This window comes from Strix uralensis, chromosome 1 (assembly GCF_047716275.1).
Source record: "Strix uralensis isolate ZFMK-TIS-50842 chromosome 1, bStrUra1, whole genome shotgun sequence".
Taxonomy (NCBI): domain Eukaryota; kingdom Metazoa; phylum Chordata; class Aves; order Strigiformes; family Strigidae; genus Strix; species Strix uralensis.
The window spans coordinates 66,615,714-66,676,661 of record NC_133972.1 but is presented as its reverse complement, the minus strand read 5'-3'; the positions used below and the strand labels follow the sequence as shown (position 1 = coordinate 66,676,661).

Below are 60,948 nucleotides of genomic sequence, written 5' to 3'. Positions count from 1 at the left end.
TGGTGACTGCATGCCTGCTGTCACCACCAGGATGAATTCACGCAACCAAGCCCAGCAAAACAAAACTAAATCAGCAGCACAGCGATTTACGGGCATGGTGAAACCCCCACCCCCTGTGCCAGTGTCTGCCCCTCCTTCTCCAATGCCCCCGATCCATCTGCTTCTGCAGAAGACCAAAACTACAGGAAGTTACGCAGAAATGTTCACTAATTACTGTTTGCCTGCCAATCTGGAGAAGGTATCAGCTGCTATGACAGATAAAGCAGCTTTCAGTCACACAAATCAATTGATGCTTTCAAGCATCCTCTTCTGCATTTGTTTTTAAAGCCTTTCCTTGACGAGTATCAGACCTGCTTACGCAAGGCTAAAGCTTGCTAGGTTTGCTCACATGCGACTGACAGAGCCAGCAGTGCCAAATGCCTGATTTACACCAGGGCTAAAGAAAGGTGGGGATCAGGCCTCAGATTTAGCTATGAGGGACAGACAGGCAAGGGCCAGAATGTAAAGCACAAGCTGCAGCTACGCTGCTCAGGTTCTTCCCATTGAAACACCAACTCTGCTTCTCCCCACTGGGAATTTTGGGAATGTGTTAGGGCATCAGAGCAGAACCTCTCAGGAGCATCCAATTTATTTCATACTTAAGGCTCCGTGATTCAGAGAAATTTATTATTAGTTATTATTTTGGCTAAAGCTCTCAGGTCATCATTTGATTTCACTGCGCAGCATTGCCTGCAGTCATGTTTTAAAAAGAGCTCTTACAAATGTGCAAAAGACTCAGCCAGTGCAACGACTTCCAGCTCAGCTTCCCCTGCAGCCATGTCGGAGTCACTCCTGGGAGTCGGTCACAGGCACATGGCAGGGAGAGGTCATGGCTGAGCCATGCCTGCTGCCAGGGCTCCTCGAAGCTGCACGGTGCCTGCTCTCCTAGCCCAGCACATCACCTACCCTAGCAGATCTCTAGTCGGCTACATCCAGCACAGTGCTAGAGATCGTTCTCTAACCTCTCTTTAAACGAATGTTTTAAACCCAAGCAAAACCTTGGAGGAGAATGCTTCCCTACCCTCTGAAGGGGAGGTTTCTAGCCCACAGATAGAAATCCCTGGGATGGCAGTACCAGAGCCCTCTCCAAGGCTGGAGGACATCCGAGCAGGCTAAGAAATGACACGGAAAGAGACAAGACCTTGCCTCTCTGCTGAGAGCCTGAAACACAAGTGGGTGTGAGGCCTCTCCTAGCTGGTCCAGGTCAGGTGCCATTCCCACCTCCGGCTGGAGCAAGGCGTGCTGACAGCACACGGCTTTGAATTTCCACACTGCCCAGGAAGTCAAAGGACAGCCTCCAGTTTCAGCCCTTGCTGCCAGAAGACACTTAACGAACAAGTGACCCTGCCAGTGCTCCTATTCTTCATGCTCGTAGCTACTCGCTCCCTCAACCAAGAAAACCAACCATGCCAAGCAAGAGCAAGAACTGGAACAGGATTTTCCACCCCCTCTCTTCTCCTGCACTCAAATGCTCTCAATTCTGCAGAAACAGGTATTAAACACCTGCAGACAGAAGAAAGCACTGAACCCATCTCTTAAAGCAGCTGCTTGAAGCACTGCGCAATGGTGAAAGGAGGACCGACACCTTCATCAGCCCTTCACAAACATGAGGCCAAGCAACTAGTACCGTCTTGCACAAGCGTCCAAGGTGATCTGAATCCAGATGAAAGGGTGTATGGTCCCTGCCTTCTTGAGGGGCTGTAACAAAGCTGTAACACCCATAGCCAAAAAAAAAAAAAAAAAAAAGACATTTCTGAAGAAAGTACAAGGCTGCATAAACACAGAGAAGCAGGCATATATAATGGCGTTTTTATTCATAACACCTTTAACTTGGACTGCAATTATTTCAGTTTTTGAAGTTAAATTCAGGCAGCAATTGAGAAGAAAAGAAAACAAATAGTCCCTGTGTGCACAAACAATGCAGCTTTGAATAATACACAGTAAGTTTATGTCATATTAACATGAACAGTAAAAAGTGGACATTTGACAGGATTTTACTTTAGGTCCTTTTCTTTATTCCTCTATTGTGTCCTTTTTGCCAGTCTCTTGTCCCTCAAATTGTGGATACTTTGCCTCAACGTCAGCCCAAGTTAGATAACCGTTCGCCAGGTCACGAATGACGGCAGGAAGTTCAGAGATCTGCAGGCAAAGTCACAAAGACATATGAAACACAAGTCATCAGAATCAAGTTGCTCTGTTGGATACTTGGGGAACATGGGTAATATTTACATCAGCAACAGAACAGGTGCAAGGTATCTTCCTGCAAGATCATTTTTGGAGAGAAAAACCACTAACTAAGAGGACATCTTAAATCACAGTCTGTGTCATCTCAGCAAAGACTGCTCAGTTATTCAGGGTAACCCATGAGGGAAATGCAACTGTCACTGTGGTGGACCCACAGCAACATTCATCCCTGGTACTGTTATATTACAGTTTTGGAAGGGAAAGAAAACAATACACACATCCAAAAGATGCTGTAAGCCATGATTTAGCCAGGCCCTGTTTACTGTAAGACCAGCACAAAAGAAGCTGCCAGTTGCCTTTTCTTTGCTCCTCATAGTACGCTACCAAAGGATCAGCTAGAAAAACTAGAAAATTTGCAGAAATTGAAGGAATCATAGAATGGTTTGAGATGGAAGGAACCTTAAAGATCATCTAGCTCCAGCCCCCCTGCCATGGGCAGGGACACCTTCCACTAGACCAGGTTGCTCAAAGCCCCGTCCAACCTGGCCTTGAACACTGCCAGGGAGGGGATCATATCAAAGTTTCATCTCTGCAGTGAGGGGTGACCCTGGTGATACACAGACAGACGGGTGCCCTGAGGAACTGGCACTGCCTCTTACATGGAACCAAACCCACAGCCAGCTCAGTAGCCCCAAGCAGTACATGTGCTTCTGTACAGAGCAGAGCTAGAACAACTCAGCCTTGCAGGTGAGCACTAACTCCTCCTCCTACAGGAGCCAAACTGTGTTCCTGGTGGGGGCCAGGGAGAAAAGGGCATGAGAGAGGTGCCAAGACTACACATCCACATCTCTGAGCAGATTTTGCTCGCAGACAATGAGACCACCATAGGGAGCTTTGCTATTTGTCTCTCTATTATGGCCGTACTAGCAGAGTGTGCTTACGGCAGGTGTGGCTTTTCGGCAATGGTTCACCAGATCCTCTGGTGCTGCACAGACAACACCGGCGGGAAGCAAGCTTTAAGGAGTTATGTCTGAGCTGTGCTCTGCCAGCCAGCCTGTAGCAGGCAAATATCTTCTGCCTTTTGCTGTCTGTGGATTCAGAGGAGCCGTGCCTTTGAAAGTGAGACCCAGCCCAGCAAATGCATTTACTCATCAGCCTTCAGTCGGAAAAAGGCACTCTAAAGAGCAGTGCAATCGGCACAAGGCATGGCTTCCAAGTAAGATCAACACCTCCTACATCCAAGAAAAACAAAAGCTTATCCTCACTTTTGCAGCAGGGCTGGCATCTTCTGTTTGACCAGTATCTCTTCCCTGGGGATTTCTTAGAATAGCTAAATTGGCTACGGGAGCTGGAAGCACATAGACCTGAGACATTGCTGGATCAGAAACAGCACCTAATGCTCTCCCCTAGCCTGTAAGAAACAAGACTTAGCTCTGTCAGCAGCCCAACCCGTCTGCCTGCCCTTTACCTCGGCTCGGATCTGGCGCATTGAGTCGCGGTCTCTCAGGGTGGCGGTGTGAGGCGTCCGGTTAACGGTGTCGAAGTCGATCGTGATCCCGAAGGCCACACCAATCTCATCAGTCCTGGCATAGCGCCGGCCGATGGATCCAGAGGAATCATCCACCTTGTGAGAGATGCCGTTCCTGGTGAGTGCTTCAGCTGCAAGAAGCAGACAAGGGGGGATCACCAGGACTCATTACATACTCAGCAGGCAACATGATCCTAGCAGAGGCCTCCCATATCCTCATGGCACTACCTGAAGTGAGGCACCACGCATCCTCGTTTCAAGCAGCATCACAGACCCTCACTTTTATTTTGACAGAGGATCCAATGTTCCAGTCCCTGCCAAACCTAGAAGCTCAAACCCAGCCCACAGGTCTATCTCTACTCTCACAGCTCTCCACATTGTATTGCTCAACTCCTACCCAAAGAACAAAAGTCACTGACTTCTTCAACCTGCCATTACAGTCCCAGGACTCTGCTTTAACTCAAAAACATGCCAGCCTTACATGTGTGCAGGGGCATGTCCAGCATGAGGAGGTGAGGTCCCAAGCAGAACTGATGCCAACAGCCAAAGGCACTGACATGCAGCCTATGCTCTATCCTTCACTTATTCACTTTTAGATGGTACCAGTGGACATTCTGACAGAATGCTTGGATGCTCAGCAGCACTAGGACCAATTTAATTAATTAGCTGGCTAACAAGAACAAAGAAAAGAAGGTTATAAAAAAAAAAAAACCCACAAACCAAAAAGAAACCAAAACCCCAGTGCTCCTGACAACTTTTCCTATGCAGCGGGAAAGATTTCTTTTTGACACAGAAAGGAAAAAAGAAGTGTCTTTTACATTGCAAACCAACATGGGGAAGAGCAGGGAGTTGGGTTTAAGTCTAGACTGAAGAGTTTGATACCCAAAGTTGACTGATACCAACCAACTCAGCTGTTTTAATTTGATGGCTCTCCCACTGCACACTAGAGTGCCACATGATCCCAATGCTATTTTCTCCCTGTAGCACTGAGGAAGAAACCTCTCTTCCCAGTGCACATCTCCATCGGATCCACAGTGCTTAATACACTTACATAATTCCTTGACAAAAGGCATGAATTCCTGATTCTGGCTTAGAGGAAGAACGGAGCACTTGAACGGTGCTACAACAGCTGGGAAGCTGAAGAACTAAGGAAAAAAGGAAAAGCCAAATAAATACAAGTTTAGTGGTTACACCACGTTCTTAGAGGTGAGAATAAGCTCTGACTGAGGTTAGAGGCAGGGTGACTGTTCCAGGGGAGTCACTGGCCTTCTGTAAGACATCAGCATTCAGGGCCCCAGCAGTAATACCTCACACTGCTGAAGGAAGGTTGATTTTCTTTAGCTGTCCTCCACTCCCTCTTCCCTCCCAACAGCCAAACATTACCTCCCACCAAAAGAGGTCTACCAGAGCCCTCCCTGAAGAATATGAACCTCAACTGAATTACAGAAAAATGAAGGGTAGAGGGGTCTTTCCAGGAGATTTAGTCTTATGCAGAGTCTAAAGGGAAAAGTTCTTACAATCATCTCCCTGTTTGATTCCCACAGAGACTCTGCACACACATGGAGCACATACAGCTCTAAGGTTTTCGGAATCCTCCACAGACACACTCAGAAAAGAAAAATATGTCAAAAGGGGGTTGAAAAAAAAAAAATTCTTTCCTGTCAATCAGCAAAGACTGTGTAAGGGTACAGAAGTAATGTAACTGAGACAAACCACAAAACAGAGCAGCCCAGGCTACGTAGAAAATAAATGGGTACTTAGAATGAAGATAACTACAATATTTTAGACTTCATGAGCAGTTTGTGATTGAAAGACAACTGTGTCCTAATTTTAAGCTCCTGAACCGTGTTCCCCCCCCTCATAATTGTATCACATCCTGTGGCAACCAGAGACACTAAGGAGTGCTGCTGCTGTTCTTTTTTATGAACAGTCAGAAACAATGAACAGGAACCAGTATCAAGTTTACGGCCAGCTTCCCATGGGCCACCAGCAGTGGTGCAGAGCATCAGTTTGGGCACTGGCTGAAACAGGCTGGTGCTCTGTATGTTAACACACACTTCCCTCTGGCCCCTGCTACAGCAAAGTTTCAGGACAAGATTTTAGGGGTGCCCAGAATGAGAGAAGGTTGAATTTCATGGGGGACTGAGGAAACAGTTAGTCTATTGTCTTGCTACACAGAACTATGATTCCAGGAAAAGCAGCAGAGAGAAAATAAAACACTGAAGAGATGCCTTTCTCTGAGCAATGGGACATTGCCAAGTGTGAATCCAGAAGGAGGAATTTCTCGCCCCTTGCCAGTAATACAGTGAGAGCCTCATGCACACACAGCTCCAGAATGCTCTCAGTGCACACATGTAAATAACACATATGCTGGCAAAAACAGCAATTCAACAGCCCACCTGGGTTTTCCCATCTCTACTCTGATTAGTGCAGTCTTATTTTAGCCCTTTCCCTGGATGTTAGGAAAAGTCAAATGCTTGCAGCCGGTTTAAGATGAGGCCCAGCCACAGGAAAGCTCACCGTTCTCTGCTCATCTCCGTCCCGAATGTGGAATGTGTGTTCAAACACTGTGTACATGATCCTCCCAATACCAAATGATGGTTCAATTACATTTGGGATGATTTCTTCCACTGGAACACAAAAGAACCCATGTCATCATTAAAAAATAATTCATACACAAAAGAAGATGTGTTTACTGAGGCTGCCTTTCTGCTCAGAAGTTCTGATTACATGCAGCTGAGGAAATGGAAATAAAGATTAAAATTTTCTGCTCTAAATACAAATACCTGAGGTGGAGATTTGGACTTAGTCCATGTGCAGAATGTATTTAGGCTGTAAAACACAAGCCAGGGCCCCTTCTCTGGCCCTAAGAGCAAACAGCACAGCACAACTTGCATCCACATAGATACACCCTCTTCCACTTGACAACAGTGATACCTCATCCAAACTGTTCACTGGGAACAGTCCCTGCTCCACACCAAGCCACAAACTGTCCAGGCATTGTCTGGGAGAGTGCTATCTGGCACAAACCAAAACTCTGCCAGGGAACAGGCTAGCAATTAAACAGCCCGGATGATGGCAGAGCAATGCTCAGTCTCTGGCCCACTTCAGTTAAATGTACAGACACAGCCTCAGTATCCAGCAGGCTGAGCAAAGAAGCATTGAGTTGGATCTGAAGCTCCAATTCCAGCAAAGACTCTCTCTGTACTCTTGAGCCGTTCAGCTGCCTGGTTCAATGCTGCTCCCCTCCCTGTTCTCCATCTCCCTGCAATGTATCACAAGAATGGGAGAGAATGAGGACCAACTAGTTAATGTTTGCAAAAGCTCTCAGAAGACGTGATGTGCTATGTTATTATATACCCATCATTCTCTCCAGTCCTTGCTACATGTCTGTCAGAGAGGCTTTTTCCTCCTTCTCCCCTCTGTGTATGAAAGGAGCTCAGTGGACAGCTGTCCTGCTCAGACAGTGCAGCTTTTTAGAAAGAGCTCAGATAGCTACTGGAGAAGAAACAACAGTTACAGACATCAGCTGCTTTTGAAAACCAAGGCTAGCATCCAGCTCTCCAGCAATCCACACTGACTTGCTTCCCACTCTATGTGCCTAGAGAGCCAGTGCTCAATTAAGCACCTAACCCAGGGTGGGACTTCACCTTCCAAAAGGTCTTATTTATGCATTGATCAGCCAGTTTTCAAGACAAGAGAGAAGGAAACCACAAGCTTTGCCTGCTGCTTGCAGACAGCAGCCAAACTGCCAAATGGTCAAATTTAAAGGAAAACCAGCAACTGCAGTTCTACTTACTGGTCCCGAGCAATACTGCAATCACTAACACTTACAACTCTGATTCCTTCTTTGAAGCAATAAAGCAAAGCCTGGCACAGCAGCAGCACACGCTGACCGAAAGACACCTGAACATCTCAAAGGCTCAGCAGCTGCAAGAACAAATACATTCTGCACATGCTACAAGTTGCTCTACTTGTTCCTAGAAGCATTTATTATGTTCTCAACCCTGGGCAGGATAATCCACTAGTTACAATATGAACTGGGGAAAAATCTACCTCAGTCTCCAGCTCTGTCAAAGACTTCCCAAACGACCTTGGGTGAGGCGCTTACAGAGCTGGCTGGAAAGACAAGACTTCTTTGAGGAACTAAATCCATGCATTTTGGAAAGTTACCTTCTAGCCCCATTTCCCATATCAGGACAACAGCTCTATGGAGATGCAGTCACTGGCCAAAACTGATGTGATTATCGACTACCAGAGGAACTGACTGGACTCGTCAGCTTAAAGAGCCTGGTCAGGATGGCAGCCTGGCAAGCTGGCAGATGCCAGAAGACTTGGCTCCAGGCAGCGGAGTAACAACAGGAGCTCTGAGCGCAGAGATCTGCCCCTAGCCCTACCAACAGACTGCCACATCTGCTGCACTGCAATGGACTTGAAGATCAAAGCTCCCAAAGCTGGTGCACTTTGCACAGCTCCTCCATCACTACAGCAGCTGGTTCTCAGCACCACATGGTGGGTTACAAATCCCAGAGTAAGCAACTGAAGCAGCATGAATATAATAATATGCCACTCAAAGTCTATTAAATGGGTTACTGAGCAGACCAGGTGAGAAGCAGGCAGAGAGGCCTGCATCAGTGGTCACTGAAATCCCACTGCTGTGTGAAAGCTTTCCAACTCTCTTAAATTATCAAATCTCGAGGAAATAACATTTGGCATTTTTCCTGTGCCATGGTACAATACTAACAGGACAATGCAACTAGTCAAGTTCACATTCAAAATGTATCCTGATCTGCCTCTTATTTTTGATGATCAAACAACAAAGACAAAATTTACCATGTAATGTTTTCTGAAATCTCTTCACAGTAACCATGTCCTTTGTTAATTTAAAAGTTTTCCCTTCTGTTTCAACAGTGAATTCCCTGCAAAGAAAAAAGAAGTCACTTATAACTTGTTTGTTTATTGCTGTAGCTTTTATTTCCTTAATTTCATTGGTCAGTTGACTTTAAGAGTGGGGTGACAGAAGCCAGGGCAAACCCCCAGAGATCAAAGAAACATGTGGCATACCCATTAAAAGAAATTCATGTTAATAATAAAATTACTCCATCTACATTAAAAACAACCATTTTCATAATCACAGTGAACTCAGTTGTGGTTAACAGCCCGAAGCAAACTCAGTTAGGAAATGGAAGAATCTCAGGATGAAGCACATACACCAAAAGAAAAAAAGGGAGGCACACAAAACAGGCACTTGCTGCAGACTGTACATCTTGTCGAGTGCATGGACTTCTCATGAAAACTGACTTGTGTCAGAAAATGCCCTGCATTTTCACAGATACCAAAGGGGAGGATACAACATAGTTATTTTACTATTTCTAAAGCTTTTGATATTATGGTTCTTTAACTACTTTGTCCTGCTCCTTGCTAACTTCCAACTAGCACACACTCCTTGCCAAGGAGAATTTAGGCTGCATTGACCTATCCCACTTACAGGAAGCAAATGTCTTTATTATTATGTGTCCTAACAGAAAATTGCTGCTGTAAACCTGAGTGCTTCACAAGATTAATTTATACACACGTGGTCATATGAAAGGCAGGCCCAACACCCTGACACTGTCAATGTGTACTCAGCAATGGTACCCTCCCTGCTGAACTGTTCAGATCAGGATAATACAAAAACCAACATGTTTAAGAAAAGTTTGTGGCTAATCACCTGCACTTGGACCCGATACCAAATGGGCTGAAGTTTATAAAGGCTTTGCTGTGAATACAGCTACAGCTGGACGCTAAATTTAAACCACCGTCACGATTCACAGTCCACTATGAATTCAACCTGGGATACTGCTTATAACTCATCTATTGAATCATTTCAGTGGGATTCTGAATGAACTAAGTTCACTTTCTTCTGTGTAAACATATCCTGCAATAGCTTCTCTCTCCATCTCGAGTGCTACCGTTTTTTTCTACACTTTCACATTCACAGAAATGTAAAAGAAATAAATCTTAGCTCAGGGAAAAAAAAAAAGTGTTACCTAGAATGTATGCATTGATCCTACACCCTGAATCATTTCCTGTTTGCAATGAAGTTTATTTGTTATTGTTGCACAATTAGCCGTCACATAACATATACAGCTGTTTGACTGCTTCAGCCAAATCTGACAACTGTAGATCTCTCTTACATTTTCAGTTTCTGCATGTGTTAGGAATACAGGCAGACAGGTTGAGGAAAGACATACAAATTGCTGCCCCAATAAGGCAAAGGCTGTAACAAATCCTAAAGCATGTCACTAAACATGGGAGGATACTCACACAAGTTTTGGTTCTCATTTAACTATTTTGTTCACAGAATTATTTGATTAATTTTAAAATTAAGTTCAAAACCATCTGCCAGCTCTGGTCAACTCTCAAACCAGAGTAGGAAAGCTGGTAAACACATCCCATTTCACTGAGGTGTCTCTTTTATGGGATAATCCTACTAAAGCCAGAACCTCATTCCCATGCAAATAAACAAATATTTGAATACCATCATTACACATTTATGTGCATATATCAAGAGATATGTTGATGGATGGCCAGCAATTACTTGGCAGAAGGGACAGCACTAAAACATTTCAGATGATCCACTCATCCTATTCTCACGAGGAAGCTGTTTTCTGGTGGCTCAGATTAATCCAGCAGCACTTTGGGAACCCTCATCAGAGGTGTCAGAGAAGGGTCCCACGCGCACACAGCCAGCTCACCCTTTCTCGTTGAGCAGCTGCTCCATCTCAGTGATGTAACATTCATCACACATGGAAAGGTATTCCATCACCACCTTTGCATCCTTCTTATAAGCTTTGCCAATGGCTCCCTTATTTGCCTCAAACTGAACAACGTTGACTGTTCTGTACGAGGCAGTTAAGGAGTTTGAGATGACAGAAAGCAGGGCCTGGTTCTTTTGCTATGTCAAAGCTAATTGCTACACAACACAAAGAAATCTCCCCTGCTACTGGATTAAGGAATTCGCTCCAGGACAGGAAAGGAACAATAAAAAATAGTGAAGGGCAGAAGGTCAAAAATTTTGAAAGAATACAACTTTTTTACAAGTACAGCTAGCAGCAGAACCATGGAATGACATGGAGTAACCTGGGACAGTAACCCCATGTTCACATTTAAACCATGCTTCACAATCAAAGCAGAGCCTAGCATTAAGCTAGAAAACACCAAGTACAATAGTAAATCCCCTTTGCCCACCTGAGTAAAGTCACCCACATGCTCAATTCTTTGCAGGTTACTTCCCAAAGTCATGCTGGTCTGTAGCTCTAGGTCTCCCTGTTAAACTTACAGATGTAACTTAAAATAGAGCTGCACAGCTCTCCAAGACATCTCACTGTCAAATCACTTTTCACTTCAAGAGAATCTGGTTTATTTGAAAGGATATAGGTTCTTTGAGAGGCTTCTCAGCTATAAGAGGAACTTTGGTGGCACGGGCATGGCAGGAGAGGTCATAGCAGGAACGATCAGCACAGCCAACGATCTCAATCCAACCCTGAAAAAACAAAAGTGGAAGCTTTCACCAACTCACTTTTTTGTCCACTTAACCATCAAATATGTTTATTCACCCTTAAGCCCTCCCTGCTCCCATGACTGTTTTTTCTACATAATTAGCTCTGTTAAAATAAGCAGCCCTCACTCACTAGTTGCTCCTTCATTTGAATGATTCTATTTGTTTCCAGAGGAAACGATCAGTTATCTAACCAGTGCCTGTGTTCAGGGCCAGGTTTTCCACATGGCTTGGCAGAACACAGCGCTGTGCCAATAGCTTGGGGCTGGGGCCAGAGCACACAGTCCTATCACTCATATGCTATAGGCACACGAGACATCATGCCTCCAGGGCTTCACCACTCCAAAAGTACAGAATAGACAGCAGGCAAACAGCCACATTAGAGTGGCCAAAAGCTTGGCTTATGAGCTAGTGAGACACAGATCATATGCAAGGGAAGCACTTCTTTCAACATTTCAGCATGTATGGCAAAGAGGAATCTCAAAATACCATTCACACACACAGAACTGATGAAGTCTTCCAACACTTGCAGAAAATACAACCACCACCTGGCTTTTCCAAAAGACAATCCCATATAAGAAAAGGCACATCAACTGCTTTCCATTCACTCTGTCACATCAGCATGGACATACAGGCAGCCAGATGCTGTGTGGTCTTCCATTCTGCAGTGTTACAGCAGGCTGTCAGGAAAGGTGTATGAACAGAAGAAATCCCTGGGCTTGAAAAATTCCAGAACCTCTTGAGGAATTCTTACACAAACCATGAGAGTACTACAGCTACTTCTTGGAAAACACGAAATATAGGTTTATGTAATAACTTTACAGAATAGATTTTAAGGTATTCAGAGCAGTTAACTTCTTACTACTGAGTGCTGCAAGTTGGTCTAAACATTTTTGTCAGAGTTAAGTGACAAACCAAAGTCTGAGTCTAGCTCACAAAGTGATTTTGTCATGCCCCTGGGATTTCTGTCTTCTGAGTGAGGCTGTTGGACATACTGCTGTGTGAGTGCTGTCCTGATCTGTGACAAGGCTTGCAAAGTTTATTGATCTTATTTACATGGTGTGGCCCACACATGTCCAGCCTGTTTTGGGCTGGCTGGGAAGAGAGACTATGGAGTTATGGAAGTCAGCTATCTACATTCAGAGGAAGCCATTTCTTCAATCATTTTTGCAGGTCTTTTCTACATGAGGACAAATCACTTATCCGAGCTGCAAGAATTTTCTTCTAATCTTAAATTTGGTAGAATTTTACTGGCTGCTATTCCTCTAACTAGCTGTAACAAAACACTAGTGATAAGACTGTTTCAGCTCCTTAAAAGAAAGAGAGAGGAAAAAAAGAAAAACACACACCCCACACAGACAAAAACCACCAATCACACACAACTTCCTCACCCCTAGCTTGTAGGACGTTCCTCCTACCCATAAATAAGGCTGTCTGAACCATCTGAAGCCTTGACCTGTCCCCTGTTTGGCTGTCAATCTGGTCAGGACTGTGGATAGGGTCTACCCCTATAAGGGTCACTGCAGTGTCACAGGTTAACCCCACAGACCTCAGCAAAATCCCTTCAATCTTTCAATCCTTTATTGGAAGTAGACCACCAGAGTTGCCTAGATATTTTCAGAAATCTGCACATACCCCAGACTCCTAGGAAAGGCTAACCAAGCAGAAGAACATGTGCTTCACTACATGAGAGAAGAATAATGAAATAACTTTTTCTTTTTTCACTTGGATTCAACCCAAAAAGTAGATTCTGTACCCTGAAGAGGGGAATGGATTCACAATCGTCTAGTTACTATGCCTTTTAAGACATTTCTTTTGAAACTATCATTCCAACTGATAACACTTGGCAGAGACTTACTGAAGAGGCTGAAAGCTCTCAAGAAAAATCTAAAATGAGTCTAAGAGCCTTGCCCCTAGCTACCTACTGCTGGTTTACCTTAAAGAAAAAAATGACACATTTTTCAAAATCCAGCCATCAATACAAGAGAAAAACAAAGCACTCAACAAGGCCTGAACTGAAAAGCTCTTAATGACTCAGCAAGAAGACAGAAAGATCCTTGAGAAATTTTTCCCCCAGCACCAGCTGGCTGAACTGGCAGGAGTGAACTCATTTCTCACAGCTTGGAAGTGGAAAACGAAGAGCAAGAATTCAAGCAGGAAGGAATCTGCCCTGGAATAACATCTCCAGCAAAACAAATCCCTCCCCACTGCTGTCACAGGGGTTATAAGTCTTTGGAAAGCACCAGGACTTGGCTTCCTTTAACACTGGATGAAATTCAAACAGTGAAGAGTCCCCAGGCAACTTCAAGGTTCCAGCAAAGGAGCATGAACAGTTCATAAACTTGTGTAAGCCCACTGCAGGGAGCTGACTTGTTCCCTTAGTCCTGGATTCAGAATACTTCCACTGCAGTGTGTCCATACCAACGTGGGACTGGACAGAAACATCAGACTCATAGCCCTAGTTTTAAAAAACAAGAAATAAAACTGAGTCCCTTCCTGCACTATCAACAGATCTGACAGGGAGTGCCACTTGCTGTTTCACTTTGTCACTTACATACGATGTTTTGGACTCTGCATCCCAGCAGTCGCAGGCATAATGAGCCATCTCATTCTCCATATGCTGTCGGAAGCGCAGCTTCTCTGGGGATACACCGACCTTTATAAGGAAGAGGTAGATTCTGCCAATGAAGTAACCGAGAACGGAGTTATTGATCACACCCTGGAAAGGGGAAAAGCAGGAAGAAGAAAAAAAAAAAAAAAAAAAACACATAGCCATTAATTCCTAAGGATGCAAAGATCATGACTTCTCATACTTCTGCAGACAGCCTGACACATTACAGACAGAACTTCTTGCAGCTGCCTGCGATAAAGTACTAAGTCTCCCCTGAAACTATTACATTTTTTCAAATTCACCTAGTGCCACTGGCAATATCTCCATCTGAATGAAACAGTAAGTTATGATTACTCTAGAACTCATCACTAACTGTCTCTGAAGATCACCTACTTGACAATACCCTGCTGTATCCAACAGCACAGTCACTGGTATTACAACAGTGCATGGGAATTGCAGTTATGGCTCAGGACCCCACTGTGAGCTGTACCCTACAGTTCACAGTTGCAATACACCAGGGAGTGGTGGGGGTTCTTTTGCTGTTGTCTTGTTTTGCGTTTTTTTTTTTGTTTAGGCTTTGGGCAGGGCTTTGTTTTGGTGTTTTTTATTTGGGGTTTTGGGGGGGGTGAGGTAGAGGGGGTTGGTAAACCTACTTATTTGTAACTTGCATGCATGGAGAATCAGGTAGTGAAACCCCAATGTGCAAGCCACATACTGATGAAGGTCAGCAGCTGAGTATTAGATTCCCAGTCACTGCTGAGCTTTTGGCAGATACTAATACTGTTCCCCTCCCATTAGCTAAGTGTGAAGCTTAACCTCTAACCACTATCCCAGCCCCACCTGTAGCCTTTCACTACTGGTAAAAAGGGTCAGGCTTGGATCTCAGTCACACCGATTCATTGATGCTTAAATCTGGGAGCAAACCCCATCTGGCACCAACATGACAGTTTGCAGTTTAGCCTTGAGAGCAATACTCAAAAAAGCAAGGTCCATGTGCTTGCAAGAGGAATGTTACCTGTTGGACAGCATCTCCCAGCCGCATTATATGGGCGGACTGCCCGCTGACCTGGGCCTTGGAAGAGTACAGGAGGATGTTGAGATCTGCCACATTCTGAAACTTGGTGTGATTTTTCTCACTGGGATCCACAAAGTGCTCAATTTCTGCCATGGTGAATTCCCTAACAGAAATGCAAATGACCATGTGTAGTAAATATTTCATGTGCCAGCTATAGCCCCTCTAATAAATGATTATGCTTTAGCCTCTCACAAGCAAGTCAGCAGTTTAAAAACATATGCAAACCGAGAGCCAAGATAACGTACAAACTGGAACATGAACCAGTCTCAACACTGGACTTAGTTTCATCTTCAAATTTCTAATTAAACATTCTACATCTACATCTAAACAATCTACATCTACAAATTCATCTAAGGTCTCCAGGCCATAGTTATCACCACTGTGATTCAGAGCAGAGAATATCACCTTTGGAAATACTTCCAGAAGTTCTCTGGAGTTTTTTCAGGCTGCTGTTATGCCCATATTAGAAGTATACATTTCCTACAGGGTCAACCAAGACTAATCCCCTGATTAATTCAGTAGCCTTATCTCATATCAGAGGTGCCCAAAATAGCCAGGTGAGGTGATAATTTCTTGAAAATAATAATACTGCTACATTCAGCAATGGTGTACATTCCATTTTAAGAATTTTATCCTTAATACATCTACACTCACACATTGATTCGTGGCCTTATTGCTTGAAATCACTTTACATTGAATTAGCTTGTTATCAAGAACCTTTAAAAAAGCTCTAGGTAATCATTAACTTTAAATCACAGGCATCAGGATGTAATTTGCTATGATAGCATAATAACACAGTCTCCAATAAATGTGCCACAGGCATATAATTTATATTTGACTGAAAATGCATTTCAATGAGAAAAGTTCTCATTTCCAGATGTGGAAGAGAACAGGAGGACTGAGAAAATTCCAGAGTTCTCTTAGTGTTAATGATGCCACTGCCCCTCAGTGACATTTATGGCACCATATTAATCAATTACCAAGTTTACAACACATATTGCCTGTGTGGATGGCAGAACCACGCTGACTGTGCACAAGAGCTCTTGTTCCAAATAAAACGGAAGAGACCTGTGTTCAGAATAGTTCAGTTAAAATACAGACTATCCTTAAAGAAATGCAATGATCACTTTTATCCTGAGATAGAAAGCTTTGAAATTAATTCTCAACAACCCTGAGCTTTGCTTCTTGACTGATCTTGGGACACAAACGCATGTCCTGAGTCAGGTTATCTCACAACTTCCTCTCTCATAAGTTGCAGAACCGCAGAATCTGCAGAACGTTTTGATTCCAGATTTCGGTTTTAAAGTAAATCACATGAACATAATTAAATAAGCAAAGCTGCACATCTTGTAGAGAACACAGCTACCTTTAAATATGATTTGTTTAGATTATGATGGAAGCCAAATTTTCTTAGTAAAACTGAGTTTCAACCAGATGTTGCTAACACAACAGCTATTTCAGAGATCCTACTTCTCACCAGCCAGGCTTAGATAAAATTCTGCAGTTAAAACCTTAACTGTATGAGTTCACCCATGAACCCTGAGACTCACTGGGCACATTAATCAGGAGTCCTCTAGGAGAAAGAGCTGAAGTGAAAAAATCATGTACAAACACTGGAACAAAGGGAGGTGCTACCTGCTCCCAGGTACCCTTCTGTCGAAAGAGGAAGTGTGCAGTACCTCACTCTGATAAGGCCGGAGCGGGGTGAGATTTCATTTCTGAAGGAATTTCCAATCTGGGCAGCAGCAAAAGGCAGTTTGCCTTGGTTAAACTCCAGAAGACGTTTGAAGTTGAGGAAAATTCCCTGTGCAGTTTCTGGCCTCAGATAGCTGAAAGGAGATAGGGGGAAGGGAAAAATCAGGAAGATAAAAGGGTGGGGAAAACAGTGAGAAAAGTAAAACACACTTACTACAAAACTTAAAGGTGGTACTTTTTCTGGAGTCGTTTAACTCCAGACACAAAACAATGAAGCAATAGACTGAAGGGAAAAAAACAAACATCAGCTGCAGCCCAAACACAGCACTCCCTAGTTACTCCCAAAAGTAAAGTGGGTAACTTAGCTGCTTTGGAGATGCAAGCATGGAACGGAAAAAGGTGTTTGAATGAAATACAGTGGCCAGTGACATCAAGGAGGCCACAGGGAATGCACCATCTCTGCCTTTCGTATGTAGGCCTGAGCTGTATGAGGCTGCTTACAAACACGGATTTTGCCGGCAAACCATGACTGCACCTCTGCTGTTACACCAACTGTGAAGTGGCTTTAGTGTGAGGCCCCTACAACCCCTACAGTGATTTGAGACTTCCACACAGAATACCACCTACTCAGACTATTTAACATACTACACTGGAGAACACATACGACGCGTGTCTCTGACACCATCCCAGAGCATATGCAAGAATCATATTCTCCACTCTTCAATGGAGGTCTCAGTTTTCGTTTTGGAGACCCCAACTCAAGACAACAGCCTCTACATTCTCACACACTAATTACAAACACCTAGTAAATGATGCTACCACTGGATCACCCTGCTAAGTACCTTCATCCTGAAACAGGTACACTGAAGCACATTCTCTATAGCCATGAAATTGCTGACAACTGGGGACCCAACATTAACTGGCTTTATGGAAACAATCAGTAAGGCCTTGCTGTGATCCACAGTCTGGCTGCTTCAAGGACTTTCATGATCTTGCAACAGTTCCTTGTTTCTCCTCCCTTTCACCGAGAGTACAAGGAATGCCAACCTGCCAAATAAGACTTGGACTGAAAGGCAGGGGAAGGCTACTCAAGAAGAAATTGCGTATTTCAATCCTGTTGAGACTTCATTTTTATTCAGAGTGATCTATGAAGAAGGGAGAGTGTGAGCAGAACAAGACTAGTACCTACCCAGGCATGTTTCCTCCAGGTCCAATGGAGGTCTTGAACATCAGATTGAAAGAAACGGGAGGGGACAGGTCATTTCCAGTGATAGGTGATTTCACGTTGTAGTTCACAAAGAGATCTGCAAGTTCTTGCTGGCCATAATTGTCCAACTAATATTAAAACACAGGAGAATTATTTTAATTACTAGACAACAGGAATTAATTATGTCCTCTTCATCTTTTATTGAGCACAATCCACAGCTCTGCATCACCTGCCCAAACTATTCCCTTTTAACCTAAATTTTCAAGCAAGCTAAAGCTTGAGCCAATGATAGAAGAATACACAGCACATCTGCAAACCCATTTTAACAATATAGGTCCACGACTCAGTCATACCACAGAAAGTCTGAACTCTAGAGAAAAACGCAAGCACTGAGCATATGAGTGGGTGTAAAGCAGAAGAGTCATTGGGACTGCATCACCACCCACCAGTAGCTTCTTTTGAACAGCTTCAGCTAAAACATGGGAAGCAGTGTTGGGAATGAAAAAATACAGCAATAAGAGAGAAGAAAGCTAAAATTTCTGCCAGGCTTTGTCAGCATTCATTTACTTCATTCTGCTGCATGAAACACAATACTCAAGTTTTGCATTAGATGCTCTCTTTTTAGAGCTGTTCTGCATTTTAGTTAAATAGAGTAAATCTGCAGCACTGGGCTTCCTCGTGAAAGATTTTCCATTTGCTCTGAAAACAATTTGGTAATGACTGGATACTTTCACAGGTGGGGTAATGTCAACCTCTTCCAGGACCCTACCTTCCTCTTTCTCTGGAAGATGGGAATCAAGCAGTAGAACCACAGATCTAACTGCAACCTAACCGCACAAGAGCCGCAATTTCTGGCACTGTTTTGTGTGTTTATGTACTAGCCTTTTGCACGTGTACATTTAAATGTAGTTTCTAGACTTCAGTACCATGAGGGATCTATAGTGAACAGTACAGCAATGATTTAACACTCAAGTTTAAAAGAGCTGTTTCTAGCATTAATTGTCACAATCCCTCATATATCAGAGAAAACTCAAGACAGGAGATAAAAAGAGTTTATTAATAGAGATTCCCCTAAAGGATGGTCAAAGTTCAGTGTTGTAGTGTGGAAAAAATAATGACAGCTGCTCAGTGACGTAATACACTGGAAAAAAAAGTTGCTCTTTCTAGAAGTAAACATTCATTCTATGCATGCCTCTGGAAGCATTTATCCTAGAAGTCATGGGAAAAAGACATTAAAAACAAAGTAAGAAAAACAAATACAAAAATAAAGGCAAATGTCAGTACAGCTGCTCAGGAATGTCAGCTTGGAGCACCCAACTATTCTCACAGTAAACACAGGAAAAAATCTGTGCGGTGTGCTACAGACAGAGGAACAAATCTCAAGTACTTCAAAGCCGAGACAACTTTAAAACATACCAATTCAGTGCTAAGGTGATTCAGAAAAACCCTGACAAAACTTCTCATCTGTCTCTGTTCCTTTGTATCACAATCCCTCAGTGAGCAATTTACAAAGGTAAAGGGGGGACTCAGAAGAAATAGGCTTTTTGCCCAGATGTGAAGTGGAACAGAGCAGAACAGCTCCAAGCACAGAGTTCTAGCCCTACCAATCCAACATTCAAGAGACTACTATAATAGCCATAACTCTCCAAAATAGCAGGAGGGAGATGCAATTAACCAGCAAGTTTACAGTGTTGGTTAACCAGTAAGTTTTCAGTATTTAGGAGCATGTACAGCCTACCAGTATCTGAGGTAAAGATTCTGAGCACGTTTTGAGACACAGAAGGGACATTGCCGCTGGACTCGGTGCACTGCCATTCCCCTGTTACACACACACCCCTGAAACATTCACCTCCCCATGCAGGCACCTACCTGTGTTAGAACATTTTCCATTTCTGCCTTTTTCTCTGCTGTGCACTTCTTGTCAGACATAAGCTTTGACAGGTGAGCTGTAAACCAAAAAAGTATGCAGTGAGTTTATACTACAACCCCATCACTGACACCAGTCTGAAGCTTGAGAGATCAGGAGGATCCTCCAGCATGAGTGTAAGTGTATGTCCACCAGTTGTTTTGCCAGTGTCTAACAGGGCAGTTCCACTCCCGTCATCAGGGCAGTGCTGATCTACAGCTGAGGAGCTTACTGGTGTGCCACAGGGAAAACAACAGGTCCTTATCTAGTTTCTTTCCAATACTTATTCCTCTAAACCCAAGCAATGGCTTTGTAGTCCCTTTCTCCTTATTTTCTTTCTATACAGACTGGAAATTGAAAGCAACATCTGATCCCAAGCCAGCAAGGCTAATTTTATCCAAATGCACTCAGAGGCACGTACTGAGTTGGTACTGTAGGGTTAGACTGCATTCCATTTTAAAGCACAACATCCTCCATGAGATACAAAGGCAGAAAGTGATGCCAAGACTTCCCACTCTCATTTGAAAAAAAGCAATCTGACTTTTTAGTGGCAGTAACAGCAGGTGGCTGTTCACCAGTGATGGGCTGCAGAAGAGACAGGGACACCCTTGTTTATGATGCTGTTCAGTACGCAAATGGGCAGAGATTAGATGGGCTTCTTTTGGAATTTTTAATAAAACAAAAATTCTAACTATTATGAAAACAGCTTTAATGCCAGTAGAGATTGTTCTACATACTTAACTTTCAAGGAAAAGGCTAGAAAACTAGAAAGCACAATCCACTTAAACCTTGACTGGAACAATCCTTCCTTTCACAATAGAGCTGTACATGAAAAAGTTTTAAAATATGTTTCTTATCTCTGAGATTCCGCCATGTGACTCTTGTTGTTGTTTTTTAAACAAATTTTAATCAATAACCAGAAAGAAGTGTGAGGACTTTGCAAACCTAAAAAACACCTGAAGTCGCTTTAGCATTCCCAAAAGTCAGCAAAGTTACAAGGTATACAAGTCAGCAGCTGCCATATAATTGACCTGTGCATAAGGAAAGTATGCTCTGTCCCCTTATATTGTCATTAAATCACTTCTCAGTTCTCAACAAAAACCAACTGAAACTCAAGAAAACAGACCAGAATATAGCAGGGAACAGGAACCTTGTTATACAGGGAGTCCTCAGCTTAGACAACACAGTAATCTTTTATGGCCTGATGACACAGGATTTTATAAAAAGGGACCTAACTACATTTTTACTAGAGATCCCGTACCTCATTTAAGACACTAACACAACATTTGTGTGGAACTGAGAACTTATGAGATCTTTGCTATGGTATGATTAAGGAACTACAAACACAAGTATGAAAGACTGGCTATACCAACTGGCCTTCCTTGAGAAAGATACTCTTTTCCCACGTTTGTGCGACTGTAAGAAATCCCCAAGCCCACCTAGCCTTGGAACAAAAACAAACCTTTCAAGAGATGATCAGCACGAAAACATTCCCCGTTTTTCACATCTTTCACCATGAAGTCAGCAAACTTGTCTACATGGCCGGAAGTCCTAGAAAAGACGATACAAAAAAAGAACATGAAAGCTGCCACCAGACAGACCCAGGTACTGTGTAATCCCAGCGGACAGACCATTATCATATTCTTCAAACTACACGCCCAAACTGCAGGCTCACTCTTGATGAAGATTATAGTTTCACATTAAGCAGTACCATCCCACAGAAAATCTGATCTGTGAGAAAATATCAATATATCTAATTCTTAAAATGTGTCACTAAGATGACACTTAGTGCCTTTAGGAACTGCACCATGACTGAAGCAAGACATAGATGCAGTTGTGACAAATAACCAGTAGTTCAGGTGGACAGATTCCCACTATTTTACACCAGTGATCCATGAAAGCTTCTGTCCGTTTGTTATGCTGCGACCCGTACAAAGTAACGCAGTTGACTCAGCTCAGGCTCTCAGTCCAAAAGCACCCAACATATTTAGCAAACCTGTGGGTAGCCTTAGCGGAGATACGTGGAAGTGAAAGGGTCCAGAGTCTGAACTATGCTCTCACCCTGGAAAATGGTCCTTCTACCTGGTCTGTGGATAAAAAGAGGACTTCAATCCCCAGGGCTACGGAAGCATCATTTGCATTCAGAGCTCAACTAACACACTGTGTATTGCCATCCCTCCACAGAGAAGGGAAGGATGGTCAAGCAACCTGTCCTAAACTATGACCCAGGTGTCCCACATTTAGGTAAGTCACCTAATCCTTTTCGTTGTCTTCTTGATCTTTTAGAAGAAGGGATAATGGCAATTTCTTACCTAATGGGACTGCTAGGAGACATTAAGACATTAGACTCTCAGACACAAGTCCCACTGCTCTCCCTGATTTATGGAACAACAGCTTCTCATGCTGACCCGTGCACTGATATCTAATTATTTTGCACTGCAGTGGGGTATGAAATTGGGTGACCCAGTCTCAAGATCCCTGTGGGTAATTTTACAGAAGACTAAAAAGCAACTATGACCAGAAATTACATGCTGCAGAAAAAAAAGACCCATATTTACTTCAGAACTGGCTCTGGCGTGAGCATGGTACAGTCAATCTCCAGGATTTGCTCTTCCTGAATAAAGTGCTGTCTCCATGCCTGGATGATGTTGTTCTTCAAAGCACACCCAACAGGCCCAAAGTCATACAGACCACTGACACCTGCAAAGAGAAAAAAGGTAAAAAAAATGTGGTAGGTGCAAGGGTGTATGAATCTGCATTGTTTGGAAGAAGTGCGCTCCCCTCTCACTGTTTCCATCAGCTGGTTTAAGTCTGAGGTCATTTTCTGAGTATGAAGCACCAGCTTCTCTGTGCTAAAGGGAATATGGAATGTGGCTCACTGTAGAAAGCTTTTTACATAAAGACTGAAAGTAAACTCTATGAAGCACCTAGACAGACACTGCCCTATACACCAACCAATACAGTTCAGTGGCAGAGCACACTGGGGTGTCAGGCAGTGGTAGAAGCTGGGACTGATAAATAGCTGCAACCAACAACTGTAAAAGCCCCACTCCCTCCACCAATGCATTATATTTTGTGGAGAGCTTTGTGGGAGCAATCTGTCTGAAAGAGAAATCTGAATACAGAAGTAACAATGCATGAGCCAAAGCAGTATGTTATTTTCAGTAATAAAAAATATCTGCTGATCACCAGTTTAGGCACAAAGATGAAAAAAGGAAGAAAAAGCCAATAAAACAAACCAGAGTATTTATTTTACTATCTTAGGAGAAAGAGCAGTAACCACTGTGCTGCCACTGCCCACCCCAAGCTGCCTCAAATCAGCTATCTGAAGTTTAACAGCCACATTTTTTCACCTGTTCAATAAAGTTCATTGACAAAGTTCACTAAGGTAATTAAAGTTCACAGTAGTTTTGAGCATTATCTTGCCAAGGAAAGCTCAGATAGAGATGAATGGTTAAAAGGAAATAAGCTGATCACTCCCTTAAGTGCCAAAACACCCTACCCCTCTGCAAAGAAACCATCTTCTTCAATGTAATGCTCAGAACACACAACCTTAAGTCCACTCATTTACATTCAGAAAGCGAAAGACAACATTTGATGCTCCTCCCCACCCAAAGACTGTAGAAAGGGGGAACTTTTGAAAGGCTTACAGACTCAAGCAGAAAAGTTTAAAGCCAACTTTAAAAACAATTATTTTATGTTGCGTTAATATATCGTTGCAAGAGTACAGCGTTTCACACTGCTAGAAAGACCAGAACATTAGCCTAAAGGGATTAAAATGTGAATTTCTTCAAATCCATACCTCCATAAATAGAAAAGGCTTGATCATAGAAAAACCTCCTCTTCAAGGTGTCTTCCATTTTAACTCTGTCCACAATGTCATCTTTGGGCTGTAAGGCCAGCTCCTGTAATTCAAGCAAACCGAAAACGGTTAATAGCTCCCATTTCTGGCAGGAGGAGAAACCCTCTCTATTCACCACGATGAGTCAAAAGTCTGTAAAGACCATTTTGAAGCAAAGGTACCCTGCCAACATGCTCATTTTCCAAAGAGGAATGGTCACACTGAGATTCAAGTGCTCAATTACGAGCATGATTGTCTGAATGCAGCATTTTACACACTCAAGGTGGACTCATCTGCCCTAACTTTCAGACAACGAAGTCTGAGCTACTTATCCTCAGTTTTCTTTACAATCACTGGAAAGAAATGACAATTTCCAAAGCAATTCTTCTGACTTACTTCTCTCTCCTGACTATAAAAAGAGCTTGCAGCGACTAGCTCAGACTACAAACATCTAACTCTCGGCATATATGAAGCCTCCAATAAAGTGTTCCTGACATGAAAGAATTTTGACTACGAAGATTATGAGCATCATCATCCTTGTGGTCTGCCAAAGGTGTGTATTTAGCTACTTAGACAAAGAATATTTATTTGCAAAACATAGGCTTTCCCAGATATGCCGCCCTGCACTCAGAAAGTTAGAGTGCCTAAATGCCCTGACTAGATTCTGTGAAAATGTTTTACAGCAGACTCACTATTTTATCTGAAAATCTATGATTTTTGCAACTAACTCCATGAGCGAAGTCAACAGATTTGAAAGATTTTCTTCAAGAAAGACGTTTTGATAATTAAAGCAGTTAAGTGAAGAAATTCAATAAATTAATTCAGCTTCTCCTAAGTGACTAACACTATCATTTTTAACAGCCTTTTGGTTACAAAAAGTATTGTATGACCAACAATTTAAAACTTTTTTTTGGCATCTATAAAGACAAATAAGCACAGTCTAATTTTAAAAGCACTGTATCTCTGCTGTTCCCATGAATTAGCATAAGCCAAGGAATAACTTTCCACAAGAGACAGGAAGAGTCAAAGACAGACAGAGCACACATGACAGCAAGCACCAGAACAGTACTTTTAAAGCTTGGAAAAGGATTCCATTTGGCAGTCTCTGCCTAAAAACACAGAATCACATTTCACTATGACCAGGATTTCTTAACAGAAAGAATGGCTTTTGCCCAGAGATGGACAGAAGGAGAGCAACAGTGACAGAGCCCAGTTCTGAACTGGCAGGGAGAAATGGCCAGCAGCACAAGAGCGTCTGGAGTAGGTACAGAATTCTGTAGAGCCCCTCTTTTACTCCCTAAACAGAACAGTTAAAGAACTGGTGCAGAAGTCAAAGAAACAGTCTCTTCTACCCAGCATACATTCATAAACATAAATATATTCACAAATAGAAGGCAGAAAGGTGCCTGTGTTAGCCTTCAAGGGGAAGAAAGACCCTGTATAGGAGCAGAATCATCTACTGACTTAACGATACGGTCTGAGGACATAAAGCCGAGGAATTTTAAACACTTAACTCCTCTACTCTGTTCAAAGCTCCAAATTCAGAGCCACTTTGGTATCTTTAAGTAGGAATCACAGGGCTTGAAAACTGTACCAACAACTATTAAAGCTAACGAGCATTCACAGTGCTGCATTCTGCAAAAGGTGCAAGCAACTGCAATGCATCTCTGGAAGCACCATCAAGACAGAAAGAGTCTATCAGAGTGCTGCACTCACAAGGGCAGATGCTGTGTTTGCAAGGTCATTCTCGCACTGACAGGGATAGAGCCCACACAAATTGTGTAACTGGCAAGCACACCTCCACACCGCATCCTACAGGCACTCTTCCAACAGAAAGGTGGGGCTCACAGGGATGCCAAGACTCCTAACCTGCCTTGCTATGTCACTTTACGTCAAGCTTCCAAGGGCTGGGAAACAGAATTGGGAAAACATTTAGAAACAACTTACACCGGGACGACCTAGCTCTCAATCCAGGTTTCACGCAATGATTTCAAAGCACAGTTCTGTGCTGAATAATAAGCAAAAATGATACCTTTTTACTTCAGTCAAATGTACGCAAACAGGCAGTCGTAACGCCAGATCTGACAGAGCGCTAACTCACATGACTCTGTAGGACAAGTAGTGTCAACTGGTTTCAATACAGGTATACTCAAATTCTCACAGTAAGTTAGATGCAAGCAGTGGTGTATTTATTTACTTATTATTCTGTTTTTAAGAGTACCACCAAAGCACAACTACAATCATTTTTATATGAAACACAAATTAGAAAGAACCTTGCAGTTTCCCGGGTGAATCTGCACACCTGTTCTTATGCTTCAGAAGTTTCTTTTTGTTGTTTCAGTTTGAGAAGGGGAGGGAAGCTTACAGGATAAGGAAGTGTATTTTTACTTGTTTATTGATCTAGCAAAAAACCAAACTTGATGTTCCATCATTTCATTTGCAGAAAGACTTTTCAGAGCACAACTGAATTTAAAAGAGGGGGCACAATTTCAATACATCCCTCTCTTTAAGGCTGAGGAAAACCATAGGCTATCTGAAACTTTTTAAGCTGCAGCAAAGCTTCAACTGTTTAAACTGTAGCAAAGAAAATGGTTTCTAAAGTAACATGTTCTATGCCAGTCTGGGCATTTAAATGCTGAAGATGAAACTTAGTACAGAGTACAGCACGAACTCTCACCGTGCACAAAAAAGTACAGTAAACAAAGATTAGTGACACTTACACTGAATTTCAGCTTTGACTATGAACAACCTGAACTCATATTTATTTGTTCGCACACTGTGATTTGATGCTAACAGATATTAGCATAACAGAGAAAGAATGAAATTGCCACTAGTTGGAAACTTGCAAATTATTTCAGAAGTGATTCAAACAGTCTACCCTGCTATGACTGTTTAGCCCAAATCAACACTGTAAAAAAGGCATTAAGTAGAGATTTCAAGGCTTTTCAGACAGAACTGTGGAACTCAAATTTAATTTCCAGACTCACCTTCGCTTCTAGGACCCTCTTCCGAGCTTTGAGCTCTGCTACAGCTTTGTCTATATCCACCTGAGGAGCTTTCTCTTCCTTCAGCTTCCTTACCAGTTCTCCCTAGGAGGAGACAAAACACAAGATATAGATTCTTTCTCTGAATGCCATAGACAAGAACTCTCCTTCTTTCAGCTCCCCTGGCAATCCAAAAGGAGTGTTTTGTCCTGCCTCCCCACTCTCCATGCAGGTCTCCAGAGGCTGCTTCAATTGGCAAAAATGAGAAACACACACGCATTTGAGAGTCAGCAGAACTAGACATCATTACAGGAATTCAACCCCCCCGCTATTGTTAAATCCCAGATCTGTTATTAAATCTCAATGTGCAAACATACTCCCATATGCACCACTTCACAGCGGATTTCCACAAATCCTAGTCTTCAGTCTTTGAGGATGTACTAAGTGGATTCGCAAATGGTTAATACAAGCTTTGTGTTCTCTTTCTCAGCAATAAGGTTTCTCTTCCTTCCACCTCTTCCCTTTTCTTCAAAATTTATGTCCATTTTGGACTTCTCTTCCTCTATCATATCTGTTCAAAACTGACAAGTACACAAATTTTTAGAAGAAGGTCTCACAGAAGACAGACTTTTTTAACCTAATGTCAAAGCAAAGGAGGCATTGCATTATCTGTAAAAACTGTTACTGTTTTTAAAACTTGTCCAGTAACTTTGGGAAAGAAGAGAGCTTAAAAAAAAAAAATTTAAAACACACCAAAAAAACCACAAAGCCTAAATATTTCAGTGCAGCAAAACCCTGGAGTGGGCTTACACTGAGGTCTTGACCCGAGTCAAACCACCATCACCTTGTTATGGTTCCACAAAGGTCTCTTTGCCCTGTGGAGACGATTCTCCCCTTTCATCCCAGGGAAGTGCTCAACCCGTAAATACCCAACAGCATGCTTTTCCGAACATCATCTTCAGTTGTCATGACCAACTTGCTCCTGGAGATAAGTTAATTAAAAGTCTTCCTTTCAGCTCACTCTTCTCCAGTCAAAACCAAGGTCTATCTTGAATTACTGAGGAGGACAAAGGAGCTGACCCAGGAGGAAAAAGCATGAAGATGTCAATGCCTTCTCAAGTGGGATGTTCTAAGAATGGGAAGCTCTAAATTCATAATTTTTCTTGCATCTTGCACTTCTCCATTGAACAAAAAGAAAAAAAAAAAGAAAACAATCCAAAGATGTTACATTTCCACAATACCAGCTTCTTCATAAATTCTGAGCTTTTCTGACATTAATATTACAGGTAACTGAGAAACCAAAGAGAAGAGAATAAACAGATTGCCATTCAGTAATCAGATTAGAAAAGCTAAAAGTACTTCAGAGACTAAGGGGTTCAAAGGCTAATTTTATTAATAAAAGGAGGAAGACTGCATTAAAACAAACACACACAAAGAAAGAAAAATCAGATCCTGTCAGGCTTGCCAACTACGTCAGCTACAAGAACAGAATAAACCTGCTGTTTCCTTCCTTTGTTATACCTTTCCTTTCTTTGTTATACCAAAATGAAAGTTTCACTTTAGGGCTAAGGACCTCAACTGCCATTCCTGGGTAACGTGGCAGAGGGAGGGATCTGATCTGTTGTTTTTTTTCTTTTAAAGTAGTAAGTCCAAATTGCCTTTGTTGAGCTAGGGGGTCGGCAGTGGAAAAACATCAAGGCAGCAGCAAAGCAGCTATACTGCTGACTCAACAGAGCTATCACCCTGCTCACTGCTGAGCATCTAAAAGCAGCACACAGCAACTCTTTGTCCTGATCTAGAAGTAAAAGAGTACTCAGACATACGCAAGGAGAAAAAAAAAAAAAAAAACACAACAAACACAACCGAAGAAAATAATTATGTTTGCTGACAGGACTCAATCTAATTAAAGCTACGATCTTGAGCCCAACCCAGAGGAGGAGTGCACAGCAGCACTCGATGTGGCAAATTTTGCTGCAGCTTTGTCCCACAGACCAGTAAAGCAGAGAGGGATCCACCCCTGGATCACGGCAGCTTATTGCATCAGGCACTGCTGCAGGAAGATACGCTGCTCACTTTCCTCTCCGTAGGTTTACAGCCCCTTAGGTTTACTTAAGCCGCCTCTCCACACGCTGATACACAGGGTCCCCTGCATCATAAGGTATCAACTACCGCAATCTTCGTTACTACCTCCTTTTCCTCTTGTGCAAACATGACAGCGAATTACTACTGTCAGCTGTCCAATACAATATCCGTGGTCCCAGCTACACAAATTTACCCACAAACCTCTCTCCTTGGTGCCCCACACTCCTCTTTCAATCCCACAGGCAGCCAGAAAGAAGGGGTGCATTGATACTTTAAAGGCAAATGACAGCACCCAAGATACAGGATTTTAAAATAAATAAATTGGCTAGTTTTAGGGATCATCACCTTATTTATAAGAACCTCTCTTGCCAAGGTATTATGATGTACAGTGATTCATAATAAAAACTCATTGAAGTGCTGGTATAATTAGAGGGCCATAAATCCACTCATTTAATGGGCAAACACACGCACAGATCTATGAATACATGGGACACACACGTAGCTATGTGTGCAGCTAAGCAGAAGGCTATGGATTCAACCACTTAAAGGAGGCGTGTGGGGAACCCACAGGCAGAGGTCTGGCTGCTAAAGCAGGGAGGAAGGGGAAGTCCCATGTGCTGCGATGAAGCACCATGAATGTACACAGCAAGGGTACCCGAGATCAAGATTCACTTAGGAAATAAAAAGGCAACGAAATCCTTCTCAGGTAATAAGGAAGCTAAGGATAATAGCTTCATCTGAGGGAGATGGAAAGAGAAGGCGATGCAGTCCCAGCTAACAGGAGACAGCTACATACCTGGACAAATAAGAATGATGAAATGGAAAACGTGCAAAGGAATTAATATCCCTTACTGCATCAGGCAAATATGCAACTGTAAAGATATCGTTTACCTCCAAAACCCGACACAAACTCAGCTCTAAAGGGAAGTCACCATGTGACCCCATGAGATGAGGAAACTATGCAGGCTGTTTTATGAAGAAAACGTGAAGAGCCAGCTACGGGGCCCTAAAAGCACGACAAAGTCGGCCCCAGCTTGCACACAGAAGACACATCGAGCCCAGGAGAGGAAAGCCGGGTAGCCTGACGCACAGATCCTGTTCTGCAAGCCCGCTCCAACACACACCATCGCTACCGGGAAGGGAAAGAAAGGGCTGTCTACGGGAAACCTCCACACCCGCGCACTCCCCGCCAGCCCGCTCCTCCGGGGCTGAGCGACACCCACCGAGAGGGGACACCCGCAGGCCCCGCGCTCGGCGGCTGCGCCAAGGGGAACCGATGCTCCGGGCAGACCCCGCCGGGACCCCCCCACCGCGGGCTCAGCGCCGAAGCCCGCCGGGCTCCGCAGCGCCCCGGAGCGCGGAAGTGGCGGGGCGCACGCAGGGCCCCGGGGGGAAACACCGCGCGCTCCCCGCAGCACACCCCACACAAGCCGGCAGGGCTCGGTGGGAGGACGGGGGGCACCTCCCCACAGACCCGAACTGAGGCACCGGCCGGCCGACGCGGGCCCGGAGCGGCGGGCGGCTCTGCCACGCACCCGACCCCCTCCGCGAGACCCCCGTCCCCTGGCCGGGACCCACCCCCCGCTCAGGCGAGTCCTCCCCGGCGGGCGTCCCCCCCTCGGGCGCCACCCGCCTCAGCGGGACTCCCCTCAGCCGGGGTGTCCCCCCCCGCCGCTTACCTGGTGCCGCACCGCCTGCCGGAGGGGCGCGAGCAGCGCCTCGGCTTGCGGGCCGTCCATGGGGGTCGCGGCCGGGCCGGGCCGGGAGCGGAGCAGGGCGACGGGCGAGCAGGCGAGGCGGCGCAGGCGGCGCAGCAGGGCAGGCAGGGCGCTACGGGGCGGCAGCGGCATGGAGAGACACGGCGCTCCGCCCTGCCCTACCCCCCACCCCACCCCGCATGATGAAATCCCGCCCGGCGTAAAGCCGGCCCGCGCCCCGCCGCCGCACTTTCCGCACGGGCAGCGGCCGCCGACAGGCCGGCGGCGCCCGCCCCGCCCCGCCGCAGATTCGGCACAGCGGCGGCGGCGGCGGGCCGGCAGGGGGCGCGCGGCAGCGCCCGCCTCACCCCACGGCGCCGCCACCCCGCGCCTCCGGGCCGGGCTGCGCCTGCGCGGGAGTGCCGCGCGCTTGCCGCGGGGAGGCGCCGCTGCCCCTGGGGTGAGCGTGGCGCGGGGCCCATGCCCGCCCCCCCCCTCCCCTTTCCTCCGGTGACACCCCTCCGGGTGACGCTCGTCGTCCCCAGCAGTGTAGATGCCGCCGTGGGGTGGGGGCGCACCCCCCGGACACCCCCCGCGCCCCCGGCCGCACCGCGGGGGCTCTGTCCCCCCGGCACCCACCCAGGGCACCGCGGCGCGGTGTCCCCTTATCCCAGAGCCACGTCCCCGCGCGTGCCCCCCGCCGTGGGGCCGGGAAGGGCCGGGAAGCGGCGGGGGGGTTGGTGGGGGGAAGGAAGTGTTATTTTTTCAATCAGCTGCAGCATTTGAGCTCCAAAAGCTTTGTAGGTTTTGGGCTCGGCGGTGTTTTGCTTTTCACTGATCCACGGTCTTCCGTGCGCTGCTGGGGACTGCGCCGGGCTGGGCCGCACCCCGCGGCCCGACCCCCCGGGCTGGGCTTAGGGCCGCAGGCAGGAGGCCAAATCCCGCTTCCCTCTGCCGACACGAGTGTGGTGGGTCTTCCCCTGGGAGGAAGGACAACCCCATGTCAGAAAGAAGAGCCGTGACGAGCACCGGTGCCACAGGAGAACTTCGAATCCCTGGGAATTAAAGCCCTCCATGAAGGAGAATCCAAACACCGTCGACATAAAATTTAAGACCGATTCTAAAAAAACGCGCTTCCCACACACGCTTTCCCCATTGCCGCCATCCTCCTCCCCATCTCCCCTTCGCCCCCTCCCGCTGCCTGGGACCGGGAGCATCGGTGCTAATGTGATTTTCGCATAATTGGAGTATTCAGGCTGCTATTTTGTACCTGTCTGTTTATTTGAGAGACAGCCTCAACCTCGTAATGAATGCATCTGAATATTTATCCGCTTGTTCTGAATGGTATATTTGTATTTCAAATGCTTAATTGTTATTTTTATTTAGCTGCAAATTGCTGTTTTTATTTCGCCAGCGTACCTACTTGGAAACCCCTCTAGCGTGAGGTTTACACTGAGCTTTTCTCTTTTCCTGATTAGTTTTTTTAATTAATCCAATGCTGATAAGAGCATAAGGACTCTGCAGCCCCCTTCTACCTTGTCATGGCTATCTAAGATGTGAAGATGGTAGAATCAGCCCCAGAAAAATCTGGCTCGAGTGGAGTAATGGGGAGAGGGCAAACCAGCTGGGACTGTGGGGGAAACATGGGCAGGACCCAGGGAGACAGGAAACCCCAGTGACCGGGAGCAACTTTGTTCTCCTGTGCTGAACCTGGAGGAACAGGTAGCAGTGCTTCTCCAAAATGCCTTTTTTTACCCCCTCCTAGAAGATTTCCTCCAATCCTCAGTGGCCGAGCATGCTTAGTCCCCAGGGCAGCACCCCTCAGCCCTCCATCAGGAGGATGCAGATGGGCCAGGCTGGTGCCTTAAGCGTTTTTCCCTCAATAAAATCCCGCCTTGCACAACATTGCTGAACCCCAGCAACGTCTCTCCTTGCAGATGAAACAAGTCAGGGACTGGTTCCCAGTGCCGTGGCCGGCTGGTACAGGAGAACCTCAACGCAAGGGCCGAAAAACCCTTCTCCCTGCCCATTCCCATCTAGCTGGGGGTGCAGCTCTTCCCCCAAAGGACTTTAAAGAGCATCTGGCTGAGATCACCTACGGAGCAAGACTGAACTGTAAGACCTGGCCTTGTGAATAAATCCTTCATGACACATTTGATTGCCCATACTCTGGGCTCGCACAAGGATTGGACTGTACAGTAACCTTGAACTTTTAAAGTCGTGTTGTTTTTTTAGATAAAGAATCAAAGCAATAAAAGAAGAAAAAAGGGAAGAAAAAGAGGGTGGACGCATTTCCTGAGCAAGGTTAGAGGGTGAGTAGGGAGCACACAAGGGAACCTCAACTGCCCCTTTTGCGATGGTACTGCTGAAGACTGACAGAGTGATTTAGGGTGCTCAGACCAAAGGCACACTGCTAGGATCCTTGCTAGGTTGTGCAGGAAGGGAGGAAAATGAGGCAGCGTTTTGCACCAAACCATAGCTGCAAACAAGAGACCGTGAGCAAACCAGACCCCCAGAACTGGGTCACACCTGGGGTTGGCTGGACCCCATCTCTAAGCCAGTGTCAGTGGGAAGGGCCAGATAGTTCTAGGAATCATCAAGAAGCTAATATCAGAGCTAAAAATAAAGCTTTATGTCAGTGTGGAGCTGTGTGGAAGGGCTTCACGCATCTACTGTCAACAGAGGGTCTGTGGACCCACATACTGGGTCTGTGCTTGTATCACCTCCCCCACCCCCTTGGGTCTTGAGGTGCTGCCAAACTCCTCAGACCCACTCCAGCACAGAGGATGTCCATTGATCCGGCGCTGCAGAGAGCCCCGTGCCTCGTGCACTGGCTTCTTTTTCGGCACCCCTGTGGGTGGGTGAACCACCAGTGCCACTGGTTAACATCTCGTAACTGTCCAGAGCCGGGCTTTTCCCCTCCTTTTAAATCTGATCCCAGCTCTGTGCCTCTTTGAAGGGGGGGTAGTTTGAGGATGCCCATGTTGGGCATCTGCTCTGCAGCCCCCCAAAAAAGGACCCCAGAGGGCTGTGAGGCAGGACGGGATGGTAAGGAGTGCGTTACTCCATCGTCTTCTGGGGTGGCCTTTGAAAATATCTCCATTTCCTTCCCTGGGTATGAGGCTATGTTGTGAGGATGAAATCAAACATGTCACCCCTGTGGCACAGGGGAGCCCCCAGCATGGGGGGGGGGGGGGGGGGGGGCGCGGATTTACTGCATGAGGGAATTTGCAGGAAGAGGCAAAGGAAGAGGGGGTTCAGGCATGTCCCCCCCCTCCCTTCAGCTTGCAAACTTTTGAGTGCAGAAACAGATGTATCAGCATCTCCTGAAAGGTCTGGGGGGGTGTGTTAAGGAGATATGAGCTCACTGAAGGGAGAACAGAAACGTGGCTGTGTCCCCCCTGCTCCCCCTCTCTGGGTCCCCGCTGGGGCCAGCGGCAGGGTGGGAGCAGCAAGGCCACAAAATGGGAGGCAGGAGGGAGGCCGCAGGAGACAGAAAGGGATGGAAAGGAGGGGAGAGCCCTGTTCTGGCATTTCTTTGGCAGGAGGGAAAAGAGGGAAAGATCCTCCGCAGAGGCGTGAGGAGGGGGAAAAGAACCGTGCAGGAGGGGGAAAAAAATACACACAGGCAAGAGTACATGGCTCTTTGGTTCAGCCTGGCTCGTCAGTTCACAAATACATTTACGCTCCACCGCACTTACGTCTCAGTGCATTTTCCTGGCAGAGGCACAAGACCCCGCTGGCAGACACCCCACCCCACCCCCCCGAAACCCCCCGAAACAGAAACGGATCGCCCTGCGTGCAGAGGGATGGGGGTGGGGGGAGTGTCGGAGGGGTTTGGGCTTTGCTTCGGGGTTTTTTTCCCTGCCTGGGTGCCGCTAGATGGCAGGCGGCCCCGCGCAGGCCGCCCGCTCCGCTCCCCGCAGCCCTGATGCTCTTCCCGGCCCCGACACGGGGCCTCCCGGCTTTCCAGCATTCCCGCTGGGTTTTTGGGAGGTGCAGCGTGGGCCAGAGTTTCCGTGCAGGGATGCCTTACAAAACCGAGGGGCACCCCAGCCCTAGCAAAAGGCTCTTTCGCAACGCGAGGCGACGACGAAGACCGTCCTCCGAGGCTCCGACGCCTCCGGGCTGCCTTCACCCGAGACAAAATCCTCCCTTTTCCTTCCCTTCCGCCCCCGCTTTTGTTTTTTTTCTGTTTTTCTTTTATTTTTTCTTCTCCCCCCCCCCCCCCCCTTTCCAAAAGGCTGCCTGCTTTTCCCTAGCTTATTTCAACCATCAAGGTAGCAAAATGAGACAGATGCATCGCTCCAAACACAATCTGAGCCACAGCAATGTGCATACAAGGTTCAAGATGATTTCCCAACACTGGGGGATTTTTAGGCTGGCAGTAAACTAAGCAAGGGCCTGAGGCAGGCACATAAATGGCTTAACCTGGCCTTCCTCTATAGGACTGCATTTTTTTAGCCTTCAGAACAGGGTGGCTAAATCCAGCCTGCTTCTAGGGTACAGCCCCCAGCTCCTGGTTTCCCCCAAGCTGTGCTTGGGGGCTGTCTGGGGAGAGAAATAGCTGGCCCCATCCAAACCCGTGGCAGAGAGCATGCAAATAACCATGGGATAAATCTGTCCCTGGGCCCTGTTTTCATCTCTAGGTGTAAAGTTGACTGGAACAACCATCTCTGCTCCTTTCCGTGCATCATTCCTCCTATGAACCATTCAAAGTGTGATGCTGCTCTGCCCCTGGGCCCCAGGATGCTGCAGGGAAGGATGCTCTGAGGGTGTATCTGTATTGTGGGGCTTCCACGTGCTTTACTTTCCTCACCCCTATTCTGGATATAAGGAACTGGACTATCGGGGGGGGGGGGGGGGGGGCAGACATACTGGATGTTACTGAAACTCACCCCCTCCTGGGAGAGGGCTTTTTTTAGACTGAAATAGGAAGCGCAAACCTCACCCTGAGCTTCCTATAGGGTTTGGTTCTTCCTAGAGGTTTCTCCTTGCTGGAAATTTCTTTTCTGCACCTCTGGCCCTGATCCAGCCAATTCTTAAGCACACACTTAGCTTCAAACCACCTAGCCCCCTGCACTCCCACAAGTGCCTTCTTGGACGGGTCCCCTTGCCCCTTCTCTCCTTGGGAAAGCTCATGCCTCTCCATGCTCCTGCTGCGAGATGATTAGTCTCCTCTCTCTGCCAGCAGCGGGAGGCAGGAATATCAGCTTGCTTTGCTGTGCACCAGCCACAAAACTAGTCCCATACCTGTGCAGGGAGAGAGTTATTAAATCTATGGCATATGCCGTGAGGGCACATGAATGCTGCACATGAGGATCTGGGGTCCCCACGTATGAGCACGTGCAGCCCTGAGAGCTGACGTCTACGGGTCAGCCTATCCTCATCCTCTCTGCTCTTCTCACCAGGGGATGGTCAGGTAATGCTTAAATTGCCAATAGTGCCTGTGAATATTTGATACTGGCTGAGATGGACAAGCAAAATGCTGGTTGCTGTCACCAACAGGGACTCAAAAACTTACCCCATGTCAATGATGTGCCCCAACACCCGTTCTCCAGGGACTGGGACCACCATTTTGGCACAGGCCACCAAAAAGGTCTGATCCATTTGGTCACACCTGCCCGACAGCTTGGACCCAGGTGGTCTCCCAGGTTTGGCTATGCAAGAGCTCTCATAGAAATTCAGGTTGGTTTCCCGACCCTTCCACTGCTGTGAATTTAAATTCTGCAAACCCTAATGCAAGGAATTGAAATGCATATTGATTAAGGGCCTTTTATGGATGCCTTGCAGAGCATATTAAAAATAATTTAAAACTTGCATTCCAGTATTAATGACTCTTGTCTCCGGTACTTTGCAGTGATTCAGTCTTGACTTTTAATTGACATGCTTTAGTTAAGACAAATTCCTTCAGGCAGAGAAGATGAAGTGCCCCTTCAAGTGTGTGCCGTGGAGGGGTATTCGGCCTCAAGGTTCCCAAATTGCAAAGTGGCTGTGACACTCCTGGAGAGGAATCTCTGTCCCTCAAGTGGGTGCATGTGGGTTGTCCTCCGAGGAGCCATGCCATTCCTTTGGACTTCCCCTCCAGGTGCTGCTGATTTGAGCACAGGGGGCTGCAGAACAAGCATTTTGCTGTGCTGGCACTCAAGGCAGTCACAGGGGAAAGATTAATAACCTCCCAGTAACTTCACCCGTGTGCAGCACTCAGAAAACGGTGGCACCTCCAGCGCTGGTGAGGTTGCTCTTATGTCCCACTTCTGACAGCACCAGTGCATATACATGAGCCAAACAAATCCAAGCCGATTATTGCTGTCACCAGGTTGAACACCTCATGCCTCCTTAGTCATGTTTTCTTCTGCCTCTACATCTGATCCCAGGTGGCTTGTTCCTAGCCTTGAAGCTCAGTTCTGAAAGGGCACCTTGGCTTGAAAACATTCCCCAGAGAGGATGTGGCATTTTGTAGAAGGAGTGGCAAGAGAGGTCACCTTGGGGCTGCCAGGATTAATACAGCCCAGCTTGGTGGAGACAGCAGCCTATTTAATATTTGCTGGCTCCATGGTGGCTGACATAGGAGACAGGGGTCTGCATTGTGGTTTGGTGTAGAAGAACAAGATCTTTCATGCTATGGAGACTTATTTCAGTGTTATCCTCCTGTTCCATGACTGGAGCCTTTGGCATAGCGTGGGAGGGGGTTTGTCTTTGTATTTCCTTTGCCTCCAAGGAGAGACCAGCCCACAACAAGTGCAAGGCCCCAGATGGGTGCTATGATGTCGGATCTGGTGCTCAGCCCACCAGGCTCAGTGTCTTCATGGGCAACTGGAACCCTGACAGTCCTCACTGTCACTCTTTTGTGAACAGAGACGACTGCGTCTGTGAATCTGCCTCCTCTCCTGAGCTCTTAAAAGAGATCAATATTTTCCATCCAGTCTCTGGTGGGACAGGCTATTGAACATCAATCAGTGCCTTCACCTCCATGCACAGGCCCAGAGCTGGCGGGGTGGCTTTGAGACCACAGGGATTTCCAGGCTGTCGCCTGCCACATGGCATCAGCCCAGGGTAAGAGAGTCCCCCTGTGTATTGGAGGGCACCTCTTACCATGAGAGCTAGAGATTAGTGACTGGCCACGAGCTATTACTGTTCTGGTTTACAAAAACCTTACTCCATCCGCTGATTGCATGCTAAATGGTTGTTTGATTTTTTACAGCTACACATAAAACATGAGCCAGCTGGGATCCAGTGTGCTTCTCTCCACCACAAGTGGCTTTCTTGTAGGTCTTATCAAAGCCAGCAGTCATCGGACACTTCCCTAGGGATGGAGTTTTCCATCCAGACTATCACAGGTGCAGTACAGCAGTGCTTCGTATGTACATCCTGAGAGGAGTCATGGCCACCAACATAATTCAGGTGGTGAATAATCATTATCCCATAGAAGGATATAAAGAGAAAATACTTTGCCATGTGCTGCAATTACTTTTTTTTTCAGAGGCATAAATCTTAGTTTTGGTCCTTCTCTGGTTTTAGCTTTTTCGTGACTTCTTGTCCCACCTATTACAAAGAAAGCTCCTCCTAATATCAACCCAAAAATTAATTTCTTGCTGACAGCTAGGATGAGCCCCCACCTTCAATGTCCTGCTCTTCACAGGGACTCTCCTGAGGCACTGCAAACCCATTGTTCCCTAAATGGACCCAACCTGTTCTGGCAGAGAAGCTCCTTGTGGGGCAGCAGGGAACTCCTAAACTTGGAGGTAAGCTCCAAATCTATTTAGGCTGAATCTGCTAGAAATAAGAAGTGGTTTAATTTCACATCCATTTCACATCCAAAGAGGGTCCATGCTTCCTTTCCCCCCAGGTGGTAAAAATACTGCTCCATATCTGATTGTGCCATTGTGGCACTTCACAGGGCAATTGAGTCAGGCTGTGTTTCCAAGGGAGTTTTTTGTTGTTGATTTTACCTTGTGAGTCACACAGGAATGGGCTTGACTCTCTGGGTCAAAAGCTTGGCTTGAAACTGTGGGGTTCATTGGACAGCAAAGCAAGTTTGCCCCTGTGATGTCAAGGAGTTAAAAATCATGAGCTAAAGCTCCAAAACTCAAGCTGAGGCATCCTCCAGACCCACTGTCCAATTGGCCTAATTGTCTCCGATTTTTAACCAACAGTAAGAGCTATAAACTCTAAGGATAGCCAAGAGTGCATTCACATATGGCTTGACTACCTTAAGGAGTGTGTGGAGCTATACTTTGGGTGTACAAAGAGGACCTTGCCAAAGAGTGCCCAGACTTTCCAAATCACAGTGCTTTGTGCACATGAGTAGATCTGAATGTAGCCCTCATGAATAGAGCTCATCAAATAACTAAATACATCCTATTCTCTTCTCCTCCCCAGGCTCCAGGGCTTACAGATGACAACAGCATTACTGCAAGGCTTCCAGTGGGCAGTAAGTTATGATTAAAGATCGTGGTTATTTATAATAAACGGAGCACTCGGATGGAGAAGTTCAACTTACACCTCTAATTGTGCCCAAGGGTAGCTGTATGCTGGAGGACACCCTCCTCTTCACTGTTGTACCACAGCTCTGTACATCATGTTCCAAAGTGATTTCAAAATGCAGTGACTTCAGTTTGCTTTTGCTTGGAGTCAAAGAGTTTTGTTGTTCAAGGAGAAAGCAAGACTGGCCTCTTTTTTCCTTTTTTTTTTAAAAAAAAAGGTAACATTTGGGGTTGCTTTTCTATGCACAAAATGGGGGTGCTGGTGTTAACCTTTGAGAGACGGTACGTGTTATGTCCCAGTGGTCAGTGCCCTCATGTATCTCCCATCTCAGAAACGCACACCCACAGGCCAGGACACTACTTTCCTTCTGCCTCAGGTACTCAGCAGCAGAATGTGGTAGGTAGGATGGAAAAGTCCTGCAGGTGAAGGACCAGTTGGAGGATGCCCTGCCTAAAGCTGAAGACCAGCCACACTACAACACATGATGTTTTCATCCTAGTGATTCTGAGATTTTTTTTTAAAAGTCTGGTGAAAGTTGAGTGGAGATACAGCTGCACTGCTGTAATACTAAGCTTCTTCAAAACTCAGACCTACATGCACATCCATGTTTTGCTGAAGGATCTCACCTTCCTAATGACCCATGTGAAAGTACTCAGCCCAGACACTCCTCACCACTCAGGATAATTCAGAAACCAGAAGTGAAGTGTTGTAGCTTGAACTCATCTTTAATTATCTGCAGTTTGTTCACACTAAAATCAAACAATCAGAGTGAAATATTCTACCAGCATAGCCCATAATTCGTGACTGTGTTGATTTCTCTCCTAGGCTACAGTGACATCAGTAAATAACAAAAGACTGAATCCTGTCAAAGAAATCAAGGAGGAGATATCAGAGGTAGTGGGCTTGAAAACTATAGCAGCTTGCCATCACCCTGCAAGAAAAACAGAATGAAAGCACATGAGTTTTAATTGATCAAAAATGTGAGTTTAATGCAGATTTGTGTTTATATATTGTAGCATTTGAAGTTTCCAATGAGTGTGACCACATCCTCCTTGAATTCAGCAACTCTTTAAAAGTGAACCACAAAGGAAACACAGAATTGATTTATTTAGGGAGAAAGAAAAGCTTTTGTTTTCTGTTATTTTACAGAATGTTATTCTGACACAACCCTGCTGCTTCTGGGACCTATGCTATGTAAGCAGATCCCTGTTGTTCCGAAGGACATACCCCAGTCTCCCATCTTTAAGACACATTCCACTCTCCTGCCTTTAAGACAAGGTAATAATATTTTCCTGACCCACCAGAACAGTGAGAAAAAATTAATAAATGTTTGTGTTATTGTACTGCTAGAGCATCTGAACAGCCTGGCAGAATAAGGAAACTAGATCTCACCTGCTCTTCTCTCTTCAAGCTAGTGACAGACCATGTCAGGGCATCTTCTTTGATTTTTCCATCCCTCAGCCTCCAACAGCACCTTGTCAGCAGCCCATTTTTTGGAGAGAGAACCCATTTGGCTCCACTTTGTAGTTATTTAAGGAAAGGGATCACAAATGCTTACATCATTTGGGAGTCTGAGTCCCATGGGAAACCATCAGGTTTTGATTCTTAACTCACACCATAGACAAGTAAGTTACTGAGACCAAACTTGAGCCTTACCTGGTGGTACAAAGCTGGTGGGATATGTGTTCCCATGGTCCCATGGCCATGCTTTTTTGCCAAATCCAGAGCACGTGATGCAGTGCTCAGGGTGACTGGCAGCCTGTTCATCCCACCAGCCATTGCAGCCAGCACTGCCATGTTCTCTGGTACACCCACCAGGGCACATGGGCACTCTTGCATGGTGGAGAGGTTTGTGGAGGGCATTGCTATGAGGATAAGGTGATGTTTCAGAGCCACTGCCTTAGCTAAAGCCTCAGAAAAAGCAATGACACAGGATGTCATTGCATTGCCAGGGCATGGCACAGCACCATTTCCACAGCTCCACTTCCCAGATGCCATCTTCTGACAGTGGCCTCAGGAGTGCCCTTTCCTCAGGAGACAGGGTAGTGGAGATAAACACTGAGTCTTTGTGCTGGGGATGGCTATCACGAACAGCAGATGGTGCAAGAGAAAGCATAGCTGGCAGGATCAGCCAGCATTTTTCCTAGATGATGATGAATCAAAGCCAGCAAGCTGCTGGCTCCTGCCTCGCATGATGTCCAGTCCAGAAGAACAGAAAGGACTGGTGGCAGAGGGTTGGGCCGTGAATGTGGGAAGATCTCTGGAGAAGGGAGAGCCTTGAAAGCAGGAAAGTGAAGCCAGGGGAGACATGCTGAACTCACTCTAGACTGGGTGGGGCAGAAGACCAAAACATGAATCAGCTACTAAGCACTGAAACGAGGCTAGCCTTGGTCATTTGGAGTTGGCTGCCACTGACTCTACTCATTGCCAGTCAGTTCAATGCAAGCTGGACAGGACATGCCTGGCAAAGAGCCTGCTGAAGTTGATTAAATCACCATGCTGTTGCTGCCTGAAACCCTTCCTATACCCCCTTCTGGAGTGGCTTGTGCAATAGTATACTAGAACCCTTGAGCATCTCCCATATATCTTCTCATTCCTCCTGGGTAGCTGTAGGACAGCAATGGAGTGTGTGCTTGGTTAGTGTAAAGGAAAATGGACCATTATATTGATTGTTGCTTCTGTACCATGATCTTTTCTGTTTTACCCTGCAGGATGTAAGAGCAAGTACTGGAGGAATGAACCACAGCTGAGGAGAACCAAAACCACCAAGGGCTTCAGTGGCTCTCTCACTGCTCCATGGGAACCAGGAAGGATGAATCATGAGGCATGACAATTTGCTTGCTCATGGGATTTATGGGATACCTGATGTCCCTGAATAAAGCAATGTTCCAAGGAATCCCTGTCCATAATCTGGAGTGATACATGTAATCTAACATAGTGCTCAAGAGACCTCTCTGTGTTAGGGACAGGGCACCCCACTGGTACCAGCATATCTCCCAGTGTCCTTGGCCTTCAGACAGATCAGCCATGACTAAATACTCCTCCAAGTCTCTAGGTCTACCCCGGAGGACATGGGTAAAGGTGGAACAGTAGTCCCATGTTCCTAGTCTGCACCAGTGACCAGTGGAGAGGTGGCCAACAGGGACAGCTAGCTGAATCCATGTGACCCAGGTAGCTCTGCCTGGCTCCTAATGGGAACCTGGAGAACATCAAGGAACAAGATCTCCCTGGAAGTCCTATCCTATTGCTCCACAGAGGCTGGCCTGGGCCTCTTTCTGAGACTTACCTGTTCTACCTCATTGTTCTTTGTGTAGGTGAGTTGAGTTGCTCAAGAGTCCAAGTGTGTGGGATGCTATTCCAGTGAGTTTCACAGGAAGGAGCACAGGCAAGGGCAGTCCCGTCCTGAATGTGAGCAGAGAGCTTTATCATGGCTGGTGGTTACAAAAAGTGGAGGAAATATGGCAGTAGGTCAGGAAAGTTTGAGTGAGCAGAGAAGGACAAACCCAAGCCAGTTTGCAGTGAACGACAGAGATTTCTGGAGATTTGGAGTACTTTTTTCTGCTGAAAGATAGGCTTGGGGGAGATGGGCTAGCTGCAGGGTGTCCCATCAGGGAGGTTAGCAGAGCAGCAGAGAGATCTTGTGGTCACAGATCTTTCAAACCATAGAAAATATTTCCAAACAATACAACAGAGTCACTTTATATTGAGTTAAAGATCTGGTTCTTGTTGCCCTAGTGTGTAGATCTGGCCCTAAAACTCAAATTACTGCACTGCCTGATGATGATGGCTTTAGGTGCTTTGAAAATCTCACGTATATTCTACAGCATAATTGGTCTAAAATATGTTTTCCTCATTCTTCCAGTGCCAGCATCAGAGTCAGACCTCCTAGGTTTTGTAACCTGCTTGTTTACACTGCTTCAAGTGAGATCAGAGTCAGCCCCCTGGATGTGGTGGTGCCTTTCACCACATTCTTCCTTTAGTCTTTTCTTCTGTCTTTTCCGCCCCATCCCTGACAGGGGAAGCACTGTTCTTTCCGTGCTCCTTGTTTCTGTTTGAAGCAGTCATAGAAAAAGTGACAATTAGGAAATAAAGAACCTACAGTATCTGTTTTGGCAGGGACAGCACATCCCACTGCTGAGCAGTGCCGAGTCAAAACAGAGACTGCCTGCCTGGGTCAGATGGAGATATTACTGCCTTACATTCTTGGATCTGCCCAAGATAGCATGGTGCACTGCCACACTGCAGAATGAGTAATAAACCAATGTCAAAGTCAAGCAATACACATTTATAGTAGTCCTGCGAGAAGCAGAGAGTTGGACTCGATGATCCTTATGGGTCCCTTCCAATCTGAGATATTCTATGATTCTATGATTTCAGGAAGCTCAACTGCAATTCAGAAAATAATGCTGATTAGAAGCAAATGGCAAGGACAGATAACTTATTATTTGGGAGATCAAGTAACCATCTGGGGCAGGGTAACACATAAACTTCAGCCTTCCCAGATTATTGTTATCTGCCAAAATGATTAAAGGTTGCTAAGCAGTGTCAGTGTTATTTCCCCCAAACTGAAGGAGCATAACAAAAGCGAATGAATTCACTGCAGTTGAACTGAACTTATATCAAGCCTAAATATATATAATCACTGCTTATGATGATTTCTGTTCCTTAAAGCATGCTGGGCACCTGAAGGATCTAATGAAAGCCAAGATCCTTTCTTCATGTCATTTGTTGTGCAGAAGTCTTCTGGATCAGCCAAGGTGGACCTGCAACCCCTTCTCCATGTCTTGTCTGGCCCTGGTTCAGTGTTCAGGGCTATTGCTAAATGCTGCCTCAAGCCCCCTTTTCCTTCCCTTCCAAATCCAGGGAAAATGAAACCCAATCTCAAACCATACTGTGACTTCTTCTATCCCAAATGATAAAACAGAAAATCTTGTCAAAGCATAACTTTATAAAAGGGAAGGCATACAAAGAGAGCAGGAAGAAAGAGAAGATAACATCCTAAACCATGAAACAAGCCTCATTTTCCCAAGGATCCCATGCGATAGCCCCTTCCTCCTTATTTTTACGAGGCAGCAAGCAGCCCCTTCCTGTCAACACATCATCTTCACACTTTGTGGGACCTCCTACCCTCTTGCCTGGGGAAGAGTGCTGGGTCTGAAGGTACCCCTGGAGCTCTTGCTCTCTACTGGTCCCTTTTGTCCCTGCTAGTCACCTCTCATCTCCACAGGACGCTTTCTGGTGCCTCCATAGGACCATAAGCCTAGAGAGGACCCCAAAGACAGCATTTGCCACAAAAAGGGGAATTTGCCAAGGAGGCTTTTGGGACTATGGTAGAGTGACCAAAGAAGTCTGGAACTGCACATGGAGATGACATGACAAACAGGGTTGGTAGACGATGGAGGGTCCAGGATAAGAGGTAAGGACCTGAAATTGTCCCCTGTCATGTCTCACAGGGCCACAAAAAGGAGTCTGCAGTGCACAGCAGAAAACTACCAGTAGCACAGGGACCATCAACGCTTGCTGGAGGTTCACCTACCCCCTCCGGGTGAGGACCAGCCGGCAGTGGAGATGTTGAGTAACGTGGGGCTAGTGGGTACTCCTCCGCTGCAGCCAGCTCCATGCAGTTCATCTCTCCAATTTTCCTAGTATTTGGTCTCTTGTTCTGGGAAGAGGAGAGAGCTGCAAGAGGCCCATCTCACAGGGATGTTTAGAGAAAGGAAAGTCCATTGTGTGAAAGAATTTGGTATTTTAGGGTTTGTTTTCCTTCTGACACAGAACAAAACACTACCATGTCAAAACCCTCCATAAGGCAAAACAGAACAAAAAATCCCCAATAAAACAACAAACAGTGGTGTTCAGTTTGGACATGGTCTATGGAAGCGTTTCTCTTTGCTTTTTCGGGTTTTTTTGATCTCAGGATACCTACTACTGCAGCTATTTCAGGAAAAGAGAAGAAAACAAGAAAAAAGGGGAAAACAAAATCTATGCCAGAGCAGAGAAAGGGAGCTTTTCCTTGCGCCAGTGTCCAGCGCTGCCTTGGTGGGTTTTCTGTGCGGTGGCACCGGGATCAAAGTGGCTCCCCTCTTTCTGCCAGGGAACAGGCAGTGCAGCAACACTGCAAGACATCAGCAGAGTTGTTTTACACCAGCCTTCCTTGAACAGAAGGACTCCTACAAAGCAGTCAAGAAATTTTAGAAAGGTTAGACGTAAGGGTTGGCTCCCAGCAACAAAACTGGGGCAAAGTCACTGATCTGGGCAGTGCTTTGGGACAGACCCTGCAAATGTCTTTCACATCAGGAACTCCTAACCCAGCTTTCCCAGCCTCCCTGACGGCCCTGGATAGGCTCGTGTCTCTCTTCTAATGCTTTCAGCCCCATGGTATTTTGTGGGTACTGGTGCTTGGATGTGTTTCCCCCGTGGGGCAATCCAGGGTGCCGATGCCTTCAGCGGCGGCAGAGAGCAGCTCGCCACCACCTCTCTCCTCGAGCGTTTTCTGAGCGCTTGGCATGGCGCCCGGCCGCCTTTCACTGCCGCCTTTTCATTCGCGTTAATTCAGTGCGTTTCCTTTCTTGCTCCTTGCGAGGAACAGAGGGAGAGCTTGTTCCAGCAGACGGGCCCCATCCGCTCCACCCGGCTCTGCTGGAAAAGAGGGCTGGAAAAGAGGGCTGGAAGCGAAGGGGTATCTCCCACCCCTCCGGGGCCCCGCGTGCTGCCTGCGTGCTGCTTCCCAGCAAATACGGTAAGCGTTCAGCCTAAAAATGTAAGTCTGATCTCATGACACAGGGTGGCCCTGCATTCCTCACCTCTGACATAACCCGCTGGGAGTGTGCTCGGCAGAAAAACACAAACAAGATGTACTCGCGGGCTGGCGGCGGGGGCCAGGCGGCTGGCAGATGTGCTCCAGAGCCCCCACGCAGCCCCCTGGGTGCCACAGCCCTGCTCCAGCACGGTCTGTCCCCTCCTCGGGAGGGATAAACCACAGCCCTTGCTCTGAGGACAGAGCCATCCATTGCCTCTTGCACCTGGCAATGAAATAGTGAGTGCCCCAGGCTCCCCCCCAGCCCTGCTCCCCAGGAAGGGGGGCGGTGGGAAGGTAACTTGCTGTGGTTCAGTATCACCCAGGGAGGCAGCTGAGCTCCCCTGGGATTTGGCTTGGCGAATGCCTGAGGGCGTTTTTAAGGACTTGCGGTGTTTTTGCAGCCGGGTGGTGGTTGTTACTTTTTGCCTTGCTTCTGTTTCTTTCTGCATCTGAGTCTCTCTGGGACAGGCTCTGCCACGGCCATGGCTGGTGCAACTGTTCCAGCACTGGCCTCCCATCCCCGTTAGCCTCCCACTCTTATCAGCATCTCTGCAGCGATGCCAACAGCCCCATTTGCTCTGGATGCATCACGCCCAGGTACAAGCTGTGCCCCACAGAGCTTGGCACCCAAAGCCTTGGGTGTCACGGGGTGGTGATTCCTCCCTGCACCCAGATGGGGCACTGGGATTAAATGATTTGCCAGGGATCACGTGGAGAATCAGGGCAGGGTAATGATCCGAGTCCCACTGCCATAAACACAAGGCTGACTTTCCTCCCAGCCAAATCCTCCTGCAAGTACAGCCTTGTCTTGAGCAGAGGGCAGATCCTGCTCGGCACTGAGCTGACCTCCCATCTCACCCAGCCATGCCGCACCACTTGTTTACTTTCTTTTGCAAATGCCCTAAACCTTGACAACGACCTATTTTCCCTTCTGTTGCGCAAAGCTTCTTTCCTAGAAAGAGCCTTTGTAACGCTCACTCCAACCAGCCCAGCTCTCCTCTGTGTATGTAAAAGCAAACTTTAAATGACTGGCAGGTTTAGCTTAGCTCAAACACACCCAAAACCCACACGCAGATGAATTGGGAGACTCAGTTGGATGATACCTGAAACCATCCTGCAAGACTGCCAGCCCAGTCGGCAGAGGAATAAGATAAGCAGTAAGTCAGCCTTCAAGTCCACTCCTCAAACTTACTTTTTCTTATTAGTGCTTTTCATCCATCTGCTCCTGCTCCAGCATTCTACAAAGCTAGGATAAAGTGGTTTTTTTCTCCAGACATTTCTTCTGTGTTTCTGTCCTTACCTTTCTCTGGCAGTGAAAACATCAGATTTTTTTTTTTCAAATTTCACATTTTAAAAAAGGAAATTAAAAAAAAATATAATTCTCCTTCCTCCACAATACTTTCAGGTTTTCAGGATTACTACTGCTCTGGCAGAGGATGGTTCGCAAGAGAAAACAAGACAAACAGTGGTAACAAGAAACAGTGATAACAAAAGAAACAATGCTTCAAATTTGCTTCTTCAGAGCATACATTTGATCCCAAAGCAGAAGGAGAGTGCCTTTGCTCATGGGTCCAAGACTCTTGTCAGCCACCCTTTCACCTTGGGGCTCTCCATCCTTTCCTTTTTCTCAGTGAGGTGCCCTGGCCGTGCTTAAGCTGTTGGTAGCATGATGTTGTCTCCTTCTCCCCACACTGGTGATCGTGTACAGCTCCTTCTACAAGTTCTTCTTCATCTCTAATCTACAGCCCAGCTTTTTAAGTTAATCCAAAGTCAGTGCTGGTTTATTTTAAAGTGCCAGAATGTAACCTGAAGCTAGAGACATAAATTCAGCCTAACAAGTTCCCTTGGCCAGCTGAGAGCACAGGTTAGAGATTAAATCAACAGCAGCAGATGGTCTGAGTTGAACGCTTGTGGCTTGCCCATGGCTTGGTCTTTCCCATCCCCTCGGTACCTGCAGCCTGGCTTGGCATCTAACCATGCTCTCGCCTGGACAGATGAGCTGCTCTACACAAAAATAAAATACATTACCTGAAGCCTCATGTGCTGGGGACCGGGTCTGGTTGTGAAGCAGTTCGTGAACCCGACAACACCTACACATGTGTACACGTGCATTTTCCAGCAGTTGAACTCATCAGACTTCAAATCACTCCCCATGGCTCCTTACATTTCAGTTACCTTCTGCATGCAGGACAATGATGATGGTGAGGACTCTGTTTAAGCTGGAGAGGCTCTTTGCCAGGTCTTATCCCCATTTCAAACCAGCCTGAGATGATACAGTGAGTGGAGACACTGGGGTAGGTAACAGACCCCCTTGCTCCTTGGGAAGCCACATGACTGGTGTTTAGAGGAATGAATCATCCCATAAGTGACCTGGTATTCCCTGGATGTAAGACTTCAGGTTGAATCCCTGGATGGGTTCCTGTGCCCAAAAAATAATAAATCTCCCTTTCTGTCTCCCTGCCCTCTACCTGGCTGCCTGTTTGCACAAACCTTGTAGGCTTCAGCTCTCCAGGACTGCAAAGGTACCATCAAACAAGGTCAGAAACAATCTCTTGGTCCACAAGCGGTGAACTGGCAGCAGACAGAGAAATAGCCTGATCACATCTGCCTGATTTCCTGCCAAAAACCCCAGTGACTACTGGGATGGATGTTAAAAAGCCAGCACCCTCCCAAGGTGCTGATGAATACTTCGTGTATGTTACCTGTAACAGTCTATGTTAAACCCCCAATTTTCCATGCTTCTACACCAACATGGTCACTGTGGAGGCAGCTGGAAAGTCAGCATGAATAAAAGACATCATTTAATTTACCTGGAGAGGTATAAATCAGGTGATGAGTTGGTGGACATTTCTTCCTGCTGTGGACCTGATAGGACGTCTGTGGGCCATACGGAAGCCATGAGGAAAGCTTTCCCTGGTGTGAGAGTTGTGTAAGGCTGACATAATCCCTGGCATGAGGGCTGGGAATGAAATAGGGACATAACGAGAGGGATGCTGAGCTGCAAGAATAACACAGATCAGAGAAGGTCCCAGGCACTCTTCTAGGTCTTCCTATCCTGGTTTCTGGATCCACATAAGAGAGATGCAAAGCTGGGCTATGGCACCTTCCCCCAACATCATCTGGAGACACTCAAGAGGAGCAGCCTGGAGGGTAGCCTGATGCCCATCACAAAGGAAGAAGCCACTAAAAAGGCCACGTGCAAGACAGCTGCAAGTCTTGCACTTAAAGGTATAGTGGATATAAGTGCACTGAAGGGCTGTACAGATTCTCTCTTCCATCTATGCTAGAATTAAAGGGACCAATAATTTCACTAGTAGTTCTGAAAAGCATCATGTGGGGGTTTTCCATTACTTGGAAAAGGTCACCATGGCAGGGTGACTTCCCCAGTGCCTCCTGCCTGGCTGAGCAGAGCTGCTCTACTACTCTCCTCTGATCCTCACGCTCCAGCCCCTGACCAAGGCAGGAGGTCTCACACACGACTTGGAGAAGATCTAACATACTTGGAGGAGGGAGCAGCCTGCCAGATGGGTCTGTAGGAATTTTTTGACCTATTCCAGCTGACTCCTTTGGAGTGAGATGAGGTGTGCCCTAAAAGGGCCATCCCTGGTTGTAAGGGGAACACAGGGAGACTAACCCAGGGACTGCAGCTGTGACCTGGTGGAGCATCAGACAGCCCATGGCAGCACCCCTCAGCATCAGGCCACTTCTGCAGGCTCCTAAGAGCTGAGAGAGTCAGCTCTTGACTGTCACTGTGATCAGGAAGATGCAATAGGCTCCTGGTATTTTTGCATAAGGACCCAGGTGTCCTGCCTGGGTCCTAGTGGCAGGACACAAAACTGCTTTCAGTATCCACCAGTTTTCCTCCCTGAAACTCTTTCCTGAAAGATAACATGATCCCTATGTCAACTGCATAACCCCTGCCTGGAAACTCCAAGGAGTAAAGGGCCCTTGACTGGAACCATTCTTTGAGCTTCAGTAGCCCTGCAAATAATTTTCCCAGGTTTGCAGGCAGGTTTTGAATATGGCATTAGGCTGAGGTGATATGAAATACAAGTGGTCTTCAAGAGAGTGTTATCCAGTCACGGTATTTTATTTTTTGCCTGCTTCTAAACGCATGCTGAATGCAAACAAGTAAGGAGCTGGCTGGTGAGCTGATGTCTGCGCTTGCTTATACAGGGATTATTGGGCACCTGGGATTTTCAGTGGCACAACACTGTTACAGATAACAGACACTAGGCATCTTTGGGGATCTTGGCTGTGAGCAGAATCAAGCCCCTGAGCCCCTGGCAATGGACTGCTTCAGTGTCCCCATCACATGCTGAGATAAAGCATCTTTACAGCCAGTCAGCATTACCGCAGTGGTATCTATTTTTTGTAGCTGAAGTGCTGTATAGGGTACTTTTGCCCATAATGATAAACAATCAGTCCCAGCAGCCCATCTGCAGAGACAGAAGCTAAAAGTTGGGTGCTATGAACAGACCAGGGCTGGGACATTGGCAGGTGACTTTACCACTGAGACAGCACTAATTTATTTCAAGTTTCAATAGTTTTCTCCATTTTAAAGCTGAAACCCTTGGAATCAGTAAGTAGGGGAATGCCAATGTTAGAATTAAAACAGAAAAAATAAAAAAGAAAAGAAAAAACTTTGTTTTGAGCACCCAAAAGACACAGAACTAGAGGGAAATAAAGCATGTCCCAGAGTTATTATCTTGCTGTAATTCTGTGCACAGCTACAGGATAAATAGCCTATTCCTGGAAGTGCTCTTTCCATGGTTGCATCTATGGGCTCATATTTAAGGTCAGATTACCTGATTTAACAAATTGAGGAGTATCATCGATCCACAGTAACTAACCAAGTTCATGTAGAAGTAATGCCATGCCTCCTGACCCTCTACCTCATTTTCTGAAATCATCTCCCTAAACCAGTAGTTCTCAAACCCCAATGCCTGGGCTGTGGTTCAGCAGTATAAGGAGCATCCTAAAAGACAGCCCCTAAAATATTCAGGCATAAGCTAAAACCTATGCTTGGTCTCCATAGCAAATTTTAAATTTGCTTTCACATTCCCTTCTAACTAAAGGGTGCAAGGGAGAAAACACAGCCCTGTCTGTAGTCACTGCTGGACAGAAATGTCCCATTACTGCCTCCTTCAGCAGGCAGGAAGGACCTTCAGATTGACGCTGGAAGGTCACATATTTCATTGCTATCTTGTTTTCCATGAAACTGCAGCCCACTGCTTCCCAAGGCTGAGGACCCAGCCCCTCTGGGCTCACTTAGGAGATGTCACGGACTTGCAGCCATACACAGGTTTCTCTGATGAGGAGAGGTCAGATGTCAAGCTGCTGGTCCTCATATCGCCTGTGTGTTTGGAAATCTGTTCAGCTTTACTAAAGTGCAGGAAACCAGCACAGCATCACGAGCCCAGGATGCACATATTGGCACTGCAAAGGTCTGCCATTTTTAATTTTTCACTCTGACTTCCTTTTTCTAAACCCAAATGTGCCGACAGTTGTTGTTTTTTTCTCCCCGAGTTTTTCAGAGGCATGCAGCATGCGTATGGGAATCAGTTAGGTTTGATCCAGGAAAGGACTGATGTGGATAGCAAGGCAGTTTTCAAGATCTGCAAGGAGAATTGCATGGCCAGTATCATTGTGTTCAAAAAGTAGTTTGGTTTCTAAACCTCTTATAGAGTACCAAAATACTACCCTGGCCATCAGAAGACCTGGGATGTATGACATGGAGGAGAGACCTGGAGCCAGGAACTTTGACACCATCAGCTCGATTGTGCCAAATGTGACATGAGAGGCTGGAAAACCTCAGGTAATCGCTTGGACCACATTGAAACCACTTCCTATAGAGTCTGATAAAGCCTTAAACATCAACGGGGCTGTGGGGTAGGTGCAAGCAGTATCATCCAGAACAGCAATGGAGCTGGTGTGCTCTGCAGCTGGTGGGGAGCTGCAGGACCCCATTCAAACAACCCTTAGATGGTGCTTTTATTTCTAAATATTTCTAGGGGTCTGGCAGCCCTGGAAATGCAAGGTCCTCAAGTAACCATGGTTTTCATGATGACAGTAGGTACTGAAGTCTGTAACAAGCTCCACATCTGGCAGTTTGAGGAGAGCCCTTGGTTTTACAGTGCTGTATTTGGTGGGCAAATTTGTTCCAGCCTTACATGGTGACCAGTTCTCCCTGATGTTTGTAGCTGGAAAACTGCAAAGAAAAAAGCCTCATAGTGCAATATCCTAAGCCATTTGCTACAAAATAAGGCAATTAAGGACCGGAAACACTTCCAAACAAAGTGCTACAGAGACATGATGATTTTGTTCGTTTTGTCTGGACCTGAGCCCAGGGCCTGTGACTAGACCTGTCGTATCCCCACACCTTCAAAGCCAGAGCCTGGTCTGTGTTCATGTTCTATCACAGGGTGAGAGCTTTCTTGGAGTTGCCGGAAGAGCCCAAACACTTTCTTCTGTAATCTGCTGTGACTGTCAGGATTCCAAGAGACATGCCAGACCTAGACCCTGAGCCAAAACAACTATGTAGACATGCCCAGAAAGGAGAGCTGGCACAAGGTATTGTATGAAGTGAGATATATGAAGCTGCAGGCAAATAGTTTGGTAATCACAAGGGTAGGTTAGGCTTGGCAGAGGGCAGAACAAGTCCGGTCATCAAGAAAGAAAGAGGCAAAACTTTATCAGCTTGGAATAGGGTTGAAGCCTGTTTTAATGGCAGCTCAGAGAGTTTCAAGGGGTTAAACAAAAATAATTGCTGCAGAAGGGTTGAGGTGAAGGACTCAGTGATGTCTCAGTGAAGCCATAAACACCTTTTCAAAAGAAGTTTTCCCAGAAAAAAAGATGCCATTCCTGATAATGGATCACATTTCATGATAAGGTTCAGGAGTGACTGGAGAAAGGAGTGTGTGCCTTGCTCAGTGGTTGTATGGGGGGACCCTCCACGTGTCTCTTCACCTGTGTTGACCTAGAAAGTTAAACCTGAAAGGATGAGAGAGGACAATTTGGTCCCCACAGCTGTCAGCGAGGCAGAGCACGGATGCACTGCACAAAAGTATTGCACCTAATTAGCTTTGGCAAGTTGGGGATATATTCCTGAAGAGGTTGTTACCAGTGGTCACGGCCATCCAGTCCCCTGCTGAATATTTTTGATCAGAGTCTTTCCAAGCTGATCTATTTTCAGCCTAACCCACTCAATACCTTGATTGCTACACATCTCTTTTAGCTGCTCTTAGGTAAACATGCTGTCACTCCTTGGCATTTTGCCTCACTAAGCCCAAAAATACAAATGGCACAGAAAATAAGAGAAGCTGTTCTCCTTTGCCAGGAAAAATGATTCTATTTCTGAAATAAACTGTTTTTAATATACCTCACTGGCCATGCACATATACACATACGTATAAATATACTGGAGGTATATAACAGCTGGAGGTCCAGCTGTTGGCATCATGTATGCCTATATGGAGACAGAGGCAGAGAGAGAATTATGTACATAGAAACCCGGACACAACTTCAGTCCAGTCTGTGTCTGAATGCAGAGTCTTGGTTATGCTGAGATATCAGGGTTGGATTCCTATTAAAACAGGTTCACATGTGCTGGTCCAAGCTCAGACCAGTGGGTTGTGGTCTGTTCTGGAGAGCCGCTTCTGCTGTGGCTGTTCTTAGGGAGGATGACCGCCACGATGCCCATGCTGGGAAGTGCTTTTCACCCTGTGATGGAGCGAGGAGGTACAGAACAGATACTTTGGGGATGACTCTGAGTTAAGAGCCATAACTTCACTGGTCATGGCTGTGCACACCAGACTGCTGTTGTCCCTTCCTGGCTCGCACGCTTGGTTCTCTATGGGCTGAGGTGGCCCCACGGCACAGAAGACATTTCACGGGTCCTCCCTCAGTCAGCATCCCTGGGCTTGAACCAGAGCAGGCTTGAGCAGATCAAAATCAGAGCTCAATCCATGGCAGATCTTATTTTTGAGGAATGACAGTGACACTGGCCAGATCTTGAAGTCACGCTTTCGGTTTTCCCCTAGTAAGTAAACACATAGAAGTTAACAACAGATGGAGCATCACATGGAGTTATACAGGTCAGCACTGACTTCAAAGACCCTGTGAGTCTGAAGAAATAATCTGGAGAGGGGAGCATCTGGGATATTATTCTCAGAGATTGAGAAAGAAAGCAAAAAATACTGTCATGAGCTGCCTCCGCTGTGATATGCAGCTGAAAATTCCAGTTTTGTGGAAGAAGACAAAGATGGGCAGATAACAAAGCAAGTCAGCAGCTCCTGGGTAGGAAAGTTTTTTGTTTTTTTCTTTGGTTGGAGACTGGAGAATGCAAGCAAAAAGGTGTTAAACTGATAATGAAATGGGCAGGAGTAAAGCAGGCAAATACAAAACAAAACCATATTTTGTGTGACGAGCAGATTGAAGCGATGCGACAGAGAAGGAGAGCTTTTTCAGTAGTTTCTATAGTACTGCAGGGAGTCTGGGGTGACAAACGCAAGTGACTCAGGCGAGTGGAGTGCTGCAGTAATGGGCTGTTATGTGTGGAGGAAGACGGAAGGGAGGAAAGGGAGCAGAGGACACCTATTAATAAAAAAACCACATTCCATTTAAGATTTATTGATAGCTCAGAGCCAGAGAGTCTTTCATGCCTTTGCATCTTTGAGCTAACATTACCCAAGAGTGGGTAGTGGCAGGGATCCGTTATGAGCCATTGAATTCAAGTGGAGAAGAGCTCCAGCCTTTAATATGCAGAAATAAAAAGACTTTGGTTAATAAAGATTTCAGTCTGAGAAACCTGTGCTGTAATAGCAGAATAGCATTAGTGTTTCTAAAAACACAGCTGATCATTTCTGAACACGCAATATCATGCATCGAAAATGAAATCACTCGGCTGAGGACCTCAGTATGGTAGCTATGGATAAATTCAATGCTGGACGAAAAAATAATGGTTGCCTTGGGACCGGTGTTTACTAGCTAGTGACATTCAAAGAAAGGACAGTCCCATCTGGTCATGGGGAGAGCAGTGATGATGCAAAAAGCTAAAGTGATCACCACGGACAAGCAGCAGGCCATGAACTCACCCCAAAGGAGAGTCAGAGGGAGTGGTTTCGCCGTGGAGGTGGAGGGCTGAGTCAATACAAGAGGGATGCAGAGGTAAGCTTGCCTCCACGAAGGGTGTTAAAGAAACAGGTACTGTGAAGTTCCCAAGTTAAAAACAGTGCTGGGAAGTTGAGCATGGTGAGTCACCAAAATCATCTGAGAGCTGGAGGTTATCACAAAGAGAGGGTTAACAAACACAAGCTAAAATTGGGACTTGATTACAGCTAAGGATTGCCTCTGAGGGGTGAGAATACAAGATACAGGGCTGCCTAATCTATGAAATCTGAGAAAAATGTGACAGTAACAGAGAGTTGGAAAGCTGAGGTCCATGTGAATTTGCATTAGAAAGGAGGCAGGTTTTTTTAACAGGGATGGTGACAAATTATTAGGACACACTTAAAAGGCAGCAGCATATGTTCACAGAATCACAAAATCATCTAGGTTGGAAAAGACCTTGAAGATCACCTAGTCCAACCATTAACCTAACATTGACATTCCCCACACCAAACCTTGTGTGCAGCTAGCAGACACCTTGGCAGGCCATGGAGGGAAAGAGGCACTTTGGAGGCTCCCTGACTCATCTGGTCCATTTTGGATTTCTGCTGGAAGATGGGACAAGTGTGTCCTGGACTCCCATCAACTGATCCATCAGGATTTCAACAGATTTAGGTAGATGAATCCAGGACCTGATACTTTCGAATCAATGGTGCTCACATGTCAAACTGAGCTTTAAGCCAGAAGATGGGGTCCCCAGAGGGATAATTGGTATCTTTAATAAGCTGTGAATGGTCAGAGGTTGGGCTTTTCCTGGCTCCAGCCTGTGCATCCCCGCTCACTCTGTGTGAGACATGCTGGAGGTAATGCTGGGCAATTTACCTGTCGACAGCTTTTCATCATGAGAAAATATTTGCCCATCTCAGTGATAGCTAAATGTCAACCACAAAATAAAGCAGCACCGCCTGGGAAAGACCCCACTCTCTGCTGCATGTTGCTTGTGTAGCTCAAGGTTTTATCAGTATGCTGGGTGCAAAGTCCAACAGTGAAGCGACATGAAGAAACCCTCTATTTCCAAAGGTGGTGTTTGAGGAGAATTTGGGGCATTTTGGCTCACTGTGGCTGCTGTTGCAGTTCATGGAGTATTAGTATTGGGTATGCTGATCAATAATGATCATGAGACTGAGCCCCCAGCTTTGCACTCCCTCTCCCTCTTGTTGCCAGTGGCTCTGTTGTTTCTGACACTGATGTGTTCTCTGGTGTTTGAAGCCAAGTTTCTCGCCTGGTGACGAAGTGTCCCCCTGTCCGGAAGGGGCTGCTGCGGGGAGCCGTGGCTCCGCTGTGACATTTGGAGTGACCGGGAGGTCACTCAAACGGAAGAAAACACAGGCAGCGACCGTCCTGCAGTGCACAGCAGCTGCAGAGCTGCCCCTGCAGAGGGGTAAACACAAGCAGTACATTTAAACCCTGCATTTTGTTTCACACCACATTCCATGTATTATCTTTTTAAATCACTGGCAAACATTTAATTTTCCCTTTTTTCCCTTTTCTTTTCTTTTCTTTTCTTTTCTTTTCTTTTCTTTTCTTTTCTTTTCTTTTCTTTTCTTTTCTTTTCTTTTCTTTTTTCTTTTCTTTTCCTTTCCTTTCCTTTCCTTTCCTTTCCTTTCCTTTCCTTTCCTTTCCTTTCCTTTCCTTTCCTTTCCTTTCCTTTCCTTTCCTTTCCTTTCCTTTCCTTTCCTTTCCTTTCCTTTCCTTTCCTTTCCTTTCCTTTCCTTTCCTTTCCTTTCCTTTCCTTTCCTTTCCTTTCCTTTCCTTTCCTTTCCTTTTTTCTTTTCTTTTTCCTTTCCTTTCCTTTCCTTTCCTTTCCTTTCCTTTCCTTTCCTTTCCTTTCCTTTCCTTTCCTTTCCTTTTTTCTTTTCTTTTTCCTTTCCTTTCCTTTCCTTTCCTTTCCTTTCCTTTCCTTTCCTTTCCTTTCCTTTCCTTTCCTTTCCTTTCCTTTCCTTTCCTTTCCTTTCCTTTCCTTTCCTTTCCTTTCCTTTCCTTTCCTTTCCTTTCCTTTCCTTTCCTTTCCTTCCCTTCCCTTCCCTTCCCTTCCCTTCCCTTCCCTTCCCTTCCCTTCCCTTCCCTTCCCTTCCCTTCCCTTCCCTTCCCTTCTCTCCCCTTCTCTCCCCTTCTCCCCTTCTCCTCTTTCCCCTTTCCCCTTTCCCCCTTTCCCCTTTCCCCTTTCCCCTTTCCCCTTTCCCCTTTCCCCTCCCTTCCCTTCCCTTCCCTTCCCTTCCCTTCCCTTCCCTTCCCTTCCCTTCCCTTCCCTTCCCTTCCCTTCCCTTCCCTTCCCTTCCCTTCCCTTCCCTCTCCTTATATCATCTTTTCTCATCCATAGTCCTCTCCTTTCTTCTTTCTCTCTCCCAGGTGAAAACCAATGACTATGAGGACTCTGCCTCCATGTACCTTGCTTTGTGCTGAGGAAGGAGGAGCCAGGGCAGCAGCAGGGAGGATTGACCTTGCAGTACAGAGGGAAGTGGTTGCCAGCTCCAATTTGATGGCAGTCAGTGTTTGTGTTACAGCAAGGAGGGGAAGAAGCAGTTCTGGGAAAGGGCTGGGGAGGGGTGGGCAGTGAAGGAAAACAAAATGGCAAAGAGCTTGAGAAGGATGCAGCAAGGCTGAAATCTCTTGTGCACCTGCCTCTCTCTTGATTGGGTGTAAGGTCCCCATTCCTCAAGCAATTGTACCTCTCTGGGGAGAGGAAGAAAGGAGAGTCTGTGGAGATGATCTGGGACATCCCCAAAATTAAGCCAGATTCTGCTGGAAAAGTCTGTAAAAACCCAATGTTGTAAAGGGAACCTATACCTTGCTGTAGGATCCTTGGGGTTATGTGTATATTGTACTGGAGCACATCCAAAGAAGAGCAACGAAACTGGTGAAGGGTCTAGAGAACTAGTCCTATGAGGAGCAGCTGAGGGAACTGGGATTGTTTAGTCTGGAGAAAAGGTGGCTCAGGGGAGACTTTATCCTTCTCTACAACAACCTGAAAGGAGGTTGTAGCGAGGTGGATGCTGGTCTCTTTTTCCCAAGTAGTGATAGGACAAGAAGAAATGGCCTAAAGTTGTGCCAAGGGAGGTTTAGTTTGGCTATTAGGAAAAATATCTTCACTGAAAGGGTGCTTGCAAGCTGCTGTACACATTCTGCATGCTTAGGTGACTTAAAGACAGGACTATATCATGACCCATTCTTGCATTTGTGACTTGCCATGCCCTGCTCAATTTGGTGGCTTTCCCAGCCTCACTGCCTCTGCTCCTGCTCTCTTCCATGCTTTCCTGAAGCTCCCTCTCAGGGCTGATGATCTTTCACTCTCCCTGGACTCCAACTCAAATTCCACATCTTTCTCCTCCTGCCATGGGCTACCTTCTCCTCAACTTCTGTTTTGGTTTAAAAATGTTTTAAAAATATTTCCAAGTATATACAATGTGTTTGCAACATCCTTTGAGTCAGAATATTGTTTGTTGTTGCAGCCTCTGTCCACATTTTACCTTCCTTTGCCTCCTCTTACTCTTTCTCTCCGTGACATACTTTGCCTTGGGAAGGGCTCTTTGCAATTACTCAAAATAAGGAGAAGGAAAAAAGCTTTGGTAGGTTTTACTGTTATTTTTTTCTCCAAAGTATTTGGAAAGGTTTGTGGTGGTTCTTGCCTTTTAAAACTTTAATGGCAAATTTCAATACTGAAGGTTTCCATCCTGGTAATGGGGCTTTTGCCAGAAAAAGAAGGGGAAGGGAAGCCTGAAGGAGCAGTTAAATTTAGTTTTCCAATTTCATTACATAAAGAAACCTTGACAGCTTTTACCAGCATTTTCACTTGCAGACAATTTGTTAGTGATTTGTGGGGTCTGTTTTTACTTTAAATGAAGACAAATAAAAGCAAAGTTTTTGCTACAAAACAGTGTGCTTATCTTTTCCACTACAGGCCAGAGGACACACCCCAGCCCAGAGGACAAGGAGCCACACGCAGGCCTTCTCCTCAGCAGTGGAGAAAGGTGTTGCTTTAGCACCAGCAATACTCTGAATTCAGGTGCATACTCCACGTTTTCCTTCGCTAAGTCTAACAAAGACTGCCAGGAAGGAAGCAGGCCCACAATACTAGAAAGAGAAAACAGAGATTAGGGCTTTCAGCTACAAACTCATCAACTTGGGACCTCATTCCTGGTTCTTGGGCTTGTGTGAGGATGCTCTTTGCAATGTCTGATCTATCCCTGTCCTGTACATCGAAAGACTTCCAACACTTTCAGCAGTCTCTGGATTACCTCCATAGCACACTACAAGAAATACCCAGGAAAGATGTGCTGCAACTGGCACTGAAACCCTGCCAGAAGCAGCCAGATGATTATGGACATTGCCTTGAAGGACATGAAGTTCACCATGGCTCCAGCTTTTGAAATCCTAACTGTGCTTTTGCTGGGAGGTTACTTAGGCTGTGGTTTCACAGGAATCTCATGGAATCACAGAAAACAGGGTGTGTAAAGTGATACCAGATGTCTATGAGAAGCAGCTGAACCCCGCCTCTGGCTGAGGGTGGTGAAGCACTGGAATCACCACAGGGAAGATCATGGATCTCCATCACCAGAGGTTTCTAAGGAGAAGGAGAAGAAATGTCCATCAGGAGTGACACAGGCTTAGTCAACCCTGCACAAGGACAGAAACTGAATCCCGCCCAGTCCTGCCCCTGCAAAGGGCAGTAGGTGAGCTCAGGGTCGGCCTTCCCATGATAGTCACTGGGGACCTTGGCAGGATTCAGAGGCCCATGCATAGGCATTGAGGTCTGTTGGAGGTGACATCAGGGATCCTGACATGACTCTAAACCGTACCCCTCTGGCCTCAGGGAACACTTATCTCAGACAGACAAGGTGACTATGCCAGTCGGCCCTTGGCTGTCAGGAGCTGTGGAGGATTTTCCTGACCTGTGGCTCTTGGAGAGATAATCTGGACAAAATAACGCACACCAACAGAAACCCAGCTGCTCCTGTCCAGAGGGAGATGGGAAACAGGACATGACATAGGACAATCCCAGGAGGAAAACCCACCCAAAAACCACAGGCAAGGGCATCCGTAATAAATAGGGAGGTAGCTGGAGAAGCAGCGCCCTTGGATATGACAGTGCAGCTGTGTATAATCGCCAACAGCATCGTACAAGCCATGTGTGGCCTGACCCAAAGCCCTTTGGAGCAAATAAGGAAGACACTTGCTTCCAGGAACAACCTACATGGAGTACAATCAGGGAGAAGGGCAAGAAGAGCTGTGCAACCATGTGCCAAGCATTTGTCTGGGAGAAAATAAATGCCAGGTGGTACTTGTTCCCTCCCCTATTCCCATCTCCTCCTTCAGGGAGATCTGCCCCAAAGGGAAAATCTGATAGTTTTGGGCCTTCTGGATGGGGACTGGACCTAGTGGCAAGGCAGCCAGCCCTCTGCGTGATGCCCGTGCTGGCGATGCAACACGTGGCTAGGTTCAATTAAAATGTTTCACAACAGTGAGACCGACGGGGATCACAGGCACAAGAAGCAGACTGACCTATTCACAGACAAATTAGTCTTATAAATAAAACGAATGTGTGCAGGACAAACAGTGAGCCTGTCAACCAAGCAAGCCATGCTGGAGCACTGGGAAATATTTTATTGGGAAATAAAGTCTTAAATGCCATTCTCCGTGCATGGATGGGGGCTGTGTGGCTTTTCATCAGCAAGCCCCGCTGCCTGCTCCTGCATATTGATTCATGGCTAAACGGGAACATTCAATTCCCTTTGGTGGCTTCGGAGAGCATGATTGACACCCCTCAGGACAGAGTCTGACTTCAGCTCCTCTGGTGCCCAGAAACACAGAGAGCAGAGCTCAGGGCTGTAGGGACATCACCGACAGGAGTCATGTCTTCGCCAGGCCAGGCTGCAAGAGCCCCAGTACTTCCCGCACATCTATCACACCATCTGGTCTCCACTGATGCCATTAGCATGGGGTCAGAGGGGACAAACCCTTCCCAGACACGTTTTTCCCAGCTCCATCCTCATACCCTTCCCTCCCTGGCCAGAATCACACACAAAAAACCCCAACCAAAGCTGAATTCCCATCTTTTTCCCGTCAAGTTGATTCATCTTGCAAAGGGCTCAGGGATTGGGGGTGTTC

At 46.2% G+C, this 60,948-nt stretch overlaps 1 protein-coding gene and 1 long non-coding RNA gene across 2 annotated transcripts; one reads left to right on the top strand and one right to left on the bottom strand.

Moving 5' to 3' along the window:
* Positions 1-1,834: 1,834 nt before the first annotated feature.
* Positions 1,835-30,581, bottom strand: GARS1 (glycyl-tRNA synthetase 1). The gene is made up of 17 exons (XM_074869546.1): positions 30,372-30,581; positions 26,614-26,715; positions 23,588-23,690; positions 22,344-22,485; positions 21,248-21,336; positions 19,749-19,825; positions 17,862-18,007; positions 16,657-16,806; positions 14,918-15,080; positions 13,846-14,010; positions 11,169-11,276; positions 10,489-10,634; positions 8,585-8,670; positions 6,272-6,381; positions 4,803-4,896; positions 3,692-3,882; positions 1,835-2,178 (listed from the first exon to the last, which is right to left on the bottom strand). Exons 1-17 carry the CDS (start codon positions 30,540-30,542, stop codon positions 2,053-2,055), a joined length of 2,169 nt encoding a protein of 722 aa, XP_074725647.1. The 5' UTR covers positions 30,543-30,581; the 3' UTR covers positions 1,835-2,052.
* Positions 30,582-45,488: 14,907 nt separating this feature from the next.
* LOC141953773 (uncharacterized) lies at positions 45,489-48,985 on the top strand. Its single transcript, XR_012632003.1, has 2 exons — positions 45,489-45,615; positions 47,081-48,985. It is a non-coding gene; the product is annotated as an uncharacterized LOC141953773 (long non-coding RNA).
* The last annotated feature ends 11,963 nt before the right edge of the window (positions 48,986-60,948 follow it).

Coding starts and splice junctions, on each gene's coding strand:
- GARS1 (XM_074869546.1), bottom strand. CDS start 30,542: ATGCCGCTGCCGCCCCGTAGCGCCCTGCCTGCCCTGCTGCGCCGCCTG. Junction 15,081..16,656: donor TCCGGCCTTATCAGAGTGAG/GTACTGCACACT, acceptor CATTTCTGTTAG/GGAATTCACCATGGCAGAAA. Junction 2,179..3,691: donor TGCGCCAGATCCGAGCCGAG/GTAAAGGGCAGG, acceptor CTTTGCCTGCAG/ATCTCTGAACTTCCTGCCGT.